General features: G+C 39.4%; 1 protein-coding gene, 1 long non-coding RNA gene and 1 pseudogene across 2 annotated transcripts; all 3 read left to right on the plus strand.

Moving 5' to 3' along the window:
- Positions 1-18,129: 18,129 nt before the first annotated feature.
- LOC101712333 (high mobility group nucleosome-binding domain-containing protein 3) lies at positions 18,130-18,687 on the plus strand. Its single transcript, XM_021242919.2, has one exon. The coding sequence runs from the start codon at positions 18,181-18,183 to the stop codon at positions 18,478-18,480; it is 300 nt and encodes a 99-aa protein (XP_021098578.1). The 5' UTR covers positions 18,130-18,180; the 3' UTR covers positions 18,481-18,687.
- A 29,656-nt stretch (positions 18,688-48,343) lies between these two features.
- Positions 48,344-49,131, plus strand: LOC147823134 (uncharacterized). Its single transcript, XR_015444438.1, has 2 exons — positions 48,344-48,495; positions 49,000-49,131. It is a non-coding gene; the product is annotated as an uncharacterized LOC147823134 (long non-coding RNA).
- Positions 49,132-57,123: 7,992 nt separating this feature from the next.
- LOC101701088 (glyceraldehyde-3-phosphate dehydrogenase pseudogene) lies at positions 57,124-65,583 on the plus strand (annotated as a pseudogene).
- Positions 65,584-72,089: the final 6,506 nt, after the last annotated feature.

Consider the following 72,089-nt stretch of genomic DNA (forward strand, 5'->3'; position numbering starts at 1 on the left):
TATTGCTTTATGGATGTTGAACCATCCTTGCATCCCTGGGATAAATCCAACTTGGTCAGGATGTATGATCCTCTTGATGACCCTCTGTATTCTGTTTGCCAGTATCTTGTTGAGGATTTTTGCATCTATGTTCATTAGGGAGATTGGCCTGTAGTTTTCTTTTTGGGTTGGGTCTTTCCCTGGTTTTGGAATCAAAATAACACTTGCTTCTAGGAATGAATTTGGAAGCCTTGCTTGCCTTTCAATTTCCTTGATGAGTTTAAAGAGTAATGGAGTTAGTTCTTCTTTAAATGTCTTGTAGAATACAGCAGTGAAGCCATTAGGACCTGGGCTTTTCTTTGCTGATAAATTTTTTATTACATTTTCAATTTCACTCATTGTAATTGGGGTGTTTAGAATTTCTATATCTTCTTCATTTAACTTTGGCTATTCATATATATCTAGGAATCTGCCCATTTCTTTGTGTTTTCCATTTTATTGGAGCAGAGGTTCTCAAAGTAGGTATTGATGATCCTCTGGATTTCTGTTGGATCTGTTGTGACTTCACCTTTTTCATTCTTAATTGCATGGATTTGTGCCTTTTCTTTCCTTTTTTTGATAAGATTGGCTAAAGGTTTATTGATGTTATTTATTATTTTGAAAAATCAACTCTTTGATTTATTGATTTTTTTGTCTCATTCTCTTAGTCTCCATTGCATTGATTTCTGCCCTGATCTTTATAATTTCCTCTCTTGTATGAGCTTTGGATTTGTTACGCTCTTCTTTTTCGAGGAGCTTGAGGTTCTGCATTAGGTTATTTATTTGATTCTCTCTGTTTTCCTAATATGGACATTCACAGCTATGAATTTCCCATGTAGAACTGCTTTCATTGTGTCCCATAGATTCCTGTATGTTGTACTGGCATTATCGTTTACTTGTAGAAACTGTCTAATTTCGTCTTTAATTTCCTCTGTCACCCATTGGTTGTTCAGGAGGGTGTTATTCAATTTCCATGTGTTTGCAGGAGTTTTGCAGTTTCTTATTGATCTCCAATTTTATTGCACTATGGTCTGATGATATACGGGGGTAACGTCAATTCTTTTACGTTTATTTAGACATGTCCTATGAGCTAGCATGTGGTCTATTTTGGAGAATGACCTGTGTGCAGCTGAAAAGAATGTGTATTCTGATTTTGTGGGGTGGAACACTCTGTAAACATCTATTAAGTCCATTTGTTCAATAGCTTGGTTCAGATCTAGAATTTCATTGTTAATTTTTTGTCTAGATGATCTGTCTATTTGTGATAATGGGGTATTGAGGTCCCCCACTACAATTGTGTTACTGCTTATTTGGTTTTTCATGTCTATTAATATTTATTTTGTATAGTTGGGGGCATTCATATTTGGTGTATATATATTTATGATTGTCATCTCTTCATCTTGGATTGTTCCCTTCACAAGGATGTAGTGACCACCTTTGTCTCCCTTAATTAGTTTTGGTTTGAAATCTACTTTGTCTGCAATTAAGATTACTACCCCTGCTTTTTTCTGGGTTCCTGTAGTGTGGAGAACTGTTTTCCATCTTTTTACTTTCAGTCTATGAATTTCTTTTTGAGTTAGGTGTGTTTCTTGTATACAGCATATTGTTGGATTTTGCTTCTTAATCCATTCTGTCAGTCTATTTCTTTTGATTGGTGAATTGAGATCATTAACATTGATGGTTATAATTGATAGATATTGATTCATCCTTGTCATGATGTTTTATTTTTGTTGGCTCTTTTATTTATTTTTCCCCTTTCCCTTTAGTTTTTTACCTTGCCTGATGGCTTCCCTCTGTTGGGCCTCATGGAGTTGTGACCTTCATTGTTTTTTTTCTAGAATATTGTTTAAAATTGCTTGTAGTGCTGGTTTGGTATTCATGAAATTTCTCAGGTGTTCTTTGTTGTGGAAGTATCTAATTTCCCCATCGATTTTGAAAGATAATTTTGCAGGATACAACAGTCCAGATTGGAATTTATTTTGTTTTTATTTTGTTTTTTTGTTTGTTTGTTTTAGGGCTTGAAATACTTCACTCCAGGCTCTCCTTGACTTGAGGGTTTGTGTTGAGAAGTCTGCTGTGATTCTAATGGGCTTTCCTTTGTAGGTGATTTGTTTCTTTTCTCTAACTGCTTGTAGAATTTTGTTCTTCTGTTGGGTTTCTGGGATATTGACTATTATATGTCTAGGTGTAGATTTTTTTTTGATTGTGGCTGGTTGGAGTACTATATGCCTCACTTATCTGTATGTCCAATTCTCTACCTCTATCTGGGACATTTTCCACTATTACTCCTGTGAAGAGTTTTTTTATGTCAATTGTACTTTCTCCTGTTTTTTCGTGGACTCCTATCAGTCTTATGTTATTCTTCTTTGCAACATCTAGCAGGTTCTGGATTGATTTCTTGTGGCCCTTTACTATTTTTAAGAAATTTATGTTTTCATGGTCCTTAACTGTGATTCTGTCTTCTATATCTGATAATCTATCTTCAGATTCCCTTAATCTGCTGTGGATACTTTTAATGGAGCTTTTAATCTCCTGAATATCTGTTTGAATCTGTTTCATGGATTCCATTTCTTCCTTATGTTGGGTGATCAGGGTTTCCATTTCTTCCTTATGCTGGGCACTCATGGCTTTTAGCATGTTTCTGAGCTCATCTATTTTTTTTTTAATCTGTTTCTATTCTAGAGCCTCTAATCATGTCTTTCACTCTGTTCACCATCTCTGTAGTTATCTGGGAGATTATTTCTGTTTTGAATTTTTCTAGATCCTCATTCATCTCTTTTGTTACTTCCTGTGCTATCAGTTCGGGGTGTCCAGGTGGTTGATTATCAGACTTTTCCATCTTGTTTCCCCCAGAATTTACCCTTGGTAAGGTGGAAGTCTGAGTTTGTGCATTGCTTAAATGTCTTCTCATTTTTGTTTTTGGTATTGTCCTTGGTTTAATTCCTGGGTTGATACTTTGAAATTGCTTATTGTAAGTATTTTTGTTGCTTGTAATTAGCACCCTTATGGAATGATTTCTTCTCAGAGGTGTCTTCCAGATATAGCTGGTCTTTAGGTTTTGAGTCTCTAATGACTCTGAGGCTATCTCATTTTCATTATACCAGAAAGGACCACTGACTAGATCAATCACAAAACCTTAGCCCAAGTGATACAATCAGCAACACCCTAGCATCAAGTACATCTTAGAAAAATGACAATTTGTGGTAGTTATTAATCTATCACCTTTAACTGTGTGAATTAAATCAAAATCGAGGACCAATCCAACATACGTTTATAGTGAATAAACTCTTCAATATAGCAACTTTACCCTTTGGGATGGGGAGTCAGAAGAAGTTGGGGAGGGAGGGATACGTAGAAGGATAGGGGAAGGTTAGCAGTGAGGCCAGAGGACAAGGGCAAGAGAAGGAAAAATAGAAGAAAAGAAAAAGAAGAAATCTGAATTAGGGTCAGAATAGGTACAAAAAGGGAGATGAAGAACAATGTGGGACAGCAAGAGAGTGAGTGTGAGAGAGAGGGAACAGAAAGAGAAAAGAAAGAAGGAAAAAAGAAGAGAAAAAAATTTGCAAAGAGTAGGAAAAAAATTAAAAATAAGAGATAAAAAACCAAATGAATAATCCTAATTTTGGAAATAAAAATAAAAATGAAAATGAAGGGCCTCCTTCAGGGTATGTCTCTGCTGTCACCGTAGACAACATGGGCAGCAGTGTGCAGATATAAGTCAGTGAGTCTCAGCAATCCAGTCACAGACCTATGTGATTCAGGCAGATTTCTGGCTGCAAGTCCCAACTTGAGCTTCCTGTCCTCCTGTAGGGTTGAACTCTGCAAGGCTGTACTGCAGGTTCCAGCTGCCCTTCCCCTGAAGATAGTCAGGGTTCTGATGGGAGGTGATGATCCCTCCAACATACCCAGTATGGCGGTCTGGTGGTCTGGTGTCCCCTGTGTCTTTGTAGTGTGGAGCCAGGTGGTGGTACAGCCAAGAGGCCAGAGGAGTGCGGGGGGGGGGGGGGGCGCGTGTCCTGCAGGTGCCCGCATGGCTATGTGGATCGCTGCTATGGGCACGAGCTGGATGGAGTGGGTTCCCTGCGACCCGGGACCTCTCTCCAGCATCTGCTGATGTGCCTGGTGTGAGCTTATTCTTGATTAAAAATGCTAATCAGGTGCCTGCAATATGTAGCTTAAAGCCAACACACAGAGACCCACACACACACAGAGTTACAGAACAATCTTCATGATGAAATATTTTAAAGTAAATCAAACAACATAACAAGTATATTAGAATTCTTCCATTTAGTTGTCATGGTAATGCCAGCAATAGTATTAAATGAGAATGTTAGATGCATGCAATATAAGAAAAACTAAATATTAATAATACATTCATCTGAACAAGCTTATTTGTAAAAATGGAGAAAAGAACAGATAATATACAATTTTTTTCTAATACTCAACTCCAATTCCACTAAAGAAGCTCATACCCTATTGAAGGAAATTTCTCTGCCGTGGTTCCATCCAAACCTCCAGCCTTCATCATCCAGGCTTGCTTATTCATTCCTTTCTTTTTTTGATCAACATTTATTACTTTTTGTGGTTAAAAAGACAAATGCAAATGATTATTGTCCTAAAAATACTCCTAGTGAAGTAGAGAAACCTGCTTTTCAAATAAGTATCACAAGTAGGAATCCCAGGCCACACATTTAGAATAGCAAGAACTGTGCACTGTGCTTTCCACAACCACATTTCATTTCCATCATGATCTCTCATCCTGCTTATAGAAGTTTACTCTTGACAGAGTAATCTCAGAAAAGTCAGAGTTCCCCCTTGCCTCTCTCCCTAGGGTTCAGTCCCACCGGTTCTCCATCAGTAGGAAGGATACCGTTGTTTAACCAGTGGGCATTTGCTGTGGTGGAGCTCCTGTGTGATTTCCAGTCACCAACGCACACAGGACACATGCTGCCCTACCCTGCATGCTCACAGAAGACCCCTTCAAGGCCACAAACCTTTCCCAGCTCCTTAAGTTCCTTTCTTGGGTGTGGACATGGAACTTGTAGATGCATCCTCTGTGTTTGGGCCATGGCCTCTTCTCCTACCCTCTCTCCCTTCAGAGTCACCCACCTTCTCTTGTCCCTGCCTGTCTTTGGCTGACCTTCCTCTGCCTTTAGTCTGTAGGATTTTCCTAGTCAGTTGTTTAGGGAATAAACTTTGAGCAAGATATTTAGGACCCAGGATTTTAATCCTTGAAAATATCCTTTTTGCAACAATGAACTGCCAACTTCAGTCTATTTGGAGACACTGAAAAAGCTAACATTAACTAATTTCCTACTCTCATTTAACAGAGACCTACTCTAAAGGGCAGGGAGTGTGGACTGCCATCCGCCCTATAGGTGAGGAAGGACGAGGGTATCAGAACATATTTAGAAGGAAGAACAGGGCTTTTTCCTAAATGCTTTTTCTTTGTATGGACAGTGCTAGCAGAGAGTGTAGACTTTGATGATGTGTCCTGAGAATGTTATATTTGGGGTTCTGCAGACAGGTTAGTGCAGCTGGAACATAATCTATGATGGGATGGGAGTTCGGTAAAATATAAGATTGACCTGGTAAACTGGACTCAGGTTGTGAATCTTAAAGTCAATGGAGAGTTGCCCAGTGATTTTTTGTATAGGAGAGTGACATTATTCAATATTCATTATAGAGGAATCAATCCGCCACTGATGAGAACTGACTAAAAGGTCGTCAGTTATATAACAGATGCAGTGATGAGTTAAAATGAGGTCTCAGGAACCGATGAGATGGAGAGAGAGACAGAGAGAGAGAGAGAGGAGAGAGGATAAGGATCTGATCTGATAAAAGGGCAAGTGGGAGTGAAGAGAAAAAGACATTGCAACATGATTTGGAGGTAGATTTGATGAAGTGTAGTAATGGGTTGAATGTGGATATGAATAGGAAATATTTGAAAACGAATCTCATGTTTTTAGTGGATATTAGTGTCATTCTTCAAGACAAAGAATATAAGTGGAAGAACTGATCTGAGGAGTGAAGTGGGGAATGAAGTGAAAATATTAATGTCTGCTCTCAGTGTGATAACCAAATAGTTCTCCATAAAGGTGAGACCTCAGGCAAGAAATCTAGACTGGAGGTGGGAATTGAACCCCAGGTCCAAGGAAGAGGTGGCTGAAGTCATGGGAGTGGATTAAGAACATAGAGAGAAGACACACAGTGTATAGAGGAGTAATGCCAGATTCTTGAAGATCACCCACATGTAACATTCAATAGCCTTGGTATATTCTCTTCTATTTCCTAAGCCAATTTGCATCAGAATGGTAATTCTTTGTTCTGGGATTTAAATTTTCTGTTTACAATTGTTTAAATCTCCGACTTTGGAATAATGTCTTCTGCAACTGTTTATAACCACTTCAGAGATCGTGTTGCTGTATAATTTTTCTCTCATTGAGCCCTATTGTCTTTGCTTCCTGATGAATGGCAGGTGGGATCCCCCCACCCCAAGGAGGGGCAGGAATGTTTTTATGGCTCCCAAATCTAGAAAAGAGATCAATTTCTAGATTTTGTACTGATTAAAAACAAAAACAAAAAACCTGAGTCTCGCTCAGAAGCCCTCGTTTCTTACACTTTCTGTGTTACACAGTGAGGTGGCCCCTGGGCTGTGACCAAATTCTCTCAAAGTTTTGATAATCACAAAACATCAACTATAATAAAATAATATACAGTAAAAACAAACTACAGTAACTTTGTCTTGGGAGGTACAGAAATAAAAAATTGCTTCACTGTTTTTCACAATCATGGTTATTTATTGTAAGACTTGAAAGTATTTTTCCATTTACTTACAGCACACCTGGAGTTTAGAAATGGGACACTGGTGTTCCACGGCATGTAGTATAAAAAAAAAAGTTACAGGTATTTAATTGTGAGGATCCACAATTCCATGCTCGCCCTGAAGGGCTCTGTTATTTTTAAATCAGAAAGGGAGAGAGAGAGAGAGAGAGAGCGAGAGAGAGAAAGAGGGATGACTTTAGAGAGCTGGTTAGCTTTTTTGTCCTCTTCTTTAGTGCTTTTGGAGCGAACAGGGCTATGGAAGGCCATGGAAGACCATGGATGGCAGAGGGGCACTGCCGGTGATGCAGGAAGGCAGCTGTCACAGGAAGAGGTACGGGAGCAACCCTTAGACCACTCAGGTCAGAGCAGCCAGCACATTGTCAGCACCAAACTTAGATGGGGACAGGTCAGGCCACACCCACATCCCAAGAGAGAGGTGGGGCTGGCAAAGTGGCCTTGGGCTCATCCTCCCTCCCTCTCTCTCTCACTCTCTCTCTCTGTCTTTCTCTGTCTCAACAATTGTCAAAAACATTTTCTTTTTAATTTAAAATCATAAATATCATGCAAATAGACAATGAACACTTGTCAGGCATTGCATTTAGTTCTTTAATAAATAAGGGAATCAGTCTGACTTTACAATATGTTTGAACAATTCCAAGAACCACACATGAATGGGGAATAAGGACTTAAGAAATGAATTGACAAACAGATGCAAAATATATCAACCCTCAGAGCAACAATCAGTTAATATGCATTTCTATAAAAAAAAATCATTCCGATTATTGTCAGTGTTATACTCTTTACAGAGTTATAAAATAGCTCAGAGATAATGAAAGGTAGATGTAATCCAGATAGATTTTAAACTCCTGAGAATATTTTCTAGTTCATATTAAGTACAATGTAAGTTTTAGCTATTATTTATTATCACAAAATTGCATGTCTGGAATCAGAAAGGATAGGGTTTGAATCTCCTATCAGCCACTGACTAATTAGGTGCTTAAGTAAGAAAATTCAATATTCTCAGCCCAATTTTCTTATCAGCATGTACTCTCATACCTATTTTGTGAATTGTGAAGCATAAATAGAATAAAACTTATAAAATATCCAGTAAATAGTATATTTTATTGTTATTATGACATTAAAATACTATTATTATTTTTTTATTATTAAAATTGACAACTTTAACAATACTAAATTTTTTGTTTATGTAATCAACTGTTGCTCTTTTCATTACAGATATAATCAGCTAAAATTCTTTTTGAATATAGGTAAGGTTTAAAATCACAAATAGATAAGCAAATATACTGTAAATATTGAATCTGGCAAGATGGTTATTATTTCTGTACTTGTTTCCAAAGCTAATTATTGAGTAAGTCCAGGTTTTTTCTTCTCTTGTCTTTATTTTTCTTTTCTAAATAAGTGCATTCTTATATCTAGATACAGAAAGAGGCTGCCCATGCTCTCTAGGAATAAAGTACACAGCAAGCATGGAAACTTTTATCAATAAGTATTCATGAAACGGGTCACCCTACATCGTGAGTCATTGACTGGCACATTGAGAAACACACTGATTCCCAGAATGTTAAAATAGGAAACTTCAAGGAAAAAATCCATTTAATCTTGTAGAAACAGATAACTTTGATTCAGAGAAGTTCAGTACATTGTCCAATGTCACACACTTAGCTATCAGCAGAGCTGGAACCAGAAGTCAAATCTCCTGATTACTAAGTTAATTTTCTCTGAACTCCTTTATTTTATGTCTTCACATACTTGGCTGTAGCTGAAGGAAAGAAGGAAGGAAGGAAGGAAGGAGGAAGGAAGGAAGGAAGTAGAGAGAGAGAGAGAGAAAGAAAGAAAGAAAGAAAAGAAAAAGAGGACTAGTCTTCCCTGCACATACTGAATTGAGAAATCAAGTCCCTGCACCCTCAGGACACACTGGACCTACTGGGACAGGTGGTTCTACTTGACCAGAGCTGAGTAACCACTGTCGGGACAGAATGAATGATCTGCTCCTTGGCAGCATCTCATGATTTATTAACTGCCACTGGTGCCCATGAAATATTCATCTACTCTTCCTCACAGTTCCTGCCCCACTGCATCAATAAAGCATTGCTTTCCCATCTGTTTAGGTGTGCAGTGTGGAGAAGAAAAGCTTCACACAGCAGTGCAGAGTCCTCTTTTCAGTTTAGCTCAGAGACAGAACACCAATTCATTTCTTGGTATGTTGTTCTTTCTCCAAAAGTGCATTTGGGGCTGACATCCTGGGCTCCTGGACAGGGAGAAGACCTGGCACAGATGTAAGCAGAGACTACAATAGCTAGAGAGGACAGGGGAGACCTCGGGACACTCTCAGCCCCAGCCTACCCTTACCTTGCCGTGTAGGTAGCAAAGCAGCACTCAGTGAGCCAGTGCGTGCTGGAGGTACAGGCTCCCTGGGACCAAAGGAGTGTCAAGCATTGAGCCTGGGTTACCCCATGCAGCCTCTTCTGTGTTCTTGGAAGCACTGCTCAAGAGGAGTAGAAAGAATAAGCTCTCCTCTGCTTCCCTGCTCCTACTTTTTGTAGACTTCTTTCTAGACTTCTGTATGGCTCTCATCTGTGACTTCTCCTCCTTGACCCTCTTTTCTTCTCACTGCATTTTTTCCCAGAGATGTTTGTATCCATGATCACACATTCTCCCTCTGTCAATACTCATTTGCAAATGTCTCCTTCCTGTCTTCCTTCCTTCTCCTGTCTCTCTCTTTCTCTCTCCAGCTTTAGATCTACAAGTCCAGCTATGCCATCTGTCTATACTAGAAAAGCCCATTGCCCCACATATTCAACTGAACTTGTTATTACTCTCCAATACCCTGCCCTCTCACCAAACCTGCTGCTTCTACAAATCTTATTTTATAGAAAGGGATCCCCAACATATTCCATAAGCCATTGACTAGGGAATCATGATTGATTTTCTCCTGTTTATTACCTCCATGTTTCAGTTATGTATTAACTGGTAAGTCTTGAGGTATAACAGTACAGTACTGAAAACAACAGCAGTCACTTATTTGGTTCATTTTATTATTTGAGAGGGCTCAGCAGGAATGGCTTATCTTTGCTTCCTGTGACCTCAGCTAAGATGTCTTGACTGAGGATCCATTTCCAAGGAAAGACAGTTGGCTGCAGGATGGCTCTGGGTTTTCATGGGGGAGCTCACCCAGGGAAACTTGCCAGAGAGCCTCAGTTCCTCTCCTTCTGAGGTTGTTTGTAGAGCTCCTTGGGCTTCCTTCCTATGTGGTGACTGGTTCTAAGAGTAAGTGTTGCAAGAGATGGGAAGTAGTCTCTTCAGGCCTAGGGCCAAAAATTGGCATAGCACTACTGCTGTGTTATATTGGTTATCCAGATCCATAGGTGGAACATGAATGTCACTTCCTAAGGGAGAATGCCAAAGAATTTAGGGGTCTCTTTAATCTGCCACAGTCTACAACAATACAATTCTTATGATCTTCCTGCTTTAGTCCTTTTCACATACTGTTCCTTTGGTCTTGAACATCTTTACCCACCTTCCTACTTCCTGCTCTTTCTCTAAGATTCTGCTCCAGTTAACCTGCCATACCTTTCTTAACCCTATGTCCCCCAGGGTGTAACGTGACACCCTAGGGTAGCACTTAGGATTCTGTATTGTAATTATTCAGGGTATGTTCTCCCTAGAAAACTGAGTGCCATAAAAGACTGTGTCTAATCCATCCTTTGTGTCCCCAGAAACAAGAATGGAGCTCGGCCAAGTAAGGACCTCAGCACAGGTTTTCTAAATGGGTAAACATTTACTTGTGCTCATCTCTTAATAATCATGTGAAGTAGCAGAAGTTGGGTATTATCGCCATTTCAATGTTCTCATTTCCTTACCTTAGACCAAAAAAAAAAAAAAAAAAAAAACCCATGGCAAAAAGTAACAACAATGCGCATGGCCACTCAACCAAAAAGACAGCTCAGTGTAGTCAATAAATCCAGTTCCCCAAAGTAAGTTGAACATCATAGATCTAGGAATGACATCAGAGAGGCTAAGAACAAGTCAAAATGAATGATTGGAGTTAGCTGTTTAACAGAAAATGCCCCTGAAGTCACACACTCTACTGTGCGTCTGCTGAGGAAATGCACTTGACCTTTTGTACCCTACCAGCAAACTACAAACACCAGGAGATGGAAGACAGTCTGATGGAATCTGTCAGGGTGCAGAGCTTTGTTCAGATGGGAAGGGTGGATCTAAAGGAGAATCGCAAAATGATAGCGGGAGACTGAGAGTTTGGTAGTGATTCTCAAGTGCCTCTTCAGGGCAGAGAGACAGCTATTATCAGAAAAAGAGGCTCTGTCAAGGGGCCCAAGTGTTTGGGTCAATTGGATAATTCATTGGAGTCAAAACCTTAGCTACAATAAAAACCCCTCAAGGACATCTGATATACTGTGCTCTGATTTCATGTTTAATAAGCCCCTTCTGTTCACTAATTTGGTTTCTTCTGTACTTTTTATTGTGGAAATGTGCTCTTGTTAGTGAATATGGGTATTCTAGTCACTAGAAAGGAAGTTTCCTATTGTAAATTTATACACATGTATTGCATCTTTTAAGACAATTTCTTTTTTTTTTTTTTTTTTGGTAATGGGGATCAAACTCAGGTCCTTGCGCTTGCAAGGCAGGCGGTTGAACCATTGAGCTAAATCCCCAGCCAAAGACAATTTCTTTACAATTTAGTTAGTGGAGGAAAAATTCTGGCCACAAATAAATGAATTTCTTATTACTTTAGTTTTTAAAGCAACACAAATACTTTACATAGACTTTCTCATGATAAGAAATCCAAACAATTGAGTAAAGGTACATGAGAGCCCTTTCAACACCAAGCCCTAAACACCAAGCCTCCATCTGCACCCCCAGCAGCCAGACTCACTCTCTGGCAATTATCAGTGAGAATAACTGGTAAGAGTCAAGGCGCACTCCCTACCAAGGTCCTGAGTAGTGTGGAACATGCCAAATCAGCCCGCTGCAGATGGGCAGGTCTGCCCATGCCCTGCCAAGGTCCCCAGTCACGCCAAACACGCTGAATCAGCCCCCACCCAAGCAACAATCCACTGGACCCCCACCCCCTGCTCCTCTGTACAGCCACCTGGTTCCACACTACAAAGATGCAGAGGACACTGGACCACCAGACCACAGTACTGAGTCTCGCTGCTCCCGGCCCAGAGGTAGGGGCTTCTGAGCCACTGTCCCACTGCTCCTGGTCCAGAGGAAGGGGCCTCCCGGCCGCCATCCCTCCCGCTGCTCCCAGCCCAGAGGAAAGGGCTTTTGGACCACCTTCTGTCCTGCCACTCCTGGCCCACAAGAAGGGGCTTCTGAGCTGCCATCCCACTGCTTCTAGACCAGAGGAAGGGGCTTCCCGGCCACCATCACTCCGGCTGCTCCCAGCGCATAGGAAAGGCCTTTTGGGCCACCATCCCTACCGCTGCTCCTGGCCCCTGTTCCACCTCACCCAGCTCAGAGGAGGTAATCTGTGCAGGCACCAACAGCCCCCCCACCAGTCAAAATGAGAAAACACGTAAATAAGTCTCAAAACCAGACTTCCAGATCACCTACAGCAACCCCAAAGGGAAATGAGATGGAACCCTCCAATACTCAACCACCTGGACCCACTGAACTGGCAACAAAAGGGGATCTGGAAAAAATGAAATCAGAAATAATTTCTCAGATAACAGGAGAAATTGTGCCCCTAGTGCAAGACATGATTAATAAATCTAGAGAGGAGCTCGGGAACATGATGGAATCCCAACATAGGAAACAAATGCAATCCATAAAAAAGATGCAAATAGATTTCCAGGACATGAAAAACTCCATTGAAAGTCTACACAGCAGAATGAGCCAATGTGAGGACAGAATTTCAGGTATAGAAGATAAGATTGCAATTAATGACCAGGAAAAGAAAAATTGTTTCAAAATTATAACAGAACATGAGAAATCAATCCAGCAGCTGCTAGATGATGCAAAGAACAATAACATAAGACTGATCAGAGTCAATGAAGAAACAGGAGAGATTGCAGATGACATAAAAAAACCTCTTTGCAGAAGTAATGGCAGAAAACTTCCCAAGTAGGGCAAAAGAACTTGACATATAGATAAGTGAGGTATATAGGACTCCAAATAGCCTTGATCAAAAAAAATCTACACATAGGCATATAATTGTTAAGATTCTAGAAACACAACAGAAGAACAAAGTTCTCCAAGCAGTCAGAGAAAAGAAACAAATCACATACAAAGCAAAGCCCATCAGAATCACAGCAGACTTCTCAACACAAACCATCAAGGCAAGAAGAGATTGCAGTGACATATTCCAAGCTCTAAAAGAAAACAGTCTCCAACCCAGATTGATGTACCCTGCAAAACTATCTTTCAAAATGGATGGAGAAATAAGATACTTTCATGGCAAAGAGTACCTTAGGAACTTTGTGAATACCAAACCAGCACTCCAAAGAATTTTACACAATATGCTAGGAAGAGACATTGAGGATCACAACCCCAGGAAGCAAAGCAGAATGAACCCATCTGGCATGACAAGAAATTAAATGTAAAGGGGGAGAACCCAACAAAAAGAAAAAGTCATGGCAATGACAAGTCAATATGTTTCAGTTATAACCATCAATGTTAATGGTCTCAATTCACGAATCAAAAGAAACAGACTGGCAGAACGGGTCAAGAAACAAAATCCAACAATATGCTGCATACAAGAAACACACTTAATTCAAAAGGAAACTCATAGACTGAAAGTTAAAGGGTGGAAAACAATACTCCATGTGACAGGAACCTGAAAAAAAGCAGGAGTAGCTATCCTCTTTGCAGATCAAGTAGATTTCAAACCAACACTGATTAAGAGAGATGAAGAAGGACACTACATCCTTGTAAAGGGAAGAATCCAAGAGGAAGAGATGACAATCATAAATATCTATGCACCAAACACTAGTGCGCCCAACTATATAAAACAAATACTAAGGGACATGAAAAGTTATATATGCACTAATACAATTGTAGTGGGGGACCTCAACACCCCACTGTCACAAATAGATAGATCAACTACACTAAAAAGAAGTACTGAAATACTAGAACTCAATTGAACTCCTGAACAAATGAACTTAACAGATGTTTACAGAGTCTTCTACCCCACAAAATCAGAATACACATTCTTCTCAGCTGCACATGGGTCATTCTCCAAAATAGACCATATACTCACACATAGAACATGTTTAAGTAAGTGCAAAGGAATTGAAGTTACCCCTGTATATTATCAGACCATAATGCGATGAAATTGGAGATCCATAGCCAAAGAAACTGGAAAAATTTCATAAACATGTGGAAATTGAACAACACACTTCTGAATAACCAATGGGTCACAGAGGAAATTAAAGAAGAAATCAGACAGTTCCTTCAATTAAATGACAATGACAATACAACATATCAGAATCTATGGGACACAATGAAAGCAGTCTTACAAGGGAAATTCAGAGCAGTGAATATGCATACTAGGAAAACAGAATGAGCCCAATTAAACAACCTGATGCTGAACCTCAAGCTTCTAGAGAAAGAAGAACAGGACAACCCCAGAGCTCATACAAGGGAGGAAATTATAAAGATCAGAGGAGAGATCAATGCAGTGGAGACTAAGAGAACGATACAAAAAATCAATGAAGCCAAGAGTTGGTTCTTCGAAAGAATCAACAAAATTGACAAACCCTTAGCCAACCTTGTCAGAAAAAGGAAAGAAAAGGCCCAAATCCATGCAATTAGGAATGAAAAGGGTGAAATGACAACAGACCCAGCAGAAATCCAGAGGATCATCAATACTTACTTTGAGAACCTATATGCCAACAAGATGGACAACACAGAAGAAATGGACAGATTCCTAGATACACATGAATTACCAATGTTGAACAAAGAACACCTAAAAATTCTGAACAACCCAGTATCAACCAAGGAAATTGAAAATGTAATGAAAAACTTATCAACTAAGAAAAGCCCAGGTCCTGATGGGTTCACTGCTGAATTCTAGAAGACATTTAGAGAGGAACTGCTGCCACTACTGTTTAAACTCTTTAATGAAATTGAAAGGGAAGCAATACTCCCAAATTCCTTCCTGGGAGCAAGCATCACCTTGATCCCCAAAGCAGAGAAAGACCCAACTGAAAAGGAAAACTATAAGCCAATCTCACTAATGAACATAGATGCAAAAATCTTTAATAAGATAGTAGCAACCAGAATGCAGAAGATCATCAAGAAGATCATACACCCTGACCAAGTGGGATTCATCCCAGGGATCCAGGGATGGTTCAACATATGCAAATCAATGAATGTTATACAGTATATCAATAGAGCCAAGGACAAAAACCACATGATCATCTCAATAGATGCAGAAAAAGCATTTGACAAAATCCAACATGCATTTATGATAAAAACCCTACAAAAAATTGGAATAGACATTCTCTACCTCAATCTAATAAAAGCCATCTATGAAAAACCAACAGCCAATATCATACTAAATGGTCAAACACTGAAATCCTTCACACTAAAATCAGGAACAAGACAAGGATGTCAACTATCACCACTACTGTTCAACATAGTCTTGGAAACATTAGCCACAGCAATTAGACAAGAGCAAGAAATAAAAGGAATAAAGATAGGAAATGAAGAAGTCAAATTGTCATTATTTGCAGATGACATGATACTCTATATAGAAGACTCCAAGAACTCCACCAAAAGTCTTCTAGACTTAATAACCAAATTCAGTCAAGTAGCTGGTTACAAGGTCAACACACAAAAATCAATAGCTTTCCTCTACACCAATGACAGACTCAGTGAGAGAGAAATAGGGCAAATAATTCCTTTCACAATAGCATCCAAACAACTGAAATACCTAGGAATCATCCTAATGAAAGAAATCAAAGACCTCTTCTCTGAAAACTTTGGCACTCTGAAAAGAGAGATTGAAGATGATATCAGAAAATGGACAGACATCCCCTGCTCCTGGGTAGGAAGGATTAATATAGTGAAAATGGCCATACTTCCAAAACTGCTATATAGATTTAATGCAATTCCAATTGAGATCCCAGCAGCATACTTCATGGACCTTGAAAAAACAATCCATAATTCATTTGGAACAAGAAGAGACCTAGAATAGCAAAAGCAATTCTAGGTAACAGAGACATGGCAGGGGGTATCACAATCCCCAACCTGCAACTATGCTACAAAGCTACTATGATAAAAACACCATGGTACAGGCAAAGAAACAGATGTGAGGACCAGTGGAACAGATCAGAAGATGCAGAAACAACACCAGACACACTCAGCCAACTCATCTTCGATAAGGGAGCCAAACACCCTCACTGGAGGAAAGATAGCCTCTTTAATAAATGGTGCTGGAAAAATTGGGCTTCAACTTGCCAAAGATGAAAACTAGACCTATATCTCTCACCATGTATTAAACTAAAATCAAAATGGATCAAAGATCTAAATATTAAAATAGAAACTCTGAACCAGCTGGAACAGAGGTTAGGTAGAACTCTTGAAGACATAGGTGTAGGAAAAGATTTTATCAACAAAACCTCAGTTGCCCGTGAACTAGCACAAACAATCAACAAGTGGGTTCTCTTCTTATTAAAAAGCTTCTGCACAGCAAGAGAAACCACCAGCAGGGTGAAGAGACAACCCACAATGTGGGAAAAAATCTTCCTCAGACAAAGGTCTACTATCTCGAATCTATAAAGAACTTAAAAAGATCAGACCTCCCAAATTTAAAGACCCAATCCAAAAATGGGCATCTGAAATGAACAGACATTTCTCAGACAAAGAAGTAGAAATAGCAAATAAATACATGAAAAAATGTTCAACATCACTGGTCATTCAAGAGATGCAAATGAAACCAACACTGAGATTCCACTTCACTCCAGAAAGAATGGCTGCTACCATGAAATCAACCAATAACAGATACTGGCAGGGCTGTGGGGAAAGAGGAACCCTGCTCCACTGCTGGTGGGAGTGTAGACTGGTGCGACCACTGTGGAAATCAGTATGGAGATACCTCAAAGAACTAGGACTGGAAGTCCCATTTGACCCTGCTATTCCACTGCTGGGGATCTTCCCCAAAGAATTAAAAGAATCATACCACAGTGATATATGTGTGCCCATGTTCATAGCAGCACAGTTTGTGATAGCTAAAACTTGGAAACAGCCCAAATGCCCATCAACTGGAGACTGGATAAAGAAAATGTGGGGTTTTTTTTTTATAAAATGGAGTACTACTCAGCCATAAAAACTGAGAAATTAGAGACATTTATAGCTAAGTGGATGCACATTGAGGCAATACTCTTAAGTGAAATTAATAGCTCACACATGTATAAATACTGAATAGTTTCTCTGGTGTGAGAAACTGAAAGTATAAATAAGGACTAAATGTATAAAAGGTAATGTGAAATAGGAAGAAAAGGGGCAAAGGGAAAGGAAGTGGGAGGGCTAGGGGAAGGATAGAAGGGAATGGGATTAATATGAGAAAATGGAAAAATAGGAACAAAATCTTTGTAAATAGGGAGGACTGGAGGGGTTGAAGGGAGGGCTGGGCAAGGGTGAAAAATAAGAACCAAGAGAGACTATGTGAAGGTGGAAATTTCCAATGATGAATGTCATTATATTGTATACCTAAAATGTGCCAATGATTAGAATGAATAATCGAAAATGTCAAATAGGAAGAAAAGGTCCAAAGGGGTAGGGGTAGTGGGAGGGGCAGGGGAAAGGAAAGAAGGGAAAGGAAAAATGATGAGAAGTGGAAAAAATGGAAATAAAGTCTTTGTAAATAGGGAAGGGTGGAGGGCGTGAAGGGAGGGCTAGGAATGGGGAAAAAATAAGAACCAAGATGCATTATGTAAAGGTACAATTCCCAGTGAGAAATGTGATTGTGCTGTATACCTACAATGTACCAATAAAAGAATTTAATAAAGTGCAAAAAAAAAGCGTCAAATATGCAGCTTTCAGTCTCTTTCTATATACTTATTCATGGAAACGTGTATTTATGAGTTTTCCTTTCCAAATTTATACAGACTAGATCAGGTTACACCTTTCCCTTTTCTGTATAACTCTATGCCATGAAGGTCCTTTGATATTAGTCCACTAAGCTCTGCCTTCTTGTTCCTTGTGGTTGTGTTGCATTTCTAATAAATACATCTAATAAATAAGATGTATTACTCAGGCCCTGCGCGGGAGCGGCGGCACGGCTAGGTGGCGTCCAGGAGCCCACGGTCTGAGCCTGTCGCTGTACTTTCTGCCGACCCGACGGTCATTATGCCGAAGAGAAAGTCTTCAGAGAATACAGAGGGCAAAGATGGATCCAAAGTAACTAAACAGGAACACAGAAGACGGTCTGCCAGATTGTCCACAAAACCTGCTCCACTAAAACCTGAACCTAAACTAAGAAAAACATCTACTAAGAAAGAACCTGGAACAAAGGTTAACAGAGGTGCTAAAGGGAAGAAGGAAGAAAAGCAAGAAGCTGGAAAGGAAGGTACTACACCATCTGACAATGGTGAAACTAAAGCTGAAGAGGCACAGAAAACTGAATCTGTAGATAATGAGGGAGAATGAATTGTCACAAAAAGTTGGGGGTGATCTTATGTACCTCTTGGGACACGTTTTAAAAGCTATTTTTACCAAGTATTTTATAAATGCAAATTTTTTAGGACTCTACTAGTAGGCAAACAAAGTATATAAGGATAGACATTTTACCCTCTCATAGTCATGCTTTTTGGAAGTTTTCATTATTATCAAGTAAAATAAATACCATCTTAATATTGGAAGCTGTGTATAAAACTGATTGAGCGGTCCATGCACCTGCTTTAAGAATTTAGTCCTGTGCATACCATGGTGTTTTTACTGTGCATATTTGAATTTTTCATGCAATTTTTCTAGAGCAATAATCAGTGGTGCTTTGTACCTAGGTTTTATGCGATTTTAATGAAACATGGATAGTTGTGGCCGCCTGCTATTTTTGGTTTAAAATAAAAAGTTTTCTTGTCTGCAAAAAAAAAAAAAGATGCATTACTCAGGATTTTCCAGAGGAACAGACCAGTAGGAAACAAATACATATGGAGAGAGAGAGGAGAAAAGGAGGAGGAGGAGGAGGAGGAGGAGGAGGAGGAGGAGGAGGAGGAGGAGGAGGAGGAGGAGGAGTTCACTCATACAACTATGGAGGCTGGCAAGTCCCAAGATCTGAAAGTGAACTAGCAAGCTGGAAGCCCAAGACAGCCTATGCTGGTGTAGTTCCAGTCCACCAGCCAGCCAGCTTAAAACCCAGGAACATCAATATTTCAGTTTGAGTCTGAAGGCAGAAAAAAGCCCATGTTCCAGTTCAAAGGCCAATGGGCAGAAAGAATCTTTTCTTACTCAAGGGAGAGTCAGAGTTTTTGTTCTATTAGACCTACAACTGGTGGTAAGTGGCCCATCCACATTACAGAAGGCTTCTGCTCTACTCAGACTGTGATTTAAATCCAAAACCACTCTCACAGAAACACCCATGTTGACCTCTGAGAAAACATCTGGACACATCATGGCCTAATGAAGTTGACACATAAAATTAGCCACCACAAAAGATCATGTAATTATTCCACTTTAGAATGACAGGTAGAAATATGACTGCAATAAAAACTTTTGATTGCATACTTTTGGATACATGTGTCTATCTCTATAGGATATATTCCTAGAACTGAAATTGCTAGGCATATTTGATGGAATAATACCCCTTCTTCAAAATGTCTATAGGGACCTTAAAGTGTGTTGCAGTGAATGGTAAAAGAAATTAATACTGCAAAAGGAATTAAGATTCCTGATCAGCTGACCTGAAAATAGGGTGATTGTCCTACTTTATCCAGGTGGGCCCAATATAATCAGAAGGGTTCCTACACACGGAATAGGGAATCAAATGACAGAACTAGAGAGGTGGCAGTGCAAGAAGGACTTAGACTGATGCTGCTGGCCTTGAAGATGGATGGAGTGGCTGTGGGCCAAAGAATGTGAGCAGCCTATAGAAAGCAGAAAGGACAAGGAAACAGATTCTCCTCTAGGGACTCCAGAGAGGAGTTCCACCCTGCCAACATCTTGGTCTTAGCTCAGGGAGGCTCATTCATTCTTCGGAACCACAGAACTGAAATGTAACACATCTGTGTTGCTTTAAGACACTCAATTGGCAGTAATTTGTTGTAGCAGCCACAGAACAGTAACATTACGGGTACTGGGAAAATGAACACTTAAAATATGATGGATAATGAAAATGGGTTTCACAAAAAGTAAAGGAAGCCTTTTCAATTCTATCATCAGTGAAAGAGAAAGCCCATTTCCCATACCCCCATCAGCACTGCTTTATCAATCTTTTTCCATTTTAATAATTTAATGGGTAAAAAATTATCTCTGTATTGCTGAGACTGAAGATCTTTTTGAACTTGCATGAACTGAAAGTTTATACAAAGTTGGTGGTCTTTCTTGTTGACTTACAGGTACTTTTTAGAGATAATGCCTATTATATATGTTGCAAATATTTTCCTCAATCCATCACACCTCTGTCAACTCCATTATGGTATCTTTTGTCATACAAACATTTTCTTCATGACTAGGATTTTGTGTCTTGTTTAGTAAGAAAAGATTAATGTCTTAAGAAGCTGCTCGTGCCTGCCTGCACTGAGTAATAAATAGCTTGAGTGACCTTTAGTGGACCAAGATTCCTTTGAGGATTAAGTTCCTTATCAAAGTAATGACTTTATTCATTCAAAAATAATTACACTTATCCCACTTTACACCATGCTTAGATGCAGGGAAGATGTGAATGCATATAGCATTCAAAGAATATGCGGTCTAGTGGGGGACAGGGACAATGGAACAGCCAGAAGAAGGGCAGAGAAGAGCTGGTGCTGTGACAGAGGCTTATGCAGAATCTCACACAACCCCACACCTAGGCCATGAAACCTCATGTAGAGGTTGCCCAGGTGAGGTAGGAGGACAGAAAGCACATGTGGGGAAGACAGACCTGCGGGTACAGAAGGTTGAGGGCAAAAGGGAGGAACCACAACCCTTTCATAGAATGGGGCTCTGGTGGTGGTGAGCTGTGAGCCCAGAGATGTGGGCAGGGACTGTCACATACAGCTCATTCCGTTTGGCATTTTCCCACAAAGGCACTAGGAAGCCTTTGAAGTTTAAAGCCGGCGAGTGAGAGGTGAGCTAACTAGCCTCTGATAGAAACCACTCAGACTGTTCTGTGGAGAAGACACTGGAAAAGCACAGTTAGGGGAGGAGGCTGCTGTACGGGTGAACATGGGAAGAAAGTAGTGCAGAGATGGACAACTGGACAGATTTTTGAGGTTCATGCCACATTTCCCACCAGTCATATTTATTGTGAGTCTAAGTTCCAGTTAGATATGCAGTGACAGACTTAAAAGACTTTCCAGGGGGAAGGAAAAGTCACTATATTCAAAGTACAAAATTGTTATATAGCCAGATTAAGTTTATTTTAATCTTTTATATTTTGACTTTCTTTATACAGATGTTTGGTCATCAAATTATGATGGCTCAACTTAAAGATTTTTTTGATGTTACAATGGTTTAACAGCAATAGGAATTCAATAGAAACTATACTTTGAATTCTAACTTTTAAAAATAATACTGAGGATTGAACCTCGGGGTCCTATCACTGTGCTACATCCCTAACCCTTTGAATTTTATTTTGAGGCAGGGTCTTGCTAAGTTGCCCAAGATGGTTTTGAACTTGTGATCCTCCTGCTTCAGCCTCCCAAATAGTTAGGATTATAGGCATGTACCACCACAACCTGGGCTGAATTTTGAAATTCAGTCTTTTCTCAGACTAGAGAGATGCAGTGGCATCTCTGTGGTGCTGGCCAGTGCCAGTGAGCTATAGCTCACAACAGTGAGGGTAAACAACTAATACTCCACAGTGTACTATGTGATTAGACTGGGAAGTTCAGTAGGTTAGTTTTCTACAAGCATTTCTGACTTAGGATATTTTCAATTCACAATGGTTTTATGAGACATAGCCCCAACGTAAGTTGGAAAGCACGTGTGTGGCTATGAATGTAAAACTCCAGCATAAGCTGTCAGTCTCTTTTCCTCCTACCTTGCAATGCTAATCTTCCCATGCTACATACTAGGAAAGAAAAGGACTCAGCTTTCCTAAGATTTTCAACTGCCTCTCACTCTGACATTGGTCACCAGTCATCTCACAGCCATTTATAACCTGGAGGTCCTGGGCCTGTGGATAAGAATCTGCTTCCTCCGCCAAGACACTGAGAAGGTGTGAGGGAAAATGAAATTCTCTGCTATTGTTGCCTTTAATGCACATAGTACCACTTCTCAAAAAGATTTAGGAGCTTGGCCTTTTATTGAAGCCCTAGAGCAACCAAAGGGAAGTACAACATAGAAATGAAAATACTAAAACTGTAGACTAAATGTGCATTTTACCCTGCTCCAGGGCAAAGGTGCCTCCCCCTACTCTGCACTCACCCAAGTTCAGCTTCTGCCTTCTGTGTCCAGGTGTGTGACTAACCAGTAGAGGGGACAGGACAGGCCCTTTGTCAGGAGCAAAATTCTCTTTGTCACAGTATCAATCTCAGCTCTCTGCTTCACTCAGAAATGGGAAGAGGGCTGAAGAGCATCTCCAGGACCTATTTCTGGCAGAGAGCATCTGCTACTGGAATCCACTGGCCAACATCTGCCCCTTCTCTCTTTCTCTGGTAACTGGGCCTGACCTGCTATGCAAGGAAGCTTGATAGGATCTGGAGCTCTGAGTGGAGTGTAGGAGGTTTTGGCTGAACTAGTTGACAGGATTCTTGTGGAAATTGGGCGATACAAAGACCGATGCAGAAGTCCAGAAGCTGAGGCCTCGTTTGGAAGATTTAGCGCTTAGGGAGCCTGAGTAAATCTGTCTAAGGTGAGACTTTGTCACCTCTATGCTCCTCTGCTCCTGATCAAGGGGCACTGTCATCCAAAAAGGCCAGTAACCAGGTCCAGGTGAGATTTGAGTTTGGTTTCGAGAAAGGGAAATAAACAAGATCTGAGAAATAGCAGCATTCACTTTGCGGGTAGAAGATAGGGGGCAATCACTAAATCCTGGGCATTAAAAGCATGTGGTAGGGAGGCAGCATTAACACTGTGTCCACCATCTTCCTCAAAGAACTTTATGTTTAATGTGCAACCAGCTTGGCATCGTGGACTGTGAGGCGCTGGGTCCGTCTACCTGAGGTCACAGCCTTCACTACAATGGTTTCCAGCTGGGAGCCAGGGAAAGACAGGACTGAAACAGGCAGAGTGATGGAAACCTGGCCTTTTTTCTTAGAGCCTGAAAGAGCAGCCCATGTCACAGGCAGGAGCTCAGCTGGGCACCATGAGGCTATTTGCAGTTTGACAGCCTCTGCTGAATTATTGATGCCCTCACTGTCTAGGGACCTCCCCCTTGTTAACGAAGTGCACCCCATGTGAGAATTTAAAGAGGCAAATGAGAACAGTCTCTCTCTCTCTCTCTATTATTCCATTCTTCTTTTGCCATCTGAGCTCTAATTTTAAGTCAATCAGCTGAAAGGCATCTCTTGGGAGCTGGCATAGCTTAGAGAGCCATGACCCAGGGCAAGAGAGCAGAGGCCAGGAGTGAGATCAGGACCAGAGTACTGACTCAGTTAATGGGTCTGTATGATGCTGGGCCAGGTGAGCCAAAAAATCTGTCAACTCTCCTCTCTGGGACAAGAAGTGCCATAAGTGCATATGCCACGTCTCAAGGGTATCCTTGAAGTAGGATTCAAATTTTCAAGTTGAGGTCCAAAGTTGGGATTTAGACTTATTTTTTAGCCTGAAGGGTAATAGTTATTGTTGTTCAGTGAAAGTAGTTATTTTTTTTTTAAATAAGGAGGTTTCACGTAACTATGAAGTGCTCTGACTTCTCTTGGGAAATCAAGATCTTAGCCTCTCATTTGTACATTGCACCACTTCCTGCCCTTAGAGTCACTGCCCCTTTAAAGGACAGATGACGTTTTGCTACCGTTCTGACCACTTGCTATTAATGTTGAATTGGTGATCTGTGATCTCAAGAAAGGTGACGAAGTTTCTCTATGTGCCAACTCAAGTCTATTAGTCAGACAGCCTGTAATACTGTGGTGGATCTGAGATAAGCTACGACAGATTGCAGGGCAGTGTGCAATTACTCTACTCCTCTCCGTAAGAGACTCATACATCCCCGGCCTTTGTCATGTGACCATGTGCGGATCATTCCAGCAGAAATTTTTTTTCTTAAAGCAATTTTATTTTAAAAATAAGTAAAGTAAAAAGCAAGTCACTATTTTCTATTTTTCTTTCCAGCAGAAATTTATGAGGCATTGAGGGTTATCACCAGCTTGCTCTCTAGTTCTTTCATTTTGCTGTGAGAATTACACACCCTGTGATCCTTCTGCCTTAATCTCAGAAAGAAAAGGCCCCGTGGAGCAGATCAGCAGCTGCCGTACAACTTGGAGCCAAGCCAGTGTGTGAAGAGCTGCAGCTGACCACCTTCGTTGGCATGAAACAGACACACATTGCTGGGAGCCACTGGGAATGGGGATCATTCCTCACTGCAGCAAAGCAGACTAATACAGTAAGATAAGGCACAGCAGGAGAGGTAATTCCCATGGAAAAAACAGTGTTTTTCCTATTTTCTGAGTTGTCAAAATGATAGTATTAGGAAATGCCTAAATCTTAATTTTAATTGTCTTAAATTTAAAAAATACTTTCAGGGATTCTGGAAAGATTATGGTGGTAAAATAAAAGAGTTGCATTTCTCAATCCACACTATTAACCATGTTATAAAATTTTGAATTATTTTCCTTTTATTGTTATCACTTAAGAAATCTTATACATATTGAAGTTGTTAATTTCACATGTAATAGTAAGAGGCATTACAAAAGATTCATTATGTAGAGGGTCTACTGTCTGATAAGGTTTTATCCACTGCTTTGTTGGGAGGATCAAATAGCCTCTAATTTTGGAAATTGCTTTGTAGGTGTTAAGTGATTACAGATTCTAGCTCTTAGTAGTTTTGCAATAACGTGACAGCTCTCTCATTTTCTCCATTAGGAGGGAGGCTGGGCATTGCTGTCTCTGGCAGATTGAGAGCCTGAGGCAGCAAGCAAGATACAGATCTGTCAGCTACTTTTGGGGACAACAGCTTGTCCTCATCTCCTAACCACAAATAATCTGTCTCTTGTCTTACACAAAAGGGGGCCAATCAGAAGCTTTTGAATAATTTTGCTAATACTCAGATTTCCAGTCTAATGCTGTCAAGTTATAGTGATATTTTGCCTGTGCTGGTTTCTTGGAAGTAGTCAAAACCTAATTATCATAAATATCTATTTCCATATTTACCTTCAACATCCTTTATTCTACCACACTGCTTTTAGTTCACATTTTTTAGTTTATAATGTCAGTATTCACCATTTCCTTTTGGTCCTTTACTAACTTTGCTGTCCTTTGAACCTTCTGGTTGTAGGTGCAGTAGTTATCCTTATTTAAGATCATCAAGGTTTAATTTGTATGTGGAGCATACTGGATTGAGAATATCTGTAGTATACAAAGTTTAACTCCAGGAATTGGGTTTGTATAGTTTGATATCATCCAGTCATTTGGGCTGTGTAGTTTCTTACAACTTTTGGACATTAAAGCATCTCCAGATCAAGTCCCATGGGCAACCAGAGTGCTTTGAGATATCAGTACCTACACTGAGTGTCTGCTATAAGCTGGCACAACACCCTTTTCGGTGATGCTGGTTTGAGGCAAAAGCTGGGCTCTTATTTAGGAATCTGCTAATCACAGGCACACTAAAATCTTCAGGGATTTGGGAATGCCATGTCAGTGGCTCGAGATTTGAGGTCAGGCAAGTTACAAGAAATGGCCCTAATTTGAAACCACCAACCATTCATTAATATAACTTTTATTTCCTGCACTCCTTCCTGACTTCAAATTCCTTTTTTGAGTGCAGGCTTGTGATGCAGCTCCACTGTATAGTAGACATCCTTTCTATTGACCTAAAGTTTATTTGTATTTTGTGTGTGTGTGTGCGTGAGATGAGGTTGAGTCAAAGGCCTTAAGCATGCAAAGCATATGCTTTCCCACTGAGCTATACTCCTAATTTCTATTTGTTTTTCTTAAAAGACAAACTACTGGATCAGAATAAAGCAGGTTATAAACCATCAGGTCCTGGAGGGTTGAAGAGAGCTCAGAGAGCTGTTTGAATTGGAAGCTGTGAGTGTACATGGTATTCTGATCTGCAGAGAAACCTTCACCTCACCTAGTTACACCAAATCATTATGTGGTCTCCCTCCTCTCCCTCCTTCCACCAGCAGCACACTAGATGGCTTTTAAAAACAACAACAACAACAACAACAAAAAGCACCATCCTTCCTAAAATTAATGTTTCTTAAGACCCAAGCCTTTTTGTAAATTTTTCTCAGTGGTAAAACATAATGACAGGGTCTCCTCGAAGCACTGCATTCAGTATGGTGTCCTCCATCCCACCAATCAAGTGTTGTCCAGCTTCCCAGTCTCTCTCCCCTCAATGAATCATCTATTTCCAGTCCACAAGAAAGGGAAGTGCTCCCCTTGAAAAGGATTCTGACCACTCATCCTCCCACCTCAACATTTCTGGCCACCTTTATCAAACTTTATGATCTTACACAGGATACAAATGCTGAGCAGCCAGACCATACACCAAGCATGCAGCAAGCAGCATGCAGCACTTCATAACCCCTGTCCTGCCTTCAGAACAAAATTATTAAAACACCATTCCTAATTTTTCCCATACACTTTGAAGTTTACAAAGTGATTTCACATACATGATCTCATTTCTCTCTGTTCCTCAGCAACCTTGAGGCAAGAATCGTGGCTACCATCTTAGGTATGAGAAGAAAAGGTTCTCGCAGGTCTCAGGACTTGCCTGAGGTCTTGCTGCTGGGAAATGACAAGTCCTGAAGTGAAGAAAGGCCTTTCACTTTGATGCTTGTCTTCTACTGCCATGGTTGACTTCCTTGGGCCTATAATTTCCAGTTATCTCTTATGCTGCAAAGGCAAATCCTTCCAATTTCTCCCAGTTTCTATTCTCCCTCCCCAGCTGACTCCCTTACTGCCTCCCAACAAAGTTTAGCTTAAGATGCACCAAAATCCCTTCTCACCCTTGTCTATGATTTCACTTATGATAGTTTCAGTTATCTAAGGCCAATAACTATCTGAAAATATTAAATGGAAAATTCCAGAAATAAAAAATTCATTAGTTTTAAATTGTGTGCCATTCTGGGCTGTGATGAAATCTTGGGCTATCCCAGTCCATCTTACCCAGGGGATATGACTAACCCTTTTGTCCAGAGTATCCACACTGTATATACTATCCTCTCATTAGTAATTTAGTAGCTGTCTCAGTTATCAGAGTGATGGTCATGGTACCACGGGGTGCTTGCATTCAAGTAACCCTTATGTAACAGTCTAATGCTACATCACAATCCCTATATGACTCACCTCACTTCATCCTTTAGGCCTTGTATCATCTAACATCACTACAAGAAGAAAAGAGGGGAGTACAGTGCAATAAGATATTGAGAGGAGTGGGACAGGGAGAAACTACACTCACATAACTTGTATTATAGTATATGGTTATAATTGTTCTATTTTATATATTTTTTGTAATCTCTTGCCATGCATAATTTATAAATTAATCTTTATTATAGATATATGCATACAGAAGAAAAAAGATAGTATATGGAAGGTTCAGTACTACCCATGGTTTCAGGTATCTACTGGAGGTCCTTAAATATATGCTCTCAAGCTAGGAAGGGACTGCTGTATTCCCTGTTTACCTTGAACTCTTACAAAATGTATCTTTTTAAATTCTGCTTACCATCTTCTCTGATATCAAGAGGCTGAGAGAAATAATGGCTTTCTCTCTTCCTCAATCCTTCAACAAAAACATGGTATATATGAGATTTCTTTTCCCTGAGATTCTCATGACTGCGTAGGATCTACCTGACAAAACCACTCTCTTTAGCCTACCTTGGAAGCCCTCCCTTCTCACTTCTATTCTTGCCTCTCTTCTTAGGCTCTGCATTCTACATCTTTCTGTGGTCTGTGACCCTCACTTTTAACTTCTAGTTCTTTTTCAGAGTTTGCAGGCTCTGCCTCCACAGGCACAGAGCTCTTGATCTATGCCCCCCATAGGTATCACATTCTGGATTGTGTGGTTGGTTTTATGCGTGCGCGTGTGTGTGTGTGTGTGTGTGTGTGTGTGTGTGTAAGTGATATCCACTACTAGTGAGGAATACCCTTAAGGGAAGGGGTCTTGTGTGCATGTTTTTCTGCTAAAGAAAAGGGCACGGGGAATTCTGTTGCTTGCAGAAGAAACGTGGGGATGCTAAGAAGAAGGCACAGGTGCATAAACCTGCACAGTAATCACCTCATTAACATCAAAGCCCATAGGAAGCCTTCTAATTCCAAGGCTGAGCCAGCACTGCAAATTTCTCCAAGGCCTGGGCTGTCTTGCCGGCTTTCTCGGCCCTTGCAGCTGGGCAGGAGGAGTACGGACCACCAGAACACCCCATTTAATCCCACCTCCCATCCTCACTTCCCTCTAATCACTTTAGGCGCTGACATTTAGCACCTCACATTAGCTTTCACATCTGTTCCTGTTTCAAACTAGCTGTACTCTAATCCTACCTTAGACACGAAGGAACTGACGTATGGGGAAATTGTGTGATTTGTCAAAGCTGTTTTCCAGATAAAAGAGTGGAGAAAAAAGTGAATACGGATCTCACACATAAATGCCTTTGGGGGAGTCCAGAGTAAATTTACCTTATATTGTAAAACGTCCCCCCTGCTCCTTCACTTTCTACTTTCAGAAAAACAAGGTGCCCCCACATTTCTAGCAGGTCAGGCACCCACTAATAGGCTTGGGTTCATTTTTTTCCTAAACAAACTGGTTTCCTTCCTTACTGAGAACAGAGACATCAGGCTGTCTAGAGTGACTTGTTTCAAGTCACTGAGCACAATAGTGGCACAGCTGAGATTTACACCAAAATCTGCTAATGACAAAGCCTTTCCTTTAGCCCCCCAGCCTAAGCAAAGGAGTATCTTTTTAGAACATGTTTGCTCTTTAGCTTTTTTGACAACTCCTAACCAATGTTTTCTTATTTAATTACTTTCTGTATAATCTGCTCTTACAGACTTACTTTTGCTATTGCCAGCATTTACAGCTTTTTTCACAGATCTCCTAGAAAATGCATATGTCCTGTCATTTAGCAATCATGGTCAGAGGTCAGAAAGATCTCTGCTTTGTTGGTCTGCACTCTAGTTTTACCACCTCTAGTGTTAAGAAATGAAATAAAAGTATGAATATGCACCCCTGAAACCACAGGCTGAAGAAGGCAATTTGCCTTTAGAGCTGGTTTTCAGCTGTATGGAGCCATGGCCCACCAAGGATGAAGGACCTCACCCCAGAAAGAATGGCTTCTACCATGAAATCAACCAATAACAAATGCTGGCAGGGCTGTGGGGAAAGAGGAACCCTGCTCCACTGCTGGTGGGAGTGTAGACTGGTGCAAGCACTGTGGAAATCAGTATGGAGATACCTCAAAGAACTAGGACTGGAAGTCCCATTTGACCCAGCTATTGGCCTGTTTGGTATCTTCCCCAAGAATTAAAAGAATCATACCACAGTGATATATGTGCACCCATGTTCATAGCAGCACAGTTTGTGATAGCTAAAACTTGGAAACAGCCCAAATGCCCATCAAATGGAGACTGGATTAAAAAAATGTATTTTTTTAAAATAAAATGGAGCACTACTCAGCCATAAAAAATGAGAAATTAGAGACATTTATAACTAAATGGATGCACATTGAGGCAATACTCTTAAGTGAAATAAATAGGATGCACATGTGTAAATACCAAATAGTTTCTCTGGTGTGAGAAACTGAAAGTGTACATAAGGACTAAAAAGTATAATAGATAATGTGAAATAGGAAGAAAAGGGCCAAAGGGGAAGGGGAAGTGGGAGGGGTAGGGGAAAGGAAAGAAGGGAATGGAATGAGTATGAGAAAATGAAAAAATGGAAACAAAATCTTTGTAAATAGGGAGGGATGGAGGGGTTGAAGGGAGGGCTGGGCAAGGGTGAAAAATAAGAACCAAGAGAGACTATGTAAAGGTGCAAATTTCCAATGATGAACGTCATTATATTGTATACCTAAAATGTGCCAATGATTAGAATGAATAATCGAAAATGTCAAATAGGAAGAAAAGGTCCAAAGGGGTAAGGGTAGTGGGAGGGGCAGGGGAAAGGAAAGAAGGGAAAGGAAAAATGATGAGAAATGGGAAAAATGGAAACAAAGTCTTTGTAAATAGGGAAGAGTGGAGGGCGTGAAGGGAACACAGGGAATGGGGAAAAAATAAGAACCAAGATGCATTATGTAAAGGTACAAGTTCCCAATGAGAAATGTAAATGTATTGTATACCTAAAATTTATCAATAACAGGATTAAAATTACAAAAAACAAAAGAAGTGATGGCAGAAAACTTCCCAAGCAGAGGAAAAGAACTTCACATGAAGATAAGTGAGGTATATATAAGACTCCAACTAGCCTTGATCAAAAAACATCTACACATATGCATATAATAGTTAAGATTCCAGAAACCAAACAGAAGAACAAAATTCTACAAGCAGTGAGAGAAAAGAAACAAATCACATACAAAGGAAAGTCCATCAGAATCACAGTAGATTCTCAACACAGACCCTCAAGGCAAGGAGACCTTGGAGTGATGTGTTTCAAGCCCTAAAGGAACACAGCCTCCAACCCAGACTGCTGTACCCTGCAAAACTATCTTTCAAAATTGATGGAGAAATAAGATACTTTCATGACAAAGAGCACCTTAGAAACTTCATGAATTCCAAACCAGCACTCCAAAAAATTTTAGACAATATCCTAGGAAAAGACGAGGATCACAACCCCAGGAAGCCCAGCAGAATGAATCCATTTGACAAGAAATTAAACCCAAAGGGAGAGAATCCAACAAAAAGAAAAAGTCATGACAATGATAAGTCAATACGTATCAGTCATAACCATCAATGTTAATGGTCTCAATTCACCAATCAAAAGAAATAGACTGGCAGAATGGGTCAAGAAACAAGATCTAACAATATGCTGCATACAAAAAGCACTTAATTCAAAAAGAAACTCATAGACTGAAAGTTAAAGGGTGGAAAACAACACTCCATGTGACAGGAACCCGAAAAAAAGCAGGAGTAGCTATCCTCTTTGCAGATCAAGTGGATTTCAAACCAAAATCTGAAACACTTCTGGTCCCAAGAATTTCAGATAAGAGATAGTCAACTTATATGTACAAATCTATTGTGAACATGTGTTTTCATTCCTCTTAAGTAAAAACTTAAGAACAGAACTATTGGTTCTTAACAGTAATACAAGAAATTTCTCTATTGTTTTCCAAAATGGTTTTATCATTTTACATTCACATTAGCAGTATTAGAAAGTTCTAACTGGTTCACACCTAAGCTGACATTTGTTCTTTAAAAACTTTTAACGTCATCTCCCTAATGAGTGCATAAATACGATCTTGTTATTGTTCTGATTAGTATTTTTCTGATTCTAGTGTTGCACACCTTTCCTTTTGCTGTACTGGTTATTTATCATTTTCTTGTGTCTACTTTTTAATTGGGTTGCCTATTAATGAGCTGTAAGTATTCTTTATATATTCTGATCATAGGTTATATGTATTATAAATGTGGTCTGTTTAAGGACTACTTTTCATTTTCTTCACGATGTCATTTAAAGTTCTAAATTTTGGTGGAATTTCATCTATCAATTTTTTTCTTTTATACATCATGTTTTTTTAATCCTAGGAAATTCTTTCCTACCCTAAATTCATAAACATTTTCCCTTATAATTTCTTCTTAAAGTTTTATAATTTCAGTCTTTCCTATTTAGGTTCATAGATCCTTTCAAGTTATTTTTATGTATGGAAATAAAAGGTTGAGGTTAATTTTTTACATACAGATAACAGGTGTTCTAGAACCATTTGCTGAAATCACTATCTTTTCCTCTGCTCTTGAGTTGAGTTTATGTTCTATAAAATGCTAATGTTAAATAATCTTTCAAACATCAGTGGACCATATATGTGTGCTTCTACTTCTAGATTCTCTGTTTTATTCCAATGATCTATATGTCTTTCCTTACACCAACACTGCCTTGATTACTGTAGCTTTAGAGGAAGTTCTTAAATTTAGGTAATAAATGTCTTCCAACACTGTTTTTTTTTCTTTTTACTTTTCTAGGTCCTTTGTACTCCTACATAACTTTTAAATTTCAATATCCAATTCTTCATTCATAGCAAGTATACATAGACCTGAATTTTTATATATACTTTGTGTTTTCTAATCCTGCTAAATTCAAATACAAGTTCTAGGGGCTCCTAGAGATTTCTTAGTATTTTCTCTGTAGATGATCATTTCATCTACATATAAAGATTTTACTTCTACCTTGCCAATCCTATCCTAATTGTGTCATTTTATTGCCAGACTATTTTGGTTTGGGCCTATGTTTCAAAGTTTAATGGATAGATGAAGAGCAGGCATATCTGCCTTTGTTCCCCACCTTAGGGAGAAAGTATTGTATCTTCTCCATGTAAGGCATTTTTGCTGGAAGTATGGAGTACATGGTTTATCTGTTGAGAAGGTTCTGTTCTACTTCTAGGCTCCTGATAGCTTTTACCATGAACAGCTGCAGAATTTAGTCCAGTACTTTTTCTCCAATTACTGACAGGATCATATGGCTTTTTCCTTTCCTCTGCTAAAATGATGACTTTTGGGGGTGGATCTTCCAATGCTGAACCAACACTGCCATCCCTATAATAAAACCACTTTCTATATACTGCCAGATCTGACTTCTAATAGTTTGTTTTGTTAAACAAATTTCTATCTATGTTCATACTTTTTTCTTGTATTATCTTTATCCAGTTTTAGGATTAGTACAATGTTGATTTCCTAAAATGAGGGGAGAAGTGTTCTTTCTTTTTTCTGCTTTAAATGTTTGATATAATTTATCAGTTAAAATGTATATGAGCCTGTTGTTTTCATATAGGTAGGTTTTCAAGCTAGGAATATACTTTAATAGGTTCTATTCAAATTTTATATTTTCTCCAGAGTCAGTTTCATTAATTTGTCTTCCAAGGTACTTCTTAGAAGCTGTCAAATTTATTTCAAAACAGATTTTTGTAATATGCTTTCTATATCCTTTTAAATTCTGTAAAATCTGTGGTAATGTCCTCTAAATTTTGATACTGTAATTGAAACAATGTGTAATTGAAAGAAAAATAGGAGATGCAATCTCCAGCTCAGCAGAGAAAATTCACTCTTCTTCTGTCATATTCTACTCAGGCCCTCAACAGACCGGGTGACACTCTCCACGATACCAAGGGTGATCATCTTTACCTGGTCTGCCAATTCACATGCTAATCTCTTCGAGAAATGCTCCCACTGGCACCCAGCAATTATGTCTCACTAGCTCTCTGGGTATCCCTTAGCCCAGTCTAGTTGACACAAAAAAAGTAACCATCACAGTGTAATGTTACAGCTGCTAAAATAAATGGTGCAAGAACAGAAAAAAGAACAACAGAATAGCCGGGGATTTAGCTCAGTGGTTCCACTGCCTGCCTCACAAATGTAAGGTCCTGAGTTCAATCCCCGGTACCCAAAAAATAAGAACAACAGAGTAGACCACAACACCACAAAAACATGCATCAGGGATAGTTTGATATAATAGACTAGGAAAAAAGGTGGACAATTCTTTATAAGCATGGAGGAAAATAAGAACATATCATTCACAGAAAGCAAGTCTACGTGCCTTTAAAAAGTGCTATGTGAGAGCAAAATATACTTTTAGAAAAATATAGGAAAATATTTTTGAGTTAAAGTTTGGGGAAGAATTCATTAGATAATACACAAAAAACAAAATCTATAAAGGGAGATAGCAACAATTTTGATTACATTAACTTTAAGGCTGCTTTTTAATGAAAGACAGCATCATAAAGAAGATTGAAGGTAAGCCCTCAACTAGGAGAAATTGTAGGAAACACAAATAACTGATAAAGGTCTAGAACCCAGAATTTAAAAAGAACTACAACTCAGTAAGAAAAAGAAAAAAAAATGATAGGAAACATGTAAAACATAGGATGATAGTCATTCATTGCTAATAAGTAAGTGAAGAGATGCTCAAAGACCCCAATACCTAATAAACTACAGTTAAAACCACAGTAAGATACTATTACTTACTCAAGTTGATCACATTGTTAAAAGTATAAGCAAGGATAAAGATAGGTAGGAATTCTCTCACACTACTTTGAATCTAGTTCTGATCACTTTGAGCCAGAGATTCCACTTCTTGTCATACAGTCCCATGATGTGTCATCTACACGAGAGATTTGCAATGCTATTAGTAACAGAACAAAGAAGGAACTACCCAAATGCATCAAGAGTGCATAAATCAGCTGTGGCATGGTCATACAATGGAATTCTATGTTACAATTAAAATGGATAAATATCCAAAACATTATATCAAATAAAAAAGCAAATTATGGAAGGACAGATATAATAGTCTACTGTGTATAAAGTTGAAAAGCATAAACAGCTGGGGATTTAGCTCAGTGGTGCCACTGCTTGCCTCGCAAGCTCAAGGTCCTGAGTTCAATCCCTGGTACCAAAAAAAAAAAAAAAAGCATAAACAGTCCTATTTGTTTTGGATGTTTGACATACAAGACACCAGCATGAATAGGAATGAAAATCATGAAACTGAGGATGACGGGATCTGAGTAGGGGGAGTCAGAAGAGGGGTGCAGAGGAGGCTTCGGTTACCGTATGGATATTCATTACTTTAAAATACCTTCAGAAAATATGCCAATCTGTTAGGCTTTGAAAGAAAATACACTAAATGATGAGTTAGGTAGGGAAGACAAGTATTAACTGTTATTTTCTTCTACTTCATACATTTTTACAGGCTTTTGTAATCCATTTTAAAATATTTTAAATTGGCCTTTATGACCAAAGCAAAGCAAAGTGAGACGATAACTCTTTAAAGTGCCAAAGTGTGACCTCCTTCCAACACCCAAGGACAATGGCCCCTTGTACCTAGCACAGTGCCTGCACCCAGCAGAACATATCCAATAAATAAGAGATGGGAAGAGTAAACAGGTGAATGGGCATCTGGTCCCTGGAAACAGGCATGGCCATGTGTACACTGTGCCCTTTTTATCATTTGATCATACTTTGAGAGTCATTTCTTTCCCATCCATCTCATCTGCCTGAGTTGCCATCTCACTTAATAATTCAGGGGAATTGTGTTTAGGGACTGTCACTTGTGGGACAGCGGGGAACTGCAGTTTGGCCCTGGCTATGCTCTGAATCCATTAGCATTTTCCTGCATCATTACGCTTAGAAGAATGATCCTCTCTCAGAGCAGGGCATTGGTGTTTTTCTCACATTGTAGTAATAATAATAACCCAAAACAAACCCAAGGAAATAAAATCACCAGGGAGGCCTTCCTTTTTAATTAAGGAAATCCTAATGAGTTACAGTCCCGCTATGCATGGAGCTTCATTCTCCTTTATAAGTAAGGGATGATAAACATGGAGTGTATTTTCTGTGCAGCCCTGCTGCTATTTTTCTTTCATTTCTTTGTGGTTCCCCTGCTTCTCTGTACTGGAATAAGCATTTATGAGAAATACAGGACTTCAAGAGGACCCAGACCACCATGTTTACCTATCCAACTTGAAGTTCTAAGTTTCTCTGACTATCATTCAAGGAAAATTAATATAGTTCATGTAGGTAAATTGTGCTAATAAAGATAAAGTCTTAGGTTCCATCTTCCTAAATCCAGAGTGATTCCTTCTATTCTCTAGATACCAAGAGCATTGCAAGTCTTGGGAAATGTGTTGTTATTTACATGGGAGTCAAACAAGGCAGGGTGACACAAATCATGTGAAATACATTGCCACCATGAGAACTCAAAATTTCCTCCATCTGGTGAATTTGTGGATTCCTTTTATAAGAAAAGGCAACTGTCACCATCTATGGCTAAAAAAAAGGGTTGGTAATATTTCAGCTCACCTACAAGATGTGGAACTGAGAAAGCATTCAAGGTCAATTCCCGTCTTTTTACTGAAGTGTAGAAACTGGAGGATTGGTCATTCTCACTGTCATTTGTGATTGTTCTGAATCTGAGGGTATGTAATGAGGAAAAATGAGAGAAATTCAAGCAAAGAGAAATTTTGGCTGAATTGCTGGGGGAAGAATATCATGGTGAAATCCATTAGGCTGTGTAATAGTTTCCCAAGGGGAATGATGTAAGCCTCCTAGCTGCAGTCATTTAAATTTAGACTGAGCCATGCATTCGTAAGCAGACCCCAGGGAACAATTCCACATTAAAGAGGGGATGAGGAAGGTGACAGGCCAGATGACCTAATAGATCTTTTCCAACTTAATTTCTAGGTGTGGGATCCTAATTAAAGTGAACTAGACTGCCTGTACGAGCCTTCTACATTAATATTCTGTAAGGTCTCCAGGCAAGCCAACAGGGTTTCAGCTTTTTCTTAATTCTGTTGAGCAAGGATCCTATAAGCCACCTTAACCACACAGCTGCTACCCATGTTCTGACTTCTTGCAATGCTTGATTTAAAGTCATTTTAATGACTTCCTTTTAAGGAAGTAGCCCATACATTACAAACTAACGTTTCAGTCAAAGCAATCCAACAGAATGAGAAGCACACTTTGATATCCTGTCAGATGTGATATGACAATAAGTATTCCTCTGGTTAATAACACACTGGTAACCAGCCAGCCCTGTGACGGCAGCAGTTGTCACCATGAAAAACTTGGGCATAATATACGCTTTAGCACATACAGTCTCAACTCTTCCTTTTAGCTTCAATTGATATTTGAAAGAGAATGTTGATAACTAGAGGAATCTTAGTGGAGGTTCTGCCATTACAGACTAGGTGACCGACGGTTAATGTCAGACTTCCTTGCGTGGTTGTACTCTAGAAATGGGCTTTGGTGAGGACATTTGGACAAGACCACTGGTGGGCTGGCCAAGGCTTGTGTAAGAACCTCAAGTGAGGGGCAAAGGGCACTTTATCCCTCAAAGTGGCTGCAATTTAGGGCAGATGGGAGACATAGGTGACTCAATTGTTCCAGGTGGCATTTCAGATGAGTGCAGTTTGTTGGATAAGAAAAGAATGGTGACATACATCTGGTAAGCTATTGTATCAGTCTTGTCCCATACTACAGATTCCCAGATGGTTCTTGATGGGTCATGGAATTAATTCTACCAACAGAAAGTGCACACTGGTATGTATTAGAGAATATCAAGCTCTACCTTTTTAAATTTATAAGCCATATTCTAGTCAGCCTGCCGAGAGTTTCCATGGAAATTGGAGATAACACTTTCAACAGAACAAGATTATGGTATCAGGTGTACAGGAAGACTCCAAAATCTCTGTGCCTTCAAGAATCAGGTGGTTCTGCTGGGTGTGGCAGAGCACGCCTATAATCCCAGCACTCCGGAGGCAGAAGCAGGAGGATCGCCACAAATTCGAGGCGAGCCTGGGCTACAGTGTGAAACTGTCTCTAGCTCTTTCAGTCAACTCCCTGTTATTCTCATTTGCATTATAATATTTCTAATAAGTGGTTGTCAGTGTTCGTATCCTATACACAGAGAGAAGACTGTTATGTTATGTTTTCCCCCAGAATATAGCTTAGTTCCTGATACAGAAGGCACTTAGTAAAACTTATTAGATTATTACAATGATACCTTAGAACCTCAATACCTTCTGTAAAATGCCATAACAGTACTAACGCAAATAGCCACTCCGAGGATTAATACTAAAACAAGTAAAGTACTCAGGACAGTATCCAGCACTTAAATAACACATAGTTCCTTTCCCTACTCTTTTAGTAGGGGACAGTTATTTATTTCTGTGTTTCATAGATAGTAGTCAAAAATATTCTATAAAACATAAGCCACAATGTTCCCCACTTGGGGTCTAAATTTTGTGTTGCTGTTTTAATTGGGTTTCCAGATAAGGCCAGCGTTCTGTGACCTATAAGCACTGTAGAGGTTACGCCATTACCAGCCCTAACCCTTCACACAGCCCACTTGGGAAGATATACACCAGAGATGAGAATTCTGAGATGCTCAGACTTGCTTCTGCCACAGACACCCATGAAACAAGCTTGAAGGATGTGTAAGTATCATCAGTAATGATAAAAATGAGCATTAGAAGGTGGCCCTGTGTGTTGATTCTAATGAGAATTCCACCTTGGTTGGTCCAGAATATTTATATGTCTTTCTGGGAACTCCCACGGAGGTGTCTTAACTCTTCTTCATTGCTTTATTTTTACAAAGCAAAAAGTATGTGCAAGAGTGACTTTTAAAGGAAGTTTATGCAGACCCAGTACACAGCAGTGAGAAACTGGGTTTGCAGAGCCATCATGGCACTGTGGCAGGAACTTGCACCAAGAGAGAATGGCCAGTTTCCAACCAAAGCCAGGTAGGCAAATTTTGGCTCTCTGCACCGGCTCTGAATGACCTCTTCAGATGCACTCACAACTCACATGCTGCACACCGTGTAGGCCTATGCTTGCAGCTGTCCCACCACTGCCTATCAGGTACCAGCAGATACTAGGGACACCAGGCACTGGACCTATGGGAAGCAAAGTGGAGGCCCAAGGGAGTAGGAGGTAAACACTGTCAGCACCCAGATGCCACCTAAAGGCACATCAGAGGCCTGTCTTCTCTTGCTCTAGGATGCATACCTGTGAATGGATCGGGTTCTGCCCCAGCCCCAGGTTTACTTGGACTCTTCACCCCCTTGGCCTTGATGCTCTGTGTCCCCCAGTTTTTCCATTATCTCATCTCTCACCCGAGAACTCTGCATTGCCCCGGAGCCAGCAAACAACTGCTTTTAATTCCAGTTGAACTCTTGACTTATGATGATGTATGGTCATCTTTGGAATTGCCCCTTGGAGGACAGAAACTCTTCGGCTGCTCTGTTGCCCCAGCTTCCCTCTGCTGGTCACTTCTGGGTACTGCAGAAACCCCTAAAAGGTCATGTTTCACCCATAGCATAATGCCAGAACTTTCTTAATTCTCATACTTCCTTCATCTTCTTTTCTAAAAAAAATTGCAGTACTGCCTCAGAATTTTCCAAAGTGACATTGAAACACTTTCCTCCCACACCCCCAGTAATTATCTCATGAATTTTCTATGACACCTCTCCTACAGCATCCCATACTGGCCAAGCTCAGCAAAGTAGATCCTTCATGACTGAAATAGGACATTGCTGCACAATTGTGGGGTGCTGTTTGGAGCTGATGGGTATGGGGTTTGTAAAGCAGGTTTGTAAACCCCTTTAACTTTAAGTTATAGTAGCATTTTTCAACCTTGGCCCTATTGACACTGTGAGTCAAATCACCCTTTGTTGTGTGGATCTGTCCTCCACGTGGTAGGATGTTTAACAGCATCCCTTGCCTCCACCCTCCCGGTACCAGAAGTACCTATTCCAAGCTGGTTATCCTCCCGGCAACAAAAGTTTCCTCCAGACACTGCCAAGTATCCAGGGAGCCAATCACTCACCACTGAGAGTCATAGTGTTGGAGTGATGGAGCAGAAAGCCTATTCTACTAAGGACTTCTAGATGCTAGAGGGTGCAGGCTCATTCCTTTGACAGCACAGTTGGTGGGTCATGCAGATATTCGTAGAACACTGATGCTACAGATTAATGATACATAACTTATAAATACCTTTTTATGAAGTTGACACAAAGGGGATACTGATATTGTCCCCTGAGGACAGCCATCTGAATACCCCTGAGCTAAGATTTTTTTAAAAATTGAAAATACAGTTCTCTTGTATAACAGTTCCATAATGTCATTTGAGAGTCAGCCTAGCTTTATGGAAATCATTTAGAAGAATCAGATAAGCTTTTCTTCCTTGGGCACTGTTATATTCCACATTGTCAGCTTCGATTAATAATTATTTCTGGGTATCACAACTCATTTTATGAACTCTTCCCCAAGTTTGTTAACAAACTGCAGAGCTGTTACTTCTCCATTGCAAAAGCAGTAGTAAAGAGAGATCTGGCCATTGACTTAAGGCTCAGGATCCAGCTGAGACCAGGAGCACAGCACTCAGTAAGCAGCTACCTGGCTGAGAAGGCTGTGCTCAGGGTCAGCATTGGGTAACAGCTTCTCTCTGTGTGCGCTGCAGACAGAGTGAGCCACCTGGGAGCTATGACCGGGCCCTTGGCAAGAAGCAAGCTTTGAAATGAAGAGGGAGCCATCTTATTTTCCTGACACATGTCGCATCTCTAACAAATGGAGACCCATGGCCGCTAGATTGTCCATGGGGGCATGTCACAGCCTAGATGGCATATGAAAGACCAAAGTTGGCTTGTCATCTGCCTTTCACTTTAAGAGAGACAGCCTCCAGTGCTGCCATGGTAGCTGTGAGATACTGTGTCACATATTAATTAGGAGGAGCATATGTAGTATTCCTCAGCCAGGGGCCATTCAACAGCCAAAGAGGAGGAGGGAAGACAAGAGCTAACAGACACCCAGACACCCAGAATGAAGAGATAAGATGACCTCGTCAGCCTAGCTGTAGCTCTCCTGGCTCGCTGCTCCTCCCCTGTCACTCGCTGGCATTGCCACCCCATCCAAGTCTTCTCAAGCCAGAGCCGAGGTCTTCAGACAGGCTGGATGGAGCATGGGAAGTGCCAAGGGCAGGTGACAGACCTCCACGGAGGTGAGAGAACAGCAAAGAGGATGAGCTTATTATACTTGATTTGGGAAGAAACAACTGTGGTCTTCTCTCTCTACAGAAACCTGGGAAGGGCCCAAGGAAACACCCCATATGGAGAGCAAGGACACAAGTGTTAAAGACACAAGATCAACACCTACACCTGGAAATGGTGCTGAGTGATGGGGATGAGACATATCATACCCCCATGTCCTCCCATCTGTGGACATCGATTTCGGTGAAGGAACTTATCCCAAGTCAGTCAGAAGTCCAAAGACAAGACTGCCATCTACACTACAGGCTGTGTGGCCTTGGTAAGTTCTTCAGCCTTTCTGAACCTGTGAATCCTCATTAAAATAAAGGAATAATACATGTCTTCTCTATAAGGCAGAGTTCAGTGCTATATTGAAGGTTGTATAGAGAAGCATACTCCACAAATAAGAACGATAATAATCATGATACCTGACTTTAATATTCAGCTTTGTTGGAGATACCCTTAGTCTCAAGCTAAAGCTAAGAGCTACCGAGTCCATTATGGACTCTCATACTGTGATTATCCTCAAATGAGCATTTGCTGTCCTTGTATCCTTAGTGTCCTGCCAGGTAATGGGACTGCGAGGAGCGAGTCCACCACCCTGGTAGGCATTTACTAAGTACACGTAGTGTTTTTAGCACAGGGTGGATCCTGTACTGGATATGAGAATAGATTGAATATAATTCCCACCCATAGACAGGACACAGTCTAGAAAATAGAGGATAAAACGAGGAACTACAACATTGATAGTCTGGTAGTTTCCAACGTTTCAGAAACACTTATCCTCGTGGGCAGATCAGTGTCTAGAAAGTACATGTTATATTCCCCTACAGCTCTGTGCCCCAATCTTTATGTTCTCGCCACAGAGGCAAGATATAACCACAAGCCTCAGGTCTCTGCTCAGGTCAGGGAACCGCCCTGCAGGTTCTCTTGCAGCAGATTCTCTCTGGGGATTCCACTTCTTTACCTCTTGCAGTCAAATCGAATAAGTCCTTCTGTGGGATCATCACCCAGATGCTGAGCACAACCAGTGGCTCCTAGCCTTCCCCCTTGGCAGACTCTGTTTCCAGCTCCTGGGGTCCCCATCCTGCAACTCAAGATGCATGCAGCATTTTCCCCACTCTTCTTCCAAGTTGGCCCATCAGGTCTCTCTCCATTAAAAGCTTTTTCCCTGCAAAAAGCTAAAACTAACATGAGGTCTGTACACCAGCTTAAGAATATGGAGCATTTGTCACAAGGCCTATGTGATTAATTGCCCAATGAACCACACAGGCAGCCTCATTGCTATAGCAGGTGAGACTCTTCTGGTCCTTTTGGAAATAAGCAGAGCACACATTTGTGAAGCATAAAAAAACAAGTAAGCTGAGAGAAAGAGGTCAGAGTGGAGAGAGGAAATCTAAGGAATTTGCCTCTGAATAGCCAGTGACCAAATGTACCATACAGGAGAAATTGGGCCATGCATGGCAACTGGCATTTTAATATGTCAAAAACAGCTGAATCTTGATCACTTCATCAGTTCATCTTAATATTTGGGGGTTTGGTACAGTACTCACTTGAAAAGTTAATGTGATATCTTACTACAATCCTTTATAGCAACCTTGCTGTGTACCTTGTACTCTAGATAAATTGTTTCATTTCAAAATCATAAGCACTTGTAAATTGTGTATTATTCTTACTTTATATAAGAAAAAGAGGCTCTGAAAGGTTAACTAACTCCTGAAGTTATAAGTCTGGTAAGTGGTGGGTCTGAGACAAAAGTTAAACCCAGGGTTCATCATACCTTTAATATAAGAGTACTTCATAAGTAACCAACACACACGCCTCACTGCTCAAATTTCAGCCACTTGTTCAGCACTTAATACTCAAGAATATTTACCAGATCAGACCAAACACATACATTCAAAGGCTCAGTCACTACATTTACATTTAAAAGATGAAATTCTCATACAGGTACGCTGTCACTTGTACGTCCTGTCTATCACTTTTCCCTTTTCCTTACTCAGTTATTGGGTGTCTCTGAATCTCATTTTCCCTAAACAAATATTTAGAGAGCATGTACTCTGTGAAATGCTCTGTTCTAGGTTCTCTTTATCCATATCACATCCTTAGTTTATTCAACTCTAATATTATGTATAAAACAATGCCCACTGTGTTTGCCTGTGTACCTGGAGATGCAGAGATAAAAGAAGACTATCTCCTGCTGTCCATACACTCAGAATCAAACAAAGGAAACCGCCATCAGCCAACTTGAACCTCTGCCCAGCAGTGTGGTCTGGAGCAAAAGAGTAGAGGACTAGGTGAGGCCCACGGGCAGCCATGGGGAGATGTGATGCACTCGAGGTAAGTTGAATGAGACACAGGGAGAGCTCGGTCTTGTACCCCCAGGACATAGTGCCAAACATGGTGTTCCATTTATTTGTATAAACAGACTTGTATTGAATAAATTGAAGATATCAGAAGGATAAAGAGTTTTCAAGAAGACAAAATGGAAAAATCACACAAGTATGAACAATATGGAAGCCTGAGGAACTTGAGACATTTAGCCTCATTATTGCTGAAGTCTGGAGAGAGACATGACAGAGGATGCAGCTGAAGCCCATCCATGTCTCAATAGCTTCTCTGTTGGGCCATGGGGCTGCTTAAAGGAGATTAAAGAGGAGTCAGGGTCAGATTTGCTGGATATGTGGCTGGCACCTGTGACATAGCAAAAAGAGGGGGAAGGAAATGAATGAACTGACTGAGACCACTACTTGCCAATCCAGAGTGAGGCACAGGATTAGTGGGGTGGTGACAGGGAGGAAGTCACACCAGGCAGGGGCTTAGAGGGGAAGGGTCCTTCCAGGGCCACGCACCTGACCTGCCATGGCTGGGTGTCTTTAGGCCTTCTCTTTGTGCTCTTACTCAGGTATTTAAAATATACATTTATATCTGGCTTTCTAAATGTGTAGCTAATTATAATAAAAGAAACATATATAATGACTTTTAAAATAGAAATAGATCAAATAGATTTTATCTCCCATTTAAAATATATATATAAATAACCACAGACTAGGCTAATATCACTATTATGGGGCATTAAATTTGATTCTGAGCTTCCAAAGAATCAAAGGGAAAAATTATAGCATGGACCTACTTTAAGTCATTTTTTGGCTTTTTTTTTCATTCATTAATTTTATTGGTACATTTTAGGTATACAATATGCTGGCATTCATTATTGGGAATTTATATCTTTACATGACGCATCTTGGTTCTTATTTTTTTCCCCATTCCCCTGCCCTCCGTTCACCCCCTCCACCCCTCCCTAAGACATTATTTTTGAAAGACAACGTTTTTGCAGGTGCTAAATTCTGAAAGAAAGTTTGAACATTGGGTCTTATTGAAGGTGGTGACATCATTCTACCTCTGTGTTTTCTCTCAGGTCTGTCCTCAAATGTCTGCTCTGAGAGTCATTGCCTGGTGCCATGTCTCAAATGGCATTTGTTCTCAAGTGGTAAAGGAAATATGGCTCTGGTTCTGGCCTTACCTGGCTCTGTGTCTCCTCTGGATTTCATTTTAAAATTGTGCCATAGTTTTTATTTTTTATTTATTTATTTTTATTTATTTATTTTTTTTACTGATAAATATTGTGCAATGCTTTAATTAACTGTGGCAGATACAAAAGTCATGAATTAACAGATTATATATAAAAACGTAACCACATGAATTTTTTTAGCTATTTAAATTAACAAAATGTAACAGTAGTGGTTTTTACTTTTTAAATGAGGTATTATTACACTGTAAACAAAACAGCATAAATAAATAAAAGTAATGTGCAATTTAGTGATAAATGGTTATAAATTTCAACTAAATAAAAACAGACAACAAAAACTCTCCAGTTATTGATGGACTTTGTCATTTAAAATTTGGCTTGCTTGTGTACTTCTTACTTAAAGATATACAAGCACATCATTAAACATGCAGACCCAAGCCAACACAATTTTTCCATGAGTCATCTCTACCAATAAAAACTTTGTTTACATTTTACTTAACACTTAAATCTGGTTTCTTATACATGAGTCTTTTGTGCTTATTAGTAGTAGCCTACATTAAACATCTTACTTTCTAGTTCAAGCAGTACAAGGAAGAAGCAGTTTTATTTGCATATAGATTAAAAAAAACCCAGTAAAACCAAACCAAACCAAACCAAACCAATATGCCTGTTACTCTCTTAGGCTTTCCAAGATTTTAAAGGAGAAATATCCTTTAAAATAGTATACTCAAATGGAAAAGCAGTCACTTGTCTCAAAGACAATACTAAATGAAGTAACTCCTTTTCCTCAAAGATTTGTGGGCTGGCTTCAAAACTATAGTAAAACAGGCTGATTAGTTCCTCCACCCTTGAAGAATTCTGCTGGTTGGGTATGTGCTGTAGTTTTTAACTAATCAAAAGTCAAAGGGCTTTCTTCCAGCATTTAAAAGGGATCCTGGACTCTAAGCTTTCGACCTCATGCCTTGAGTAATAAAAAGGATTGGGGGAGTTGTTTTGAGAGGGTTATTTTTTTGTTTCCTTTTGCTTTCATCTTGGCTTTTCCTCTCTGTCTTTTCATGTAGACCAGATATTTGAAAGGACAAATGGTAGCTAAATGTGTACTGTGCAGCTTGTTTATATGCATTTGGGGAAATTTTACCTTGGATGGGAAATGGGATCATGATCGTGTATCCACCCAGCTATGCTGGACACTCACTCTTCTCTCCCTCCAGTTTAGTACTTGTCATTTCTCCTTTCAAATATGTGATTGCACTAGCTCTTTCCTTATGAAAGAATGATACTTCTTTAAATAAAAAGGCTTTTAAAAGGTGGGTATGAAAAAAAGCACATGAACAATCTTCCTGGAGTTTGTGGGGAATTGATATTGAAGGTACTGTCCACAGTTCACTGTACAAACACTGAATAAGGTCCCATCCTGAGAAGAACACATTGCAGGAAAAGACCATAAGGAAGGGAACCAAGCCCAAAGACTTCTGGTCCCCATAAGCCTGTTCTTAGTGGAAAGACAGACAACACATAAACAAATATATCATGTCAGGTAGTGACAAATCCTGGAAGAAAAGTGAAGCAGAGCAAAAGGACAGTGTATGCTATGCCAGATGACTTGCTCAGGAAGCCTCCTTTACATGGCTCAACTTTCCCACCTTTTTATCTGGCTACGTCACCTTTTCCTTAGCAACAGAGCACAGAATAAACATGACAGAACCAAATACCTTTCGCCAACTTGACCATTAGGGATGGCAAGAAAATATCTGCTACTATTTGAAGCAGAGGCCATTGTTCATAACAAAATTTTTCATAACAAAATAACAGTCCACATGAGCCAGGCCATTTCAATGGTAAACTTAATTGAACCTAAGCTCCCGAGTGCAAGCTCGCCCTGCCCTGAATTCTTCCTAGGATGCAGAATAGCTTATGCAGCACTTCTACAAGCCCTGCCCTCAACATCCAGCAGCTCACTGGGGAGTCCTGGTAACCACGTGCTGGGGACTGAACTGTGGTCTCCCCCAACACCCTCAGAGTCATGGATTGAAGACCTAACCAGAAATGTGATGATTTTTGGAGATGGTGCCTCTGGAGGTAATCATTTTTAGATGTGGTCATGAGAGTAGTGTCCACATGATGAGGATAGTGTCTTGAGAACAAGAGGTACCAGGAAGCTTGCTGTTTCCTTCTGCCGTGCAAATACATGGTGGGAAAGCAGCAGTTTTCAAGCCACAAAGAGAGCCCTCACCAGATCCTGCCTAGGCTGGCACCTTGATCTTGGACTTCCAGCCTCTAGAACTGTGGCAACATACATTTCTGTTGTTTAAGACACACAGCCAGTGATGTTTGGTGTGGCAGCCTGAGCAGAAGAGGAACACCACATCTCAGCCCTAGGAATCCTGCCAGTGGTGGTAGTCAGGTTATTGAACCTCTCAGAGATTGGCCTCATCTGTAAAATGAGGGTAAGAATAGTAAATACTTCACAGGGTTTTTGTGAGGATTGTGGTAACTAATACATATATAATACTGAGGATATGTCTGGTACATGGTACTCAATAAATGTTTATTATTATTATTAATTATTACTCCAATTTTCAGATAAAGATACTGAGGCTCTAAGAAGTTAAATAACTCCCAAAGTCATCCAGAGGGTAGGTGGCAGATTCAGAATCTGAACCTGGGTTTCTCTGACTCTTTACTCATGCCTTTCCTGTCACCACTAACAGAAATTAAACTAATGTTACGAGTAAGAGATCTAGATTCCAATAACAATAGCAAGGTCAGGTGTACTCGTGAGCGACTGGGATCATGTACTCTACCAGTGAGTTGATCCATTGGCTGTGTTTACCAAGTGCTGCTGACAGCATCAACAACTCAAAGCAAATGGGTTTTCCTTTTCCCTGATTATTTACTTTCATGCCTTTATTTGTTTGTTTTACAGCACTTACTAAATTGTGGGCTATGGATAGAAACCAAATGATCCCACTGTCAGTCTGGGAAGAAAAGGGCAGGAAACACAGAACTTACAAAGCAGAGAATATGATCAGATGTTCAGGACCGTGGACTCAGTCAAACAGGTCTGGAATTAGTGTTAGTGAGACACAAAGAGTTTAATCAAAGCCCTGTAGAAAGTGATCAAGATAAATTATCCAGGATTTCTGTAAAGCAAAGATTTCAAACTCAAAACCTGAAGAGTGAAGTTGTCCTGAATGAAGTTCCCCATTAAGCCATGACAAATGCAGTGAATGTCTTGGAGGTAAGCTTTTTTAATGTGATAGCTCTGCGGTAGCTGTTTTTTTTTTTTTAATCTACCTGGTGTTTTTATGGGAAGAAATCTGAACTTGACACCCTCCTGCTAAAAGATTTCCATTTTGGGTTAGCAAGTGTAACCATCAGGCTTCAGTCAGGAGAGGGTAGCCACAGTTATTTTAATGGAGTGAATTTAAAGAAATACAACTAGATGTAGTTGTTACCTTGGTAACTAAACACATCCAGAAAGAACTTTGCAGTATCATGGAGGTTGCAACTGTAGTACATAGCTCTGTGGAGAGGGGAATAACCCATGTCGATATCCCTCTAGGAAACATAACAAGGCTAATTTTGCCAGAGTTGGAGAAATTGTGGACTCAGCTGCTGATGCAGGATGTCAAAGAAGCACTGCTGGAGTGATGTTCACAAGAACAGGAAGCAGACCGGAAGCCAGATAGAAGCAACACCTTTTCAGCTCCTGCAGCTTTGCAGCCTTGTCCTACAGTTCTCTTTGGCAGAGCCTAGCAAGGAGCCAGTTACCAACGCAAACATAAATCTAAAACTAGGAAGAATACAGTATCATCCCTCTTCTTTGTCCTAAAAGGGAAGACACATACAAATGGGGGGCACTGTAGGAATATGTTATACCAGAACAATGCACAAGTTTGAGAGGAGCAATGAATTAGTAATGAGTTGTCTTATGGGAGCAGACAGGAAGGACATCATAGATGACTCCTGAGCTGAGCCTTTATGATGAACTTTGTTAGCCAGGTAGACATGGTCACCAAAGAGAACATTCCAGACAGGAAGGAGAGAGCCTGGACAAAGATGTTGAATCAGGAGGGTGTGGGGTACACTTGGAGATTAGGGAAATAAAATTTGTTCAGGCTGAACTGTGAGACATAAGAAATGGAGGATGTGGAAAGAGAAAAGATTAATGAGGTAGGCCGGGAGTACATCATGAAAACTTTCTTATGCCAGTTGAATTGTTGGAACCCTATCCTAGAAGAAATGAAGGGTTTAGTTTAGGGGAGTAACATGAACAGAATTGTGTTTTGGGAGGATAACTCACTATGAAGAATTGGTTATAAGAGAACAGAGGCCAGCTGGGAGATTGTTAAAATATTCCATCTGAGCAATGGAAAGAGTCTGACAAATGGATGTCGAAGTAGATTGCGTGGAGGGGATAAAATGGAGAAATGCTAAGGGAATAGAGATGAGAGAAGTGGAAATCAGGATAGAGAAGAAACAAGAGTCTGGGTTTTGACTCAGATCACTGGATGGATGGTGGTGCCCTTCTCCAAGAGCGGTTGGCAAGGACTAGTCTATGGGTGAGAACAGAAATAAAAAGGATAAAATCATGACCTGAGTTTCAGACATTTCAAATGATGGGAAGAATATTATCTTAAAAGGCAACTGAGTAGATGTTGATCTTCTCTCTAACAGGCCTCTGCAGCACCAATGACATCAACCAGCGTCTTCCTAAAGAGGCATTGCTCATGAAGAATATGGAAACCCTTTAGCAATTACAGGAAAGACCTGTGGGATTTTTGAGAATTATAAAAGACATGGTCATCATTTCCCATTATTATTACTTTTTTCCTCTGTCCACATGATAGCAGCAAAGCCTGTGCTGGGAATATGACTGATGATGACAAAGATTCGCAAATAAATGGCTCTCCTCTTGTGCCTAATGACTCTTTCCTTAATTAACTATTTTGTAACCTGAACTCATTCCTAAGATGATGTTTATACATTTCCTTTTAAACTGTTTTATATTGTGCCTGAAGTGAGTTCAGACCTCAGATAGTTGTGCAACTGCTATTCTTAAGTTTCTGAGAAGAACCACTGGTATACAGTCAGAGTCTATACTCTTCCCTTGTTTTTTTAATTTCTGCATTCAGATATCAATTATACATACAGAAGTAAGAGTAAACCAGCATGACAACAGTATTACTCTTTTTGAAGGATTCTAGAAGGGCTCCTTGGCACTTTGTCTTGGTTTTATTCATTCAAATGATCTTCTTTTACATTGTTGCTTAGAAGAAAGAAAACGAAGGGATAATTTGTGGGCATGCAGAGGGGCACAAGAATGTCCCAGAGTCACCAAGGGACCACTTCCTCTGCCTTTTCTTTTACCTCTGTGGTTTCATTCACACATTTTCACTCACCCAACAATTCAGCACTACTCTTGCTTCAAAGCCCAGCTCAAAACCGCCAGACATTCTCCCTCTCTAACTGCCCAAACCCACAGCCCTCCTGTGAGCTCCTACAACATCAGGACTGCAACTCTTTTAGCTCATGGGTGTCAATATTGGGTATGAGATACCATCTTTCTAGGTGTGTAATCTGTCTTGCTAGTAGAGTATATGCCTCAGGAGAACAGAAACTTTCTCGTTTACCTCTCTGTGTACTTGTGCACCTGACAATAGGCTGCGGTGGTGGTGGCGGTGGTGATGTGGTGCTGGGGATGAGACCTAGGGCCTTCACACTGAACTATATCACCAGCCCTTTTTTTTTTTTTTTTAATTTGAGACAGTCTCGCTAAATTCCCCAGGCAAGACTTAAGCTTGTGATCCTCTGAGTACTGGGACTACAGGCATGTGCCACTACACTTGGGGAGTAACAGGCTTTGAGCTGAGGCCTGGAGGTTAGTCGATACTTACTTTGTGGCTAATCTCTGGCCTCCCTGCTCCTCATGTTCAGGGTTCCTTCTAACCTTCAAGGATTTTGCCACAGTGCAGAAGGTGTTGAGTAAGTTCCTTCCTTTCCTTATTCACTCTGCTCATCTCACTCCTTCCTCCACATGGCTGAATTGCACTGTATAATTTGCACATATTCATTAACTGCCTCCCAGTAACACAACACACACCCTTAAAGGCTACACACAGTCCTGATAAGTTGAAAGCACCACTATTCCAGAAGGAAGTTAGCTGCCATAAAAGTTAATGTGGTTAGTCCATAAAGCAAAAATATCCCTCTAAACAATGGCAGCGCAGACATTTGTGTATGCACTTTACGATCTTGTTTATTAGGCAGAATGATGCCTTATTTGAATTTTAAAATATGTTTAGGGTCATTAGCAATGGGCTCCTGGGTGTCACTCATTGACGGATTATACACTAGCTCTGCACACAAGTCCTGGAGAGGAAGTCTGTGGAAAAGGCACTTTTTATTCCTTGTCGGAAGTAATTTCTTCTCTATTTAACCAGCTAATCTCTGAATATTTCTCAAGTATTCAGAAGATATTTGAAGATTTGAAGATTTTCCAAACATCACAGAAAGGCTATGTTAGTTTATTAGTCGAATTTACTGGTTAATTAATTTGCATCTTGGAAAAGGGAAGACAGTTACTAATAGTAGAAAGAGTATTTGGGTCCACAATGTTTTCATAGTGAATTGATGTCAGACTTGAGCTTTGATAAACACTGATATTTTCCCTTTTAGGCAGATCCCCCAGTCCTGGAAAGTAAGTCCTGGGAAAAAGAACACTAACTTTTTCTTCTTGTGAGTTGCTGGCTTTCAGGAATAAATTAATTTCAAAGAGTGGCTGAGAAAATGTGAGAAAACTGCTTACTGATCATTCTTCCTATGTCCTCAGGCACTTTATCTCTGGATACAGACAGTAAATGGAAGAAATTATATTCCATATTTTTTTCTTCCTCTCTTCCCTTACCTTTCATGACCACAACTGCTTTACTACCAACAGCATCTGCAAACTCAAACCTGTAGCATCGTACCTCTCCTTCCAGCCCTCATTTTAAAGCAATAACATGTGTGGGGTAAAATGAGATTCCCCCCCACTCATCTTGTATTTTAATTGAGCATTTCTTTTGTACCAGATAATGTGGCAGGAGATATTTTAAAATACAGGAACCATTTTTACATTATTAATTATGCTTATAATATTTTCTGGGCTACATCAATATCATTATCAACTTGTCACTATTTTATGATGAAATCAAATTTGTTAAGTATGGGAGTTGTTTGAACTTGAGAGGATGTTGACTCAGTAGCTTAGTATTGTCCTTAATAACCTTATTTTTCTACTTTTCATTAGTATGCTTCATCCTTAGGTTGTCTTTCCTCATAGTGTCAACATGACTACAATGGTTCCAAGCTTCACACCCATAGAATATATAACATCTAGGAGAGATATTTTCTTTCTACACATTTCAATAAAGGTCACATAACCATCTTTGAATCAGTGATTATGACTAGGCTGTAGGCTATGCCAACTGACTTGGGCAAATGAGAGTCCCTTCCAGCAATGGGTGAGAGCAGCTTCTACTGAAATATATAACTTGAGGGATCAGGCAGTGATGAACAACTGAACAATAATCTGGAGTACTGTAGTACTTGGAAAGGATAGGTGATAGAGTTTTTTAAAAAGTAAAGGTAAGCAACCAACAAACTGTCTTTGGTGCTCATCTGTTTAAAAAATCATATTATATTACCCAAGGCCATATTTTGCCTGGGTTATTTGATAATTTTCCAGCTGAACTGACAGATGCTCCTTTTCCATTTGGTCTGTGTCTGTTTATCTGTGGATTGCTCAAACTTTTCTCTAATATGATTACCTACTTTTTTTCTGTACTTAATTTTCTTTAACATGTCCTGGGATTCTGATTCTATTTCAATACTCTTTGCTGTACAGCTTAAACTTTCTCTCCCCTACTGGCAAGGTTATTCTCATCTCCTTTTTCAACAAACTTTCCACCTACTAATTCCAACCTCTCTATACTAAACCCACCCTTCCATGCCAACTCATCTAACAAGATGAAATGTAGACAATGAAGTAGGTGCTCCTTACTTTAAAGCTGAATGTAAATTTACTCACATGCACACTTCAAAAATGTCTATGGTACATTTCTTCCACGTTATCACCTTCCCCATACCTAAAATTTGACCATCCCTGACTCAGAACTTCTCTCAGCAAGTTAAGTAAATTGATGAATGCTCAGATGCTTGAATCTTGAATTTATTCATCAGACCAGAACCATGAATCTAACGATGAAACCTAGTCACAAAAAGATCTTTGCAATTTGAAATATGTGAATTATCTTGGTATTCCCATAATCTTAAAGGAGTTGAGATGCTTATCTAATCAGAAAATTTCTCTTTTACAATGTTAAACGGCTCCAAAATTAGCAATCAGATGTGAAAATCCCTTTTGTAATCATAGAGCAAATTTTGGACATTTTTTCAAGTAACATCATTATTATTATTATTATTATTTTCTAAGACATGCTCCATCCAGATAGTGTAGTCTTGGGTCATTTCAGTCAGTGAATTTTTCCTAAGAATTCTTTCCCATCATTTCAAAACAATTCTCTGAAAAAATCTATTTTACTGACATAGTTAAAATAATAGAAGAAACCCATTAAAAGGAACAGATTATTACTTTTTTGTGAGAAACAAATGCTTTAAAAACTTTTCCCTTTCACAGCATGAGCCAAGAGAGACAAGCCCAACCCCTAGGAGTTGCTGAGACCCTTGTCATTTGGTTGTCTGCTAATGTTGATTTTTTAAAAAGGCTTAGGATCATTATAAAACAAAAATCTTTATGAACCCATAAATACAACATATTGTCAAACAGGGGCATGGATGCATACATGGCTGGCTGGCTGGTTGGATGGATAGATGCCTGGATTGGATGGGTGGAAATGCAGTAAGTAAACCAAAATATTAATGGTAAAATCTAGGTGGTATGCTCATGGGTTTTCACTAATTACTTCATTTTCCTATGTTTCAACATTTTCAAAATGAAATGATAGAGGAAAAAGGGATCTTGAATAACAGAGAAATAGATCAAAGAAGGGAGTAGTAGTACACAGACATAGCCTAGGAAGAAGCCAATAGACAATAGGGGAGAAATCTATACAACCACTGGCATTATGGGGTGGGATTGGCAGCTCTCAATGGGCAACACAAGAGATATACATCAGAGAGACTCTGCGAGAGACTGTTAGAGACAGACAATAAATGCAGCTAGTGGAGCATGAATTCCTTCCACTACCATTCTTCCCACTGCAATCAAAATCCTATTCTTGGGCCAGGGATTTAGCTCAGTGGTTCCGCTGCCTGCCCTGCAAGCACAAGGACCCAAGTTCGATCTCGATCCCCAGTACCAAAACAAAGATCCTATTCTCTTAATGCTCTGGCATGAAGAAGAGAAAGCCTTAAACTCTGTGGCAAGCTCATTGCTGAGATTCTGTTCTTTACTTTTTGTAGCAATTCTGGGTGCGGGCTTTATACTGTGCATATTTTGGTTTTATGTTGTCTTTATAGCATTCCTTACCACCTTTTCTGGTAAAATCACATTGATCTTCCCATGGAGCCTAACCCACCACTGGTGGCTACAAACTTGTGGACACTCCCCTGTCCCACCTAGCAAAAGGTGTGGACAAAACACCAGTTAGGTCACAAGACACTACCTCCACAAATTTTACCTTGAGCAGTCAGTCATGTGTGGAAAATTGTTAGCTTTGGTAACACAAATGCCTTGAAGAATGTATTCATTAGTTGCTGCTACCTGGATCCTTTACACCTCCATGGATTTCAGCAATTTTTATCATTTGATTCTTGGATAATTTTGATTGTTTTTGCTTCTTGCAAACAAAGAATTCTGACATAAGTACTGTAGAAATATCAAAATAACTTAGAAATAGTGAAACAACATACGCTCAGAGGAATTAAGTGTCCTGACTCACGTCATCATTTATATTTGGACCTGAGTCTCTCTGGCTTCAGAATGCATCTCCTAAGCTGGAGATATAGCTCAGGGATAGACCCCTTGCATAACACACAGGAAGCCCTGAGTTCAGTCCCCAGCCTTGCAACAACAATGATCTAAAAATCTCCTTCTATACTTACTCTAGCTTGCTTGTTTAAAGTATATAGATTGGGTTCATATCCTGCTTCAGGCATTTAGTCAGCTGAGTGGTTTGAGGTAAGCTATGTGCCAATTTCAACTTTCTGATTTGTAAAATAAAGTACAAAGGTCATATATCTCAGTTGTAGGGAAGATACGAGAAGCTAATTTATGTCAGATGTTTAAGTATGGTGACTGGCATATAATAAAGAGTTCAACAAAAAAATAAAGTGTTCAATAAATGTTAGTTGCTATGATGATGATGGCAACCATGATAGTATCAGTCAGGGATCTAGCATGCAAAGAAGAATGTTCCAGGAGAGTTTAATGAAGAGATCAGTCTCAGTTATACAGTCCATAAAGGTCAGCTTCTAAGGATAAAGATCAGAGCAGAGAATGGTACATAATGGCTCTGGAGAGACACTTCATCTCAGCACCCTTTTATCTGAGTGAAAAACATATATCTCCAACACTTAGCATCCACAAAGTCCTACCAGCTACCATTTCATTATACATGATATGAGTTCTACCATACATTTAAAGCTAAAAAGTTTAACACTGTCAGTGCCTTTTATATAAGATAGCAGAGAAACAATATAGAAAAGTGACTAACATAAAACATAGCTGTATAGTTCTCCAAGGCTGATCTTTAAAAAAAAATGTTGCTAACCATAGCTTATTTTACCCACCACCAATCTCCTTACTCCCTAGCTCCTATGCTGGATTTGATTCTTTATTTGCAAGAAACTTTTAAGACAATCTGGAGGTTTTAAGTTTTTTATCTGTGTCTGCCCAAATATTCCCATTCTGTGTCTGAAGGTTCTATTCTCCTCTGTTTCATAGCAAAACAGACATTGATGGTACAATTCTCAGGCCCAAGACTGATCCTCACTCCTATCTAACCTCTGCTCAGGATGGTAATCAACTCTTTTAAAATTTTCACAAAGGTGTTATAATTTTCTACTTGTTCCCTGGCTGCAACTTTGAAGCTTTAATTTATCCTTTAATCTGTCTACATCACTTAGGACTGCAGAAACATCCAGCTCACAGCCCAATCTTGACAATTACCATCATCACTATAGCAGCTAAGGTCAACATCTAATTGATCTTATAACATCTTGCCCTTCACCTGTGTGGGATCCCCATTTGTTATGAGTAATAATCTAAATAAATATACCATGGATTAGGGGAAATGGGAGGGGTAGGGGAAAGGAAAGAAGGGAAAAGAAAAAATATGAGAGAAGAAAAAAATGGAAACAAAGTCTTTGTAAATAGGGAAGCGTGGAGGAGGTGAAGAGAGGGCAGGGGAATGGGGAAAAAATAAGAACCAAGATACTCATGTAAAGGTACAGATCCCAATGATGAATGTAACTGTATTGTATACCTAAAATGTACCAATAAACTTAATGAAAAAATATATATACCATGGATTATCTGAAACCCATTTTTCTACACAAAGAAAATCCTGTGTTCTCATCAAATATCAGTTTCCTATTATGCTGCAATAAAATCCCATAAATTTATTGGCTTAAAACAAACTTCATTTATTATTCTACAGCTGTGTAGGTCAAAAGTCTAACATGGGTCTCAATGGGGAAAAATTAAGATTGCATTCTTTTTGAAGCTACTAGGGGACAATCTGTTCCCTTGACTTTCCTATCTCTAGAAGCTGTCTTCATTCTGTGGCTCATGGTTCCCTTCTATCGTCAAAGTTGACAAAGCCTGGTCAGTCTTTCTCATGTCACATCAAGTCTGGTGGTAACTCTTTCTCCTCCTCCACCTTTTAATTTTAAGAATTGTTTGATTACATTCAGCCTACCTGGATATCCAGGATAATCTCTCTATTTTGAGGTCAGTTGATTAGCAACCTTAATTCTATATAAAATGTAATTCCCCTTTGCCATGTGACATAACATATTCGCAGATTCCTGGGATTAGGAAATGGACATCTTTAGAAGGCTATTATTCTCCCTATTGCACTATACAATCCCATATACCACTGAGGCATCGCTGGTGGTATTACTTTCTTCATCTGGGTCTTGCAAGAAAACAAATGGCACACTCAAAAATATTATTGGAAAACGTGTAATTAAGAGATAATTCCAAAGAAGTAGATGGGTAAAATAAGCTAATAAGGGATTTTAAAAGAAACCTAAAGTAAATAACAGCGGCAAGGGGCAAAGACTGGTAGAAACACTTCCCAGGACTGGTTAGGGGATGCGGTTTTAGAGGGACCACAACTACTGGCTAAGCATGGCCCTACAAGGAAGTCACCGGTGGAGGAAATCAATCTCTCTCTCTCTCTCCTTCCTCCCTCTCTCTTTTCCTCCCTCCCTCTCTCTTTCCTTCAACCCTTTGATCTTCTTCCAATGTTGCCCATTGGCCAATGTGCCCAAGAAGGCAAAGACACCAGGTTGATGTGGCCAATAAGTTCATCATCCTAGTCACACAAGAGGTAGAGAAGGTGAATAATTGATCTATAGGGTCAGACAGATTATAACATGCATATTCTTTAACTAGATAATTCCTACTAAAAGATGCACAGGACCTCTTGCCCAACAGGCAACATACATATAGGTTGTGTATATCTACATCTATTAAAAATAAAGAGGTACCATAGATGCAGAAGTATAGGATGTTAGTATGTCATCCTTTTTAATGAAGGAAGAATCACATGGATTAGGTCCCCCACTACCATGGACCAGAAGAACCTCATTCTATCAGTCATGTCAGCATTGACTCACACAGAGTACAGCCATAAAGGAGCCATAGCTTTCCCACCATTTCTCCAGGAATTTATCACTAAACACAGTGGTGCTCGTCACAGGACCATATACCAGTCTGCCAGTGCGTGTAGGTTACATTTTGCTTTTTCATCTTGCCACTGAGGTTCTCTCAGACACATGACACTGTATTTTTCAGTAACTACAATGGACATGTAAATCCGAAAGTAGAAGAGTGAGGAGCGAATATTCATGTGTGAGTGACTCATAAAAAAATCAAACAAAAAGCAGTAGGTTAATTAAATACAGGCACAGGGAAGGGAGTTTCTTTCAATTGGAGGATTTTCCAGTAACAGACAGTTGTAGAGGGAAAATATTTCAATAAACAGGAGCATCTTCCAAGGAAAATTCAGGGCAGAAAGTTCAGTGAGGAAATTCTTCCTCAAACCTGTGGTCTATAAATCCCTACCTCCAAAATATCTGGAAAGAAAGGACATTACAAAGAGAAGTTGCATTTTTGGCAAAGTGAAGTTCAGGGAGGAATTGCCCTTCCCAAGGTTCCTGCATTGCATATACTCACAGAACAATACATGCTTAATATTCTTAATAGTTTAAATAGCACAAAATAATGCAAAGCAAAAACCAAACATTTCTCTTGATAAACAGACTTAAATTTATAGGGAGTCTTAATTGTCAGAAAAATAGGTTCCCTTGGTACCTGGAGTGTCTCCAAATAGGATAAGAAGCCACAGAAGAGGGATCTGAGTGAATACTTCTCTTAGCTAGTTTTCTGTTATGATAACAAAATACCTAAGATTGGGTAATTAGATAGAATAGAAATTTAGATGCTGGCATTGGAGCTCAGTGGTATAATGCTTTTCTATGATGTGTGAGGCCCTAGGTTCAATCCCCAGCATTACAAAAATAATTGTTTTAAGGTTTTTTGGCTCCAGGTTCTGAAGTCTGGAATGCTCAAAAGAATGGGGCCATCATCTGCTCAACATCTGGTGAGGACCTCATGCTGCATCACGGCATGGCAAGGGCATCACATAGTAAGATGAAATGAGCATGTTGGAAAGAGCTCACTGTTTTTTTTTTTATTAGTGTATGTTTGCCAAATATAATGATCACATTCATCATAGGGAACTTGCACCTATACATATATGAAATCTTTTATTTCCCATTCTACTCCCTTCCCTTCAACCCTTCTTCCTCTCCCCATTTACAAAAGCTCTGTTTCTATGTTTTACCTTTCATTTTCTCATTTTTTGAAATCCCTTTTCTCTTCCTTCTCTTCCCCCCTCCCTTGTTCTGTTTCCTATTTGAACAAATTCTTCCTGCTTCCCAATCTCTATCCTCTATTTTGCCCCTTATTTACACTAGGTTTCTCACACAAAAGAAACAATTTGATATGTAAATCTGTGTGTCTGACTTATTTCACTTAAAATTATGGTCTCAGTATGCATCCATGTACCTAAAAATGTCCCTAGTTTATCCTTCTTTATGGCAGAGTAGTACTCCATTGTATGTAAATACCACATTTTCTTCATCCATTCATCTGTTGATGGGCATATGAGCTGTTTCCAATATTTAGCTATTATAAATTGTGCTTCTAAAAGCTCACTTTTTATAACAGAGCTACTCTCACAATAACTTATTAACCCACCAATCTCTTAATCCATAAGTGGATTAATTCATTCAGTTCAGAATCTTCACAAGCACAGAGAGTCTTCCACCTCCCAAAGAACCCACCTCCAAATATCATTAACATCTGTCTTTAGGAATTAAGTTTCTAACACATAAATTCTGAAGGATGCATTCAAACCACAACATTACCGAACACTGGATTGAATCTATTCAAGCCCTTCACTCCTGGCTAAGGAGGTTGACCAGCTGTCCCGCCTGCTTTGAGACACCTACCCCAGACTCTTACTTAATATACAGCATATATAGAAGGGTCTGTGAGATAAGGCTCCTGTCACAGTCTGTTTCTCAGTGTTCTGAATAATTCCAGCCTTCCTGGGGTAGGGATTCTAAGGATAGTTATCCAGAGATATTTTGGATAAATACCCTAAGTTAGCCCTGAATTAGCTCCCTTATGTGGAAGAGGGCATGATGGGAATGGGGGTTCAGGTCCTAGTTTTAGCTTGTTTACTCTATGACTCTCAAATTTGGCTCAGTGTCTAGAAACCCAGGTTCCTGGCACCCAAGCGTAGACTATCCTCTAAATTGCTGATCCAACCCTGAGTACCAGAAATCCTTAGCCAGGACAATTTAAAATGTTTGAAATCAATGTCACCTGGGTGGCTATGAAAAACAATAGCTCTTAGAATTAAATAGAATTAAAGCCTGTTGTGGGATGTATTATTCAAGTCAAACCCCAGAGTTCCTGTGGTTTATATATCTTGGGCCTGTGATTTCTTCCCCTCTAGGCTGAGTACAGACTTGAAAAGACAGGGAAAATATAGAATAGGAATCAGTGCTGATTTACTCACTGCGATCTCCTCTGCATGCTGAGAAAAGCAAGCGTTTTTGCTCTCCATTCCCCACCTGCCAATGGTGTTGAGTAAATTTCCCAGAGGATGAGGAACAGCTGCTTCCTTTGTTAGGGTCCTCTGGCAACTGCCCTTGAAAAGGGCTCTGTCATCAGCTGTGGGATCAGCTTTTCCTGAGAATAGGAAAACACTAGAAAACAGAAATTTAAACATCTTTTTTCTAAAGACTAGTGGGAAAATATGACTCTCGTTTGTTGTTGTTTGTCTGGTTTCTCCTCCTGTGCGGAACACTGAATAGGTGCTCTGCAAAACATAGTTTTAAAAACGTTTTGGTACTGACTTCATGGAGTATTGCAATGATAAAAAAGAAACCAGGGATTACTCCTGGGATAGACTCCAGTTATTATTACCTATGGAATCAGGCCCAAATCAGTGTTGGCTTGCCTAGAATCTCCAAGGTAAGCTGCTGTTCTGTGAAGATGACCTGTTCTGACCCCATTAAAACTCTTTACTGCTGTTCAAATTAATCCCTGAGCCAGAGCTAGAAAATCCAGTTTGGTGAATAGAAAAAGAAAGGACCCTGCCCAGCTGAAGGTAACAAAGAATAACCTTCCTTGAGTCTATTCATGAGGATGGGGTATCACAGCCAATTAAGACTTAATCAAAGAGTCATAAATGCCAAGGAAAGGGAGATTAAGTCTTTGAGAAAAGCCTAGATATGGTAGAGTGTATAAAATGAGTAGCAAGTCACTGAATGGTTCATACATAGGTCCATCATACAGTAACATTGAAGAAATGAAAAGACAGTATCTCCAGTGTTGAAAGTTAGGTTTCTATCTGTGTTTGTAGTGTGTTGTGATATATTTTTCATTTGTGTGTGCATGTGTGTGTCTGTCTGTTTTCTGTCTGTCTGTGCCTAATCCCTTTGAAATATTTTAAGGTGGCAAACTGTTTCTTCTTCTCCAGTCTTTGTACTTCTTCCCCAAAACTCGGGAATATACAAAATGCAGGAGCAAGCTCTTTACTACTTTTGCCAAATAGACAATAAACCCAGCCTGATTCCAAAGGAAGGAAGGGTGTTGCCATCTTTCTTTCCTCTCTTTTATCTTTTCCTTTTGCAACCATGGAGTAATTTCTCATCAATAGTGAGCTTCATTTTCTTTGGTTATACTATCAAAAACATTCAGGCTCACTCAGTCTTTCAACTCAACCCCAATTCATTGGTACATTTCTTACCCACACTCCTATTACAAGAGTAAGGCCAATCATTAATAATGCCTCTTCACTTGTTCATTCTTTAAAGAAACTAGAAATGTGAGGCTATGCAATTAATATTTATTTCAGTATCACATGAAAGAATCCTAATTCTGTATACTTAAAATACTTGAAGGGTACTTTGGCTTACCAGGAAAATTACAATAAAATCAAAACTATGAGATAAAAATTTGTCTTCAGAAATCTAAGATCTGTGTTCCTTGCTCATTTGTTGAGAAGCTGGATCTTCTCATGTAGCACCAGGCATAACCCTGAGACATAATGGTGAAAATTGGAGTAAATTAAATTGGTGTTAGGCATCTGGTCATTCTGGTAACGTGGATATTGTTGCCATCAATGATCTCTCCATTAACAATGGCCTACATACTCCGATATAAAATTGCACTCTTGTGAAGTTTAATGTCATAGTCAAGTCTGAGAATGGGAAGCTTGTCACCAATGTAAGCCCCTCTCCACTTCTGCAGAGCAAAAGCCTGCCAACATCAAGTGGAATGGTGCTGGTCCTAAATGTATATGGAATCCACTGGTGTCTTCACTGCCATGGAGAAGGCTGCAGCTTGCTTGAAGGGTGGAGCCAAAAGAATCATCATCTCTGCCCCTTCTTCAAGTTTTTTTTCCCCATTAAGTTTATTGGTACATTTTAGGTATAAAATACAGTTACATTCATCATTGGGATCTTCTACCATTTACATGAGTACCTTGGTTCTTAGTTTTTTCCCCATTCCCCCACCCTCCCTTCACCCCCTCCACCTTTCCTTATTTGCAAAGACCTTGTTTCCATTTTTTTTCCTTTTCTCATATTTTTTCTTTTCCCCTCTTTCTTTTCCCCTACCCCTCCCACTTCGCCTGCTCATTTAGACCTTTTCTTCCTATTACACAATATCAATTATACATTTAAAATATTACAATATCAAGATCTAGAAGACATTACCACAGATTTTACAGAATTTAAAAGAATATAGGGCTGGGGATTTAGCTCAGTGGTTTCACCACCTGCTGCGTGAGCTCAAGGACCCGAGTTTGATCCCCGGTACCAAAAAAGAAGAAAAAAGAAAAAAAATAAAAGAATATAGAAAGCACATTTCAAAAATCTGTTTTGAAATATATTTGACAACTTCTAAGAAGTACCTTGGAAGACAAATTAATGAAACTGACTCTGGAGGAAATATAAAATTGGAATAGCACCTATTAAAGAAAGTATATTCCTAGCTTGAAAACCTACCTATATGACAACAGCAGGCTCATAAACATTTTAACTGATAAATTATATCAAACATTTCATACAGAAAAAAGAAGGAACACTTCTCCCCTTATTTTAGGAAATCAACATTGTGCTAATCCTAAAACTGGATAAAGATAATAGAAAAAAAAAGTATGAACAGAGATAGAAATTTGTTTAATGAAACAAACTATTAAAAGTCAGATCTGGCAGTATGTAGAAAGTGGTTTTATTATAGGGATGACAATGTTGGTTCAGCATTGGAAGATCCACCCCCAAAAGTCATCATTTTAGCAAAGGAAAGGAAAAAGCCATATGATCCTGTCAGTAGTTGGCGAAAAAGTATTGGATTAAATTCTACAGCTGTTCATGGTAAAAGCTATTAGGAGTCTAGAAGTAGAACAGAATCTTCTCAACAGATTAAAGACATGTACTCCATACTTCCAGCGAGAATGCCTTATATGAATGGAGAAGATACAATGCTTTCTCCCTTAGGTGGGGAACAAGGGCAGATATGCTTACTCTTCATCTGTCCATTAAATTTCGAAACATAAGCCTAAACCATAATAGTCTGGCAATAAAATGACACAATTAGGATAGGATTGGCACGGCAGAAGCAAAATCTTTATATGTAGATGAAATGATCATCTACAGAGAAAATACTAAGAAATCTCTAGGAGCCCCTAGAACTTGTATTTGAATTTAGCAGGATTAGAAAACACGAGGTATATATAAAAATTCAGGTCTATGTACACTTGGTATAAATGAAGAATTGGATATTGAAATTTAAAAGTTATGTATGAGTACAAAGGACCTAGAAAAGTAAAAAAAAAGCAAAACAAAACAAAACAGTGTTGGAAGATGTTTAGTACCTAACTTTAAGACTTCCTCTAAAGCTACAGTAATCAGGGCAGTATTGGTGTAAGGAAAGACATATATAGATCATTGGAATAAAACAGAGAATCTAGAAATAGAAGCACACATATATGGTCCAGTGAGGTTTGAAAGATTACTTAACATTAACATTTTATAGAATATAAACTCAATTCAAGACCCAAGGAAAAGATAGTATTTTCAGCAAATGGCACTAGAACACCTGGTATCCATATATAAAAAATTAACTTAAACCCTTTATTTCCATACATAAAAATAACTTGAAAGGATCTATGAACCTAAATATAAAAGACTAAAATTATAAAACTTTAAGAAGGAATTATAAGGGAAAATGTTTATGAATTTAGGGTGGGAAAGAACTTCCTAGGATATAAAAAACATGATGTATAAAAGAAAAAAGTTGATAAATGAGATTCCATCAAAATTTAGAATTTTAAATGACAGCATACTGTTGGATCTTCTTGACCCATCCTGCCAGTCTATTTCTTTTGATTGGTGAATTGAGACCATTAACATTGATGGTTATAACTGATATGTATTGACTTATCCTTGTCATGACTTTTTCTTTTTGTTGCATTCTCCCCCTTTGCATTTAATTTCTTGTCATTCCCAATGGATTCATTCTGCTGGGCTTCCTGGAATTGTGATCCTCATTGTCTTTTCCTAGGATATTGTCTAAAATTTTTTGGAGTGCCGGTTTGGTATTCATGAAGTTCCTAAGGTGCTCTTTATCATGAAAGTATCTTATTTCTCCATCAATTTTGAAAGATAGTTTTGCAGGGTACATCCATCTGGGTTGGAGGCTGTTTTCCTTTAGGGCTTTAAATACATCACTCCAAGCTCTTCTTGCCTTGAGGGTTTACATTGAGAAGTCTGCTGTGATTGTGATGAGCTTTCCTTTGTATGTGATTTGTTTCTTTTCTCTCACTGTTTGTAGAATTTTGTTCTTCTGTTACGTTTCTGGAATCCTAACTATTATATGCCTATGTGTAGATTTTTTTTTTTGATCAAGGCTAGTTGGAGTCTTATATATACCTCACTTATCTGCATGTCAAGTTCTTTCCCTCTGCTTGGGAAGTTTTCTGCCATCACTTCTGAAAACAGTTTTTTATGTCATCTGCACTCTCTCCTGTTTCTTCATTGACTCCGACCAGTGTTATGTTATTCTTCTTTGTATCATCTAGCAGCTGCTGGATTGCTTTCTCGTGGTCCTTTACAATTTTAAAGAAATTTTTCTTTTCCTGGCCACTAATTTCAATCTTATCTTCTGTATTTAAAATTCTGTCCTCACATTGGTTCAGTCTGCTGCATAGACTTTCAGTGGAGTTTTTAACGTCCTGGAAATCTGTTTGCATCGTTTTTATGGACTCTATTTGTTTCCTATGATGGGATTTCATCATGTTCCTGAGCTCCTCTATTTTTTTATCTGTGTCCTTTCTAGATTTATTAATCATGTCTTGCACTATGGGCACCATCTTTGCTATTATCTGAGAAATTATTTCTGATTTCATTTTTTCCAGATCCTGTTTTGTTGCCAGTTCAGGGAGTCCAGGCTGTTGAGTATCATATTGCTCCATTTTGTTTCCCTTTGCGGTTGCTGTAGGTGATCTGGAAGTCTGTTTTTGAGGCTTGTTTACATGTCTTCTCATTTCCATGGGGGGTGGGGGTGCTGCTGGTGCCCATGCAGCTCACCTCCTCTGCCCTGGGAGTGGTGGAATGGTGGCAGGGGAGCCTCCTCCTGGGCGCTGGGATTGGCTCACCTCCTCTGCCCTGGGAGTGGTGGAATGGCAGTGGGGAGCCTCCTCCTGGGTGCTGGGATAGGCTCACCTCCTCTACCCTGGGAGTGGTGGAATGGCAGCCCCTTCTTCATGTTTATAATGGGTGTGAACCAAAATAAATATTACAACTTCCTTAAGATCATCAGAAATCCCTCCTGCTGCACCAGCTACTTATCCCCCTAGGCCAAGCTCATCCATGACAGCTATTACATTATGGAGGGACTTATGACCACAATCCATCTAGAAGACTATGGATGGACCCTCTGAGAAATTGTGGTGTCATGGTCACATGGCTGCCCAGGACATAATCCCTGAATCTATTGGCACTGCCAAGCCTGTAGGCCAAGTTATTTCTGAGATGGCAAGCTCACTGGGCTTCCGTGTGCATATTCCTAATATGTTGGTCATGAATCTGACTTGTCTTCTGGAAAAAGGTGCCAAATATGTTGACAAGAAGGTGGTGAAGCAGGGATTGTAAGGCCCAGTAAAAGACATCTTAGGACCAGGTTGTCTCCTGTAAATTTGATGGTGACATCTACTCTTCCACCTTTAATGCTGAGGCTGGCATTGTCATCAATGACTGTTTTGTCAAGCTCATTTCCTAATATGACAGTGAATTGTCTATAGCAACAAGGTGGCAGACTTTATAGTTCACAAGACCTCCAGAATAAGGGTCCCTTGGACCACCAGCCCCAGCAAGAACACAAGAGGAAGACATGGGCCTTCAGCTGCTGGGAAATCTTTGCCCTATCTCAGTCCCCTACCACACTGAGACTCTCCCTCCTTACACTTTCCATCCCAGATTTCCTGAAGAAGGGAAGGGACTTAGGGAGCATTACTTTGTCATGTGCCATCAACAAAGCACTGCACCCAATAAATAAAAATATTTATTGCTTCCAGTCCCCCACTTTCTATTCTGTCTATTTAGTTTTCTTTTATATGTAATTTGTACTGATCAGAGTATATGGTTGCAGAAATTAGAAGCCAAATCTGGCTAAAATAAATAGAATTCTCAATGGAAGAATATTGAATAACATACAGAATTAAAGGGAAATGCAGAAAATTAATCATGAAGAGAAGACAGTAATTAAAGGAGGCTCAGAAGCAGAAATTACTAGAAGGAATAAGCCACAGGAAGACTCTATCATCACTGGACACTGAACTGCTAGGGACCTGAAGCATAGCTCCTGAACCCCTAACTAAGCTGCTGTCAGAGTGAGTAGCATCTAACCATCCCTGAACATTTTCATCTCTCTCGGGTCATTACTATCGTATGTTCTAACTTTCTCTGCAGAAACTAAGTGAACAGTCATGATATATGTCTGTAGTTATTACTGAGGAGAACCTTGTCCGAAGCTCTTTGATTTGTACCCATGAGTGTTACTGTAACCAGTGGATGATAGTGTTATTCTGGGATCAATGTTCAGAGCCAGAATTCAATAATCTCTTCTCCTCATAAGGTATTATATGGTTTCCCAGACATTGGGGGATGCTTGGAGATAGATTCACAGTGAAAGATTCCCAAGATCCCTTCATGCAGAATGTTTTGGGATTTGTAAATTGACTCAGATCTGGGAAATGGGAGGATCATCATCTTTATTAAGTAAAACCTCTGCAATAAAAGTGAAGATTTTAGTTAATATAAATCAAATTGCAGTAAGGTGGTTGTCCACGTACTTCAGTTTAGTGATCTTGTGATCAGTTAACCACTGTGATTCAAAACCTTCAGAGTACCCCCACTAGATCTCCTGCTTATGATGTTAGCCATTCTGCTTTGTCTCTACTAGTTAAATCCTCTTATTGACTTCCAACATTCCAGGATCCTAATATCAGGGAACCCATAACAATTTCATCTTTTCTCATCCTGTTGTTGGCTAGCCCTAGATTGCAGAAAGAAGCCACTAAAGTGCATTTCAAAGATGTCAGCAGAACAGCCCTCATCAATGTGTTTCTCAAGTGTCTAGTTATTTCTAGGTCCCCTTGGGAACTGTAGCTAGAGGGTAGTTGTATAGGTTTACAGTCTAAATCTACTTCAGTATTCCTACTCCTCTAAATCTTTTTGTTTTTCCTATTTATTCAGGGTAATCTTTGTTATATAAGTTCTGTGTTGTTAGGCTATTGTCTCTTAGCACACTGTGTCCTTATCTGCCTTGTCCTTGTCTTAAGCTATGTCACAACCACGTAAGTATTTTAAACTCCAGTAAAGGGGAAATGACCAAAATCTATGGATGGCAACTTCTTTTTAAGTTAAACATAAACCAAGAGTTACACAATTTACTCTTGCTTATATCTCCTTGGCTAAATTTATTCCCATAGTTATTCAATATAGCTGCAAAGGCCAATGTTATAGATTAAATTTGGATCTTAAATGTTTCCCAAAGGCCTGTGTGTTAAAGTCTTGGTGGCAAGATTGGCACTATTAATCAGTAGTGGAAACTAAGATATATGGCCTACTGGGCACTTTCTAGACACTTGGAGGCCTGCCCTGGGTGAGAATAGTGAAAACTTGGCTTCTTCTTTCTTTCTTTTGCTTCCCAGCCATGAGCTGAGTAGTTTTCCCCACTATGCATCTCTGTCATGTTGTGATGCTTTGTCATGGGTCCAAAGGCAGTGGCACCAACCAATCATGCTCTGAAACCTCTAAAACTGTAAGCCAAGATGAACATTTTGTTTTTATAAGTTGATTATCTCAGGTATTTGTAATAGTAACAGAAATCTGACTAATACTACCAGAAAATATGATCTATATCTGTGTGGTTATGTGTTTAAGATAGAGGGGAAAGAGATTTGGGTGGGGGGGGAGCAGCTACCAATCTTTCAAAAAATCTTAAGTAAAGAATGAGTTTATATAAATTTATGGAATAACTTGCAGGATTATTGAATGCCAGGAATAGAAAACAGACAATATTCAAAGTTTCCTATACAGTTGTGAATATAACCAAGTTCAATCACCAAAATGATCTAGTTAATGCTACTGTGGATGTCACTGCTGGTTTCTGTTTTAAATATGTCTGGTGGTGCCATAACTGGAGACTTCCTGCTGTCATCAGATTTTCTACTCCACCACAGTTGTGCAAAAAATCACCAGTCTTTCTGCATCTTTATATCATAACCTTCATATCTAAAATATTGGGTAGGAGAGTCATGTTGCCAAGTCAATCAGACTGAGTCATGGCTTCCAGGGGACAAGAAGAGAGAATATTTGGTCCTTTTATTAGTAGGTGGCAGAAGGCTATGGCAATTATGAAGCTCTGCCACCTTCTAAGGGTTACATTTTAGAGATCTCAAACTGAAGAAGATTTGTATGTTGAGTAGCCCAAGGGAGACAAACACTGATTATACAGGCTCTGTCCTTTTGGTGAGCAAGGTGTCTGTCAAGGGGCCCAGCTCATATCGCCCTTGCCTAATGGAAAGAGAATGGCTCTCTAATGATATTTGTAGATGAAGCTCAGAAAAAAATTCTTATTGGTATTGTTTGGGTGCTCATCCCTGCACCAATCTCTGAGGTCATAAGATTAGAAGACTTGATTGGTTCATCTGGGGAAAATGCCCACATTTGTGACTGGGAGTAGTTGGGCAGACATTGCAGCTGGAAGCCATTCACAATCTATAAAGTGGAAAGAAGGTGGTTATTCCAAGGAAGATACACTAAAAGACAAAAGCAAATGGCATTTTAAGAGATCTCACCACTATCTGGACCATATTTTGACTAATATTTTTTAATTTAGTTATTATGGCTTCATTTTTCAATCACTTAAATATCTACAGTGTTGTCATCACCTAAGATTTCATTAGGAATCTCTTGAACTGTAGGTCCAGCTTCAGCTGCAAAGACTATGATCCTTGATAGAAGGAAAACTCACTGGATGAGTCCAATAATTGCCATAACGCTCTGCCTGGACAGTTCTTGAGTATAGAGAAACTGAGCCCTAGAGAAGAATATGCCACACAGAAAGGGAACTCAAAAGTCAGGATAGGGTTCTTCATGAGTCTTTGGCTAAGGACAAGCCTGAGTGTTCATGGTGCAACTATAGTAGATTTTTAGAGAAAGGAAAAAGATTGTCAGAGATTAGGCAGGGCTGAGAGATGTTAAGAGTTCTAGCCCAGCAGAGTGTACAGCTTTTATTTATAACCTGGATGTCCAGCTGAGACACCAGAAGGCCACTCTTTAGGAGGAGGGACTGTGATACAACAAAGCCTTCAATAGACCCACACTTGCAAAACCTTAAAAGAAAATTTAATAAGATCTTCAGGGCATCAGAGTTTGGAAGCTGACTAAATCCAGGTTGGAAGGTGTTGACAAACACATTGCCCTTTCCATATATCTGTCCTAATAAAACAAGTCTATATTAATTCCGCATGCTCAACCAGTAATTGAACTGCCTCCTAGAATAAAAATTAACACTCTTCAGGGAGAACATAATAAAATCCAAAGAATCTAAAAATATACCATTCACAATGTCTATTATGTAGTAAACTAATAATAATAAAAAAGCAAAACATTAGAAAAATGTAGCTTGGCCTGGGAATTTAGCTCAGTGGTTCTGCTGCCTTCCTCATAAGCGCAAGGTCCCAAGTTCGATCCCTGATACCAAAAAAAAAAAAGAAAAGAAAAACGTAGGCCATAGTTAAGGAAAAATAGTCAATAAAAACTGACTACCAGACTACCCAAGAATTTGGCTTGCACATATAGTCTGTAAGAAGCTATAATGCAAATTTTTTAAATTAATTTTATTGGCACATTTTAGGTATACAATATAATGACATTCATCACTGGAAATTTGAACCTTTACATAATCTCTCTTGGTTCTTATTTTTTCCTCATTTCCCTGCCCTCCTTTCAAGCCCTCCATCCCTCCCTATTTACAAAGACTGTTTCCAGTTTTTCATTTTCTCATATTAATTCCATTCCCTTCTTTCCTTTCCCCTACCTCTCCCACTTCCCCTTCCCCTTTGCCCCTTTTCTTCCTATTTCACATTATCTATTGTACCTTTTAGTCCTTATTTACACGTTCAATTCCTCACACTAGAGAAACTATTCAGTATTTACACGTGTCCTATTTATTTCACTTAAGAGCATCACCTCAATGTGTATCCATTTAGCTATAAATGTCTAATTTCTCATTTGTTATGGCTGAGTGTACTCCATTTTATTAAAAAACCACATATTCTTTGTTCAGTCTTCAGCTGATGGGTAATTGAGCTGCTTCCAAGTTTTAGCTATTACTAACTGTGGTGCTATGAACATGGGTGCTCATATGTCACTGTGGTTTGATTCTTTTAATTCTTTGGGGAAGATCCCCAGCAGTGGAAAGCTGGGTCAAATGGGACTTCCAGTCCTGGTTCTTTGAGGTTTCTCCATCCTGATTTCCACAGTGGTTGCACCAGCCGACACTCCCACCAGCAGTGGAGCAGGGTTACTCCATTTTATTAAAAAACCAAAAATTAAATACAAAATTTAAAACAAAATATGGTCTTATTGAATGATAAGATAGGGAATCCTAACACAGAAATGAAAATAAGAAGAAGAAAGAGGGTACAAATAATGATGGCAATGAAAAAGAACCAGATAAAAACTCTAGAACTAAAATATAAATAACCGGAAGGTTCACTGAAAAGGATTCACAGCAGAGTGGAGATGACAAAATAAATTCATTGAATTTGAAGACAGATTAATAGAAATTATAAAATGCTAAGAACAAATGTAATTGAAATCTCAGGAATAAAGTGATAAAGGTGCAGAGAAAATAGTGGTAAAAACAACTTTTTCACAGATTTAATGATTAATATTTATTTGCAGATCTAAGAGCCATTGTTAATTCCAAACAAGATAAATATTTTCAAAAACCACATGTGGAAAGAAGGGAAAGGAAAAATTATGAGAAAGAAAAAAAATGGAAACGAAGTCTATGTAAATAGGGAAGGGTGGAAGGGGTGAGGGGTGCACAGGTAATGGCGGGAAAAAATGAAAACCAAGATACATCATGTACAGGTACAAGCACCTAATGATAAATGTAAACATATTGTATACCTAAAATGTACCAATAAAAGAATTTAAGGGAAAAAAAACACATGTAGGCATATCATAGTCAAGCTACTGGGTATCATGTATAAAAAAAAATCACATCTAATGAACAATGTTAGAAAACAGTTTCATGTTTCCCTAAGGCTGGGGTTGTGAGATATTAACTAGAAATGAGCACAGGAGTTTTGAAATGCTAGAAATGTTCTGTGTATTGATGGTGCGGGTGGTTAAATGGGTGGATGAATTTGCTAAAACATCACACTGTAAGCTTAAAATTCATACATTTTATTATATGTAAATTATTTCTAAATCAAGTTTACTTGCAAAACGGGAATACTTAAAATAACATTTCAAACATCCTAATTTAATTATATTGTATTATTTTCATGTCTTTGGTTTCACATTTTTATCTGTATAAATCTGGTTTATCTTGCTTTCTGTAAAAAGATAAAGTGGACCACAAATTGAAAATGTAGACTCTCAAATAACTTATTTTTCTTGCCTTTTTTTTCTTATAAAATAACTGACCTCAGTTTAGGTCAGATGATTCACATAAAATCTCCCCAACTGCACATTTCCTATGGTCACTGAATCTTCAATCTCTTAAGAGACTGTCTCAAGCTCTGCACCTGTTCATTGGACATTAGATATCATTATATCTTATATATCGTGTGTCAAAATGAATATTATTTATAATTGCAAATAAAATTCAATTTTTAAATATTCATACATTATGAATATGAAAGTGCTATGAAAACAACATGTTGTATTTCTGATTTGCCATTTTGTTTCTTGCTTAATTATTTAACAATAATTAGGGGGTGAGGGTATAGCTCCCCAGTAGAGTATTTGTCCAGCATATGTGGGATCTTGGGTTCCAGCTCATCACTGCAATAACAATCATCATCATCATCACTGGATATGATGTAAAATTTCATTTTATGTATAAAAAATGAGACTTCCAGGAAGATGATAGAATGGTGAGCAGCAGAAAAACAGCCTCTCTGATATTTGGAATCCAGATGCTGGAATATAGCAATGTGAGGAAGAAAAGGAGGAGGAAGGTGGGTCCCAGGACTCAGCAAGGATCTGAAGTGAGAATTAGAGCTCACGGGGAAGCAAAGAGAGGGATCACAGTGCAGAAGAGGACGGTGGCAAACAGCACTTTCTCCCTGAGCCATGGCTCTCGGTGGGGGAGGGTAACTCAAAACTTCAGAGGCACACTGACTACTGGTGACCCTAGGGACCTTCAT

This window comes from Heterocephalus glaber, unplaced genomic scaffold (assembly GCF_053883595.1).
Source record: "Heterocephalus glaber isolate CG9 unplaced genomic scaffold, H.glaber_assembly_v1.0 deba00001600, whole genome shotgun sequence".
Lineage (NCBI taxonomy): Eukaryota > Metazoa > Chordata > Mammalia > Rodentia > Bathyergidae > Heterocephalus > Heterocephalus glaber.

Coding starts and splice junctions, on each gene's coding strand:
- LOC101712333 (XM_021242919.2), top strand. CDS start 18,181: ATGCCGAAGAGAAAGTCTTCAGAGAATACAGAGGGCAAAGATGGATCC.